General features: G+C 33.5%; 6 protein-coding genes across 9 annotated transcripts; 3 read left to right on the top strand and 3 right to left on the bottom strand.

Annotated features, from left to right (window-relative positions):
• Positions 1-606: 606 nt before the first annotated feature.
• Positions 607-2787, top strand: LOC136202922 (chlorophyll a-b binding protein CP24 10A, chloroplastic). Its single transcript, XM_065993916.1, has 2 exons — positions 607-910; positions 2096-2787. Exons 1-2 carry the CDS (start codon positions 678-680, stop codon positions 2643-2645), a joined length of 783 nt encoding a protein of 260 aa, XP_065849988.1. The 5' UTR covers positions 607-677; the 3' UTR covers positions 2646-2787.
• Positions 2788-6301: 3514 nt separating this feature from the next.
• LOC136203096 (uncharacterized) lies at positions 6302-11893 on the bottom strand. The gene is made up of 4 exons (XM_065994148.1): positions 11465-11893; positions 11308-11368; positions 10292-10436; positions 6302-6911 (listed from the first exon to the last, which is right to left on the bottom strand). The coding sequence occupies exons 1-4, from the start codon at positions 11703-11705 to the stop codon at positions 6666-6668; spliced, it is 693 nt and encodes a 230-aa protein (XP_065850220.1). The 5' UTR covers positions 11706-11893; the 3' UTR covers positions 6302-6665.
• Positions 11894-26811: 14918 nt separating this feature from the next.
• Positions 26812-32371, top strand: LOC136202656 (uncharacterized). The gene is made up of 2 exons (XM_065993416.1): positions 26812-28202; positions 31893-32371. Exon 1 carries the CDS (start codon positions 26859-26861, stop codon positions 28170-28172), a length of 1314 nt encoding a protein of 437 aa, XP_065849488.1. The 5' UTR covers positions 26812-26858; the 3' UTR covers positions 28173-28202; positions 31893-32371.
• A 4301-nt stretch (positions 32372-36672) lies between these two features.
• LOC136203584 (large ribosomal subunit protein eL42-like) lies at positions 36673-40215 on the top strand. The gene is made up of 4 exons (XM_065994778.1): positions 36673-36801; positions 38122-38301; positions 38478-38552; positions 39963-40215. Exons 1-4 carry the CDS (start codon positions 36799-36801, stop codon positions 40020-40022), a joined length of 318 nt encoding a protein of 105 aa, XP_065850850.1. The 5' UTR covers positions 36673-36798; the 3' UTR covers positions 40023-40215.
• Positions 40216-41584: 1369 nt separating this feature from the next.
• LOC136202854 (putative disease resistance protein At1g63350) lies at positions 41585-49826 on the bottom strand. Of its 3 annotated transcripts, XM_065993783.1 has the most exons (5): positions 47140-47280; positions 45635-46356; positions 44629-45540; positions 44087-44127; positions 41585-41719 (listed from the first exon to the last, which is right to left on the bottom strand). In XM_065993783.1, exons 2-4 carry the CDS (start codon positions 46295-46297, stop codon positions 44104-44106), a joined length of 1599 nt encoding a protein of 532 aa, XP_065849855.1. In that variant the 5' UTR covers positions 46298-46356; positions 47140-47280; the 3' UTR covers positions 41585-41719; positions 44087-44103. The 3 variants fall into 3 exon arrangements, with proteins under 3 accessions (XP_065849855.1, XP_065849856.1, XP_065849854.1); XM_065993782.1 differs by lacking the exons at positions 41585-41719; positions 44087-44127; positions 44629-45540 and adding exons at positions 48723-49385; positions 49488-49826 and having other exon boundaries at positions 46109-46356; positions 47140-47925; XM_065993784.1 differs by lacking the exons at positions 41585-41719; positions 44087-44127 and having other exon boundaries at positions 44156-45540.
• A 20-nt stretch (positions 49827-49846) lies between these two features.
• Positions 49847-55811, bottom strand: LOC136202853 (probable disease resistance protein At4g27220). Of its 2 annotated transcripts, none has more exons than XM_065993780.1 (4): positions 52916-55811; positions 52471-52839; positions 51773-52237; positions 49847-50305 (listed from the first exon to the last, which is right to left on the bottom strand). In XM_065993780.1, the coding sequence occupies exons 1-4, from the start codon at positions 55655-55657 to the stop codon at positions 49847-49849; spliced, it is 4035 nt and encodes a 1344-aa protein (XP_065849852.1). In that variant the 5' UTR covers positions 55658-55811. The 2 variants fall into 2 exon arrangements, with proteins under 2 accessions (XP_065849852.1, XP_065849853.1); XM_065993781.1 differs by having other exon boundaries at positions 49921-50082.
• Positions 55812-72089: the final 16278 nt, after the last annotated feature.

Here is a 72089-nt window from a genome sequence, read left to right as displayed (position 1 = left end):
AATAATCATATTGTTAAGAATTGAAGTTCAGTGACCATAATGTTAAATGGGTAAAGTTTAATGGCCAAGAGTGTAATTTATCCAGAATTAAAGTTGTTCAGAACAACCTTTACCTTAAAACCCTATTTTTTATTTTCTAAAATCACCTTTATTGGAACTTTCACTCTCTAACAATCAACTCGCTCTCTCCTAAACAAACAATACATAAATTACCTTAAAAAAAAAAAAATCAAGAATTAAACTTTTTTAGAATATCATTAACTCTTCAGACTGTGAACGGTGGTTTTGAGATGTTAAGTGACCAATGATACCGTTAAAAACTGAATTTCGTGGTCACAATATTAAAATAAATAAATTTCAGTGATCATGAGTGTAATTACCCTATATTTAAATAAAATTTTATTTCTTTGAACCACAAAAATCTCCCCCAAAACAAAAAAGAAAAAAAACAGACAAAGTGAAGACACGTGGTTGGTGAGATCAATAGCAAACAAGCAACAAGGATGGAAACGAAGTTCCGATTGGTCCGAAATCTATCCACGACAGTTGCAGAGATTTTCATTATCCTACTTGGCTCCATAGATAATCCACTTTCAGATTCTTCAAAAACCCAAACTCCATCTCTATCCATTTTTCCAAAGAAGAAGAAAAAAGAAGCTAAAAAAAACTAAGCTTCCATGGCTACAACTACTTCTGCTGCAGTGATTAATGGGTTGGGATCTTCTTCCTTCTTATGTGGAAGAAAGAGCAACAAAGCTTTATTGGGTGTTAATGGAGGAGGAGGAAGCAGCAGATCAGTTGGAAATGGGACGAGGAAGTTTGTGGTTATGGCTGCTCAACCTAAGAAATCATGGATTCCTGCTGTTAAAACTGGTGGTAACTTCATTGACCCTGAATGGCTCGATGGCTCGTAAGTTTTCTCTCTGATGACTCCCGTTTTTTTGGATCTTTTGTTTTGTGCAAAGATCTGATTCCTTAATTGTTGGAAAGCTGATATTGTTCAATCTATCCATGATTATCAATTTGTCTAATTAAATGAAAAGAAGAGCCATAAAATTAAAATGTGTCACTTATTGTGCTTTGATTTTCAGAACTGTGAAGTTGGTCAAAAGCAACTTGAGTAAGATTTTTAAGTTTTTGGGTGATTAAGTTATTGATTTTTTTATTAATAAATATTAAGCATCCGATAGTCGTTAGCTGTGAATATCTAATTAAGTTAAAAATATGTTATTTATTTCATATATCTTTTAACATTATTTACAATTTAAATTAAGGTTTTAATAAATTTATTAAAAAATATAAATTTCGAATGTACGTAAAATGAACCTAATTTGATATTTAAAACTATTTCTTTTTATCACCACGAGTTTAGTATCACACAAAAAATCAGCAGCTTAGCGGCTTAACGTATTTAAATAAAAGATCAAAGACTTTATGAAATAACAAAAATGAAAAGTGAAGGGTTTCTTGATGCATTTTTCCCTCTCGAGTTTAATGTATAAAATTAAAAGTTGATCAGAGTGGTTAAAAGCTTGAAGTAAATTAAGTAATTTGAGTTTTAATATACAAGGAAAAAAAATGAGATATTCATCAAAAGGTGACAAGAAACGAGTAATGAGATAAACTATAAAAAAGTTAGAAATTTAGTGGACATATCTATACAAAGTTGTCTAATTATTTAAAATAAAAAAAGTTTAATACGCAAGTGACACCTTTAACTTAATTAGTTCAAAAAGTCTAATGGTAGATAGAATAATTGAATTTTGTTTAAAATGATTTATTAATTATTTTAGTCTAATTAAAGTGAATTGTTGGCTTTCTGAACTTGTTAGAATTTATTAACTGATTTAATTTGTTTATAATGATATATATTTTAAATTGTTTAAAATTAATCGTGAACTAATAAATATTTTATAAATTTAGCGAATTAATTAACTTTTTGAATGAAGGTGAAAGTGACCCCTATTATATTAAAATTTAGGGGATACAATGCTAAAAATATATTACGTTGTTTTCATAATACATATCATTTTAATACGATCCACAATCAGTCAATATGAACTCCATATCTAAATATTATTTAAAAAAACTGCAGGCTCCCAGGGGACTACGGATTCGACCCACTAGGGCTAGGAAAAGACCCAGCATTCCTAAAATGGTACAGAGAAGCCGAGCTAATCCACGGAAGATGGGCAATGGCAGCAGTTCTCGGAATCTTCGTCGGCCAAGCCTGGACCGGCATCCCATGGTTCGAAGCGGGCGCCGATCCAGGCGCAATCGCGCCTTTCTCCTTCGGAACTCTATTAGGCACACAACTTCTTCTGATGGGATGGGTTGAGAGCAAAAGATGGGTCGATTTCTTCAATCCAGATTCTCAATCAATTGAATGGGCAACGCCATGGTCAAGAACATCGGAGAATTTCGCAAACGCAACAGGTGAACAAGGTTATCCTGGTGGGAAATTTTTCGATCCGTTGGGATTTGCAGGTGAAATTAAAAATGGTGTTTATATTGCTGATGAAGAAAAGCTTGATAGATTGAAACTTGCTGAGATAAAACATGCTAGAATTGCTATGATTGCTATGTTGGTTTTTTACTTTGAAGCTGGGCAGGGGAAAACTCCTCTTGGTGCTCTTGGATTGTAAACTTGATTTCATTGTGGAGAATTATTGATATATATAATATATATCAACTGTGAATGTAGATATAGTTGTGATTTAGAGGAGATGAGATTGTGGATTTTATGAGTTCCCTCAATTTTAATTCAAACTTTTTCTTTTTTGGTTTGGGATTTTGTTTTGTGATATTTTTTTTAGGTAAAATTATAAAAATAAATTGTGTGTTTTGACGGATTTCCAAAATAGTTGATATGATTTAAAAATGGGAAAATTACAAAACTAGGTCAAATGGAAGGCCCATTTACATATTAAAACCATTTACTCAACCTATTACATATCTAGACTGATTTTGTGTGACTTTCTCATAATACCCCTAACCTTCCCACTTCCTCCCTTACGCGAACGTTCTCTCCCCTTTTCTCATTGGCTGCGAAACGGTGGCAGCTCCTCCATTAATGATTCCAAGACTTTTGATCTTCCTATCTTTCTTTAAATTCCACGAAATCTGGTTCATTTCTCCAAATCACAATGAATTTCTTTTCTTCCTCTCTTCATCTCTTGATTCTGCAACTTCCTAATCCTAGAAAACGAAGTCATGGTTCTTCATCTTCCATTTTCTGCTCGTTCAAAAAAATGGTGAATCTACGTTATTTTCATCGTTTTTCCTAGTTTATCATATTGGGTTCATCAAAAAATGTAAGTATATGCTGTTTTTTCTGCGTTTTCCCCCGTAAATCCACTTAGCATATGCGGTTATTGCGAGGTCTTCGGGGAGAAATTTATCGATTTCACTTCGCGAAACGCTGATTACGCGAAGTTTGCGAGGTAATTCGATAAATTTCTCTCGCAGACTCCGCCAATTCTGCGTTTTGCGAAGCCAGAGCGTCACATTCCTTGCACATTTATGTTCGCATACTTAGCGAATCGTCGTTTCGCGAAGCCAAATCTTCCTTTTTTCTGACTAACATGATTAAATTTTTCTGAAGGTGGTTGAATACGTAATATTCATTCCTGGAAGCCGGTGTGTTAGGGTGCCATGAGAGACATCCATTCGAGAACGCCTGGACTTCCATCCCTCTGTGGTGAATAAAAGGCTATGTATAATGAAGTGATTTGTTAGGAGTTTATTGTGGCAATCTTAGTGAATAGTAGCCTATGTATTATGAGATGATTTGTTATGAGTTTATTGTGGCAATCTTATTGTAAATTTTGATAATGTTATGATTTTAATGTTGGAATCCTTTGTTGTTTGCCATTTTTTGTTATATACCACTTCGCGAATTAGCTACAAAACATATCCAGGCTTCGCATATGCGAATTAAATTCATCAAATAAATCAAACTCTAGCTTCGCAGGCTTCGCATATGCGAACTAAATTCATCTATTATTATGAACATTAGCTTCGCAGGCTTCGCATAATATGGAATTTGCGAAGTCAGACGGAAGAGGGCGAGACACGCGTAAATATTGAGGGTATTATGGAAAAGTCACACAAAATCAGTCTAGATATGTAATAGGTTGAGTAAATGGGTTTAATATGTAAATGGACCTCCCATTTGACCTAGTTTTGTAATTTTCCCTTTAAAAATTTGCAAACGTTAATTTGTAGTTAAATGACATGGTGAATCAATTTTGCAATAATCTGCAAAAGAACATAAACAAATCAGTTAAATCATAAGGGTTATTTTTGTATTTTTTACGAGGTTCAAATTTAGTTTCCATATTTTTGGATTGGTGGAGAAAAGTAACTAGATAATGGAGTACCGTAGTGAATGAGACATTGCAACGTCTACTAGTCACTCGGAATGTGTCACTATGATAGATCATATCTAATGTTCTTTTCATCTGTAGTAATTGCCCCTGCTACTACTATGGAGGTATATCTTTAATATATAAAATGATTCTTTCTACGTTCCATAATAGATGCCTTGGCGGATTTGTAATGATAAATTTTAGAGAAAAATATAAAAATAAATAATGTGTTTTAATCGATTTGTAATGATATTAAATGGTTTAAAAGTCGGTAAACAGGATTTGTGTTTTATCCGGTTTACAAACTTAAGTGAAGTCTTCTATGTAGGCTTTGGTTTAGGTTGGACATGCGCTAGATTTTGTAAATTGCACAAAATATAACGTACAATTTTGAAATTTAATTATATAATAAATATTGTTGATAAAAAACATTAAATTAAACATCTTTTAACTGTAAATTTTATAAAGTACAATATTGCAAACTTTTAAATCAAAGAGATTGTTTTTATAAATCAGTCATACTATACGGTCTATTTTTGTTTGTACTTGCTCAAAATTTTATACACAGCAATTTTCGACTCAAACAATGAAAGACTACACAATTAATTTTAATTGTTTGGAATATAAAAAATAAAATCAAACTTAGATTTGGATCTAAAATTGTTGAAGTTGAAAACACTAAGAACAAAGTTAGTACCATTTTTTTTAGGGTTAAAGTGCAAAAATACCTTTAACGTTTTGGGTCATGAGCAATTTTACCCCTAACGTCTAAAATGGTTCAATTTTACCCCTAACGTTTGTAGCCAAGAGCAATTTTGCCCCTAACGTTGATAAATTGGGTCACTTTCAGAAATAATTCATCAAATTGTCTTCTCGGTCATGAATCTTATCATCTACACTTCACATATACGTCATTTTATCAGTAATAAATCATAAACATATGTTGGGATGTGAAAAAAATAAAAAAAAAAATATAGTGTCTTTTGTACGAATTAGACAAAAAAAATTCAAAAATTCACCGAATTTATAAATATGAATCTCCAATTCTATTATTAATTACAGAAAACATGAAATCCTTTTTTTAGAATGAATTGATATGCAATTGGTGCAAAATAGTGAACAAAAATATTTGTGTTTTATAATTGTGTCTTAAATTGACCCAAATTATATACGTTAGGGGTAAAATTGCTCTTGGCTACAAACATTAGGGGTAAAATTGCATCATTTTAGATGTTAGGGGTAAAATTGCTTCTGTCCCAAAACGTTAGGGGTATTTTTGCACCTTAACCCTTTTTTTTTATATCGTAGGTATTGCATTTTTCAAAAAAAAAAAAAAAACTTAAGGGGGGCATATTTGTATAGTTACTAGAATTTGAATTTGTTTCATAAAATGACTGAACTTCATTGTCTTTTAAAATTATCAAACTTCTCTTTTCATTTCAATAAAGTCATTTTAGCCAAAAAAAAAAAAAAAAAAAAAAAAAAAATTGTATAAAAAGGTAACACAACGTTGAAATGCATAGAAGACCGTTGATTGTATGATAAACAAAGCGTAATATAGGTAACATTTACCCAACAACTAAGACATGTTTGTGTTTGGAACAAATCATTCCAAAGAAATGAAATCAAAACTATATGATTCACAATTCTCTCAAATTAACTTGTTTCTCTGAGAAAATAATTGAATAAAAAATCCTTTAAAATTTATCAGAATAAACGTTTCCAATCAAGGAATAAGACAAGCATCACTTATGTAGCAAGGAAACTAAAACGGACACCAAGAAACATTACTTTTAAAACATCGAGACCGTTTGGATTAATTACTGGTTGATGTTGCTGTTTGTTGTTACAGTTTGCTGTTGTAAAAAGTAAAAGCTGCATTTCTAAAATTCACTATTTTAAAGTGAAAAGATAAACAAAAGCATGAAAAGGAACAACCAAACACCCCTTGTAGCCTTCAAATAGAAACAAAAACGGACACGAAACACAAAGACGCTAATAAAGAGACAACAGTTTTCAGGACACAAACAATGGAAGGAGAAAACACAGAGAACAGAGGATTGCATACATTTAGTCTGTTTTTCCTAAGATGAACAGTGTAACCTTCTACTGTCAAATCAGTGGTAACGTTCGCATCAGAATCATAACATTATCAGATTTAACGACAACGAGCTCTCTTTGAATTCCAACTCCGATTCGTCTTCCGAAAATTATACTAACAAATTAACTCAATAAAAGAAAGGAGGAAGTTGGAGAAATGTGAGTAAGAAATGCTCAAATCTAGCAGAAAATTCACTACCCCATAGCCATCAAAAACTCGCCTTCACAAACTACCTCACCACCTACGTAAGCCTTTCCGTCCATCTTTGCTATTCCGAACCGTTTTTGTAGCTTTGTAAGTGTCATTCTCATAACCAAGGTGTCGCCTGCGATCACTGGTTTTCTAAATCTTACTTTGTCGATTCCAGCAAAGAAGAAATTCTCACGAGAACCTCCAACTTCTGGTTGCAGCATAACTATGCCACCAACTTGAGCCAGTGCCTGAGAAAACGAAACACCAACAAACATCGAAATCTAGCTCCTTTAGTAATATACCACATACGAGAGAAAGAATGAATGAAGACCGTCATTCCACAGAACTTCAAATTAGGGATGTCAAAACGGGTTTTGTCATAATCGTGGTGTCATCTATATATTCCACATGATTATATATGATATAAATGCAGCAAAAATGAAAATCATGTCATACGGGTTATCTCGGTAAATCATGTTATCGTGTCACAAACTGACAGCTCGACTCCAAATTATTCATGAATGAGCAATATTTGACTTCAGCATGTGATGCAAACTGCACATTTATGGACTGACCAAGAACCGTTTAAAGCTTGAGCTAATAGGTAAAGTTCCGAGAATAACACATCACCGCGCATAAATGCTCCCTGAACTTGAGGTCTGTACACATGAATCTACTCTAGCTTGTGCTGAGAATTAATCAATAAATGAAGTTGCCTACATTCGGAGCATAACTTAGGTTGATACAATGTCAAAGAATCATTTTAACCCAAAACTTAAGTCGATAGAATTTTTATCATCCCGCACTAACCAAAAAAGAGGGTTAAATTTCAACCATGAACTGTTAGAAACGGAACAAATCTTAAATTCTTACGAGAAAGCCATCATTATTTAACTTTGATTTCACCCATTGTCCAGAAACCAACAAAAGCATTCGCTAGTGATGTCACGTGGATGACATATCATTGAAATCTCGCCTAGAAAATAAATAAAAAAAAATTCCACATGGAAAATAAGAAGATATATTTTGTTTTACTTTTCTTTTTTCCACGTGGAATTTTTTTGATGATATATCATTCACGTGGCACCTGTGGCAAATGTGTTTGTTGGTTACCACAAAAGGACCATGGGTGAAAGTGAAATCAAAGTTAAACGAACATGACTTTCTCGTTAAGAATTTAAGGTTTATGTCATTTTTTAAGATAGAGAACCATGGATGTAATTAACTCAACTAAAGAAATTGAAACAGAGCCCACGAGTGTAGGAAAAATATAAATTAGTACTCATTTTCAGGATTATGTTCGTCTTATCAATAATATTCGAAACAGAACATCAAAACAGAATTATATGAAATGGCAGTAGTGTTCACGTAGACCATGAATAACCAAATAAATTTGGTCATTTACCGTTAGATTTAGGCTTATTAGAATCCTAGAGTGGAAATTCAAAGCATCCTAAGACTTATAGAATTAATACCCTCAGATCTAATCGTGAATGGCCAAAATTATTTGATCATTTAGGGTCCATTCAGGTCCATTTGAACAATACTGTATGATATAGTATTCGAGCCTAAATTATCTATTGTGAGTATAGAATTAATCAGTATTAGAAATTAAAGATGAAATTTTTATAAGGATTAGCGAAGATCGGGTGAGTAATGAAATAATTAGGACAAAAGTAAGAGTTACATCTATTGAGAATAAAATGATGGAAAACCGACTAAGGTGGTTTTAAATTAACAAGCAAAACAAATTGAGTTATATTTGACAATTAGCATCTCAACAACTAATTTTCGCCGACAATTTACCTAAAGTAATACTCGTTTGCATTAAGAAATAACTACCATTATCTTCCAACATCTCACATGATCAAGCACAGTTATAGTTGATTCAGAAAAGAAGTATTAAATTCAAACTCAGAAAAATCTACAAAAGCAAACAATTCTACATTATTAATTATCAAATCCCCCTACCATAACCTGAGGCGTGCATAAGCATTACGAAAAATAGTCATGTTAAACCAATTAACCAACCAAACACCTCTACTAGATATCATTCTCATTGTAGAACATAGCTGCAGAAACGAAACGAAACAAAACATAACAATACAAGCAGAGCAAGATTAAAATTTAAAACCAATGCACTTTCATGAAGACATTCCAAAGGAATTGTAAATTGGGTGGCCTGACCGAAACGGAGATAAGGGGTTCATTGCAGCTTAACTGATAATGAATTTTACTCCATCTCGACAAACATCATTTTGAAACAAGAACCAAAAATTCAATCTTGTATGTCAATTTATAGTTTAGCAACCAGTATCCATATCTTTAATAGTCATCCTTAAACGCTCAAGTCATAAAAAGTGAACATCTTACTGAAAACTAAGGACAAACTTATTTTGAACTGGAAATTTTTTGTGCAGAAAAAGAAGAATGAAAGGAAGACGTTGGCTCATGTTATTAGACAGATTATTAGAATTCACCAAATTTCCCCTGCTTTATTCAAATGATACATGTACCCCCTACGGATAAATTAACCACGGCCCAGTTATAAATATAGTGCTCTATTAGGGAATTTAACCCCAAGAAGAGAACTCTAGGAATACCCTATCTTTTAATTAATGACATATTCAGGCAAACATCTCATTGTAGCTTCTTAAAGTACTAAAACGAAAAATTAACAACACGTACAAATGGTTTACACCAGTCGAACTAATTAATCATTTCCAGGTAGAGAGAAAACCAAATCAGGCATTCCAGGAAAATAGTATCAGCAAGAACTAATTGCCCCGGGTAGTATAAACAAGCAAAGGGTTCCTTTTTCAAATCATTGTAGATAATTATCGAACAATGAGTAGTTAAGTTTCAAACTTGAATGCTCTTACACTTGAAATATGAACTACTGTGAGTTTTAACCATGAAGCTCAGCACATATAAGCCTAGAATATGCATACCAATTAGCACCGATTCGATTCAGCTCTATTTCGAGCCAGATCTATAGGGCGAATCTAAGTTATAACAGAATCTTACTATTCGCGATTCGAATCATACGATTTGATTAGATTCAGCTCAATTTCGAACCGGATCTTCATCACCATTCATCAAAAACTTCAACAACACTAACTACTAAACTCACCCTCCTCTAGTCCGGTGGTTATTTATCAAGTTATCAACTCAAACTTGCTTCATTCCATCATTATCGAGTTGACACCAAGGTAAAAGAACAGAGTGAGAAACTCAAACTCTCCATCCTCACTAAGGTTTTAAACAAAGTCGAATTTGTGAATTAGTGTTATTAGAATTGTATTTGTATTAGATTTGAATTTTAAGTATGATTTTTTTTTGACATTAAAATTGCATTTCTAAACTAATATTTAATGATATTTTGAGTTCAACATGGTAAATATTTTTTTTATAATATTATGAATTTGAACGAGTCACGATTCACAAAATGAGGATTTCGATTCACGAGTCAAATCTCCATTTGACAACTATGCCAATTAGCAAATGTGGGGCAAATGTAACAAGCATTAACATGCATTCCTAAAATGATCTGCAGATGAAAGAAGTAAATGGCAACAAGATGATAAAAAAAAAAAAAAACAGCAGCAGGAGCAAAAAGGAAATATACCTCAACCATGAGAACACCAGGCATAATTGGTCTCTCAGGAAAATGTCCAGGGAAAAAATTGTCATTTATAGTGACATTCTTGATAGCAACAGCCGAAACTCCTGGATTGTATTCAATCACTCTATCCACAAGAAGAAAGGGAAACCTGAAGGACATCAAACAAGACAATCCATTGGAAATTATATCTTAAATAAGCCGGGTAAATTGTACCATGCTCGCTGAAATTTAGGGTCTATTTTACAAAAGTCGTTGATCTTCATTTTCTTCCAATAAAACTAAGCGGGACAATAATCCAATCACATTGGTTAGTCAACTTCATTTTCTTTCAATAAAGTCATTTGATTTTACTTTTTATTTTAATAAAGTCACTCGCAAATAAAAGTAAACGGAACAATAGCGTGCCAATCACATTGAAAATGACTAACTTTAATGTATGACATGGTAGCTATGTTGCAGCAAATTATATTTTTTATTTACTTAATAAAACTAATTGAAACGGACATGTGGCACTCAAAAAATGCATGTCATATCTAAAAGTAAGGTATTTCCAATGTGTTGTCACATCAATATAGGTGACTTTTTCTGTCTAAATTGGCCGGAATGAATAAACTTGGCTTAATACATTGGTTGTCCCTGTTCTTGGCCCAAAAGTTTAACTTCCCAAAATCCTAAATGATTCCTATACTTGTCAAAATTGCATTCAATAACTTCATATTCTTATACAATTACATAATAACCCCTTATTTTTGTACAATTGTATTCAATAACCTCAAAACTTCAACTAGCCATTAACTTTCAGAAGTTCATAATTATTTTTCGAGCATTTTGACATGTACTTCATTTTCTACGGCCAACAAATTCTATTGAGAAGTTATTGCAATTAGATAAGAAAATGATGCTACTGAACTTCAATGATAAGACAGGAAAAGCAACGGAAAGAAAAAATTAAAATTAAAACCCCATCTGAAAAAAATCAGAATTCCATTTCCTTCAAATCCAAAAAACAAAGAACTCACCGATGGGGTAAAATCTCACGAATCTGGTTAATATCCATAACAGTAGGATAAGCTGCATATCCTGCAAACAAAAGCCAAGCAAAAACCAAAAACCCCAAAGGTCAACTTTGTGCAAATCAGAAGAATGACACACACAGACACAGCAAACAATACATACTGAGCTCAATTGGAGTCTCTTCTTTTGGGTCTTTAGCAGCAGCAGCAGCAGCATCAAGAGAATTATAGACAGTAAAACAGGATAAACTCTTCTGATTTTTCAACTGAGTAGAAAATAAATGAGATCCAGAGCCGGAAAATGAAATTCGAGAGGGAATCAAGGCATTATTTGAAGTGGGTCGGGAGGTAACAGCAGTAGAAGCAGAAGGAAGAAGTGAATTAGCAAAAGTTGTGCTTGCCATTGTTGAAGAAGATGAAGAATGATGGAGGTAAAAGAGTAAAGGGTGATTGCAATTGAGTTAAAGAAGATCAATTTAATGCGGAGATTGAGAAAAGAGAGGGCGAGAGTAACGAGGTTTGGAATTGAGACAATTGGGATTGCTTGATTGGTTTAGATTGGAAGAGAAATTGCAATTGGGCGGAGATTTCAAAGGGAAGTGGGAATAGGGCATTGTATTTGAATTTTCTTATTTGTTTATTTTTTTTTTTGGGAAAATTACAAAATTGGGTCAAATGGGAGGCTCATTTACATATTAAACTCATTTACTAATTCTACTACATATCTAGACTAATTTTGTGTGACTTTCCAAAAATACCCTCAATATTTACGCGCGGCTCGTCCCATCCCGTCTGACTTCGCATATTCACCCATATACGAAGCCTGCGAAGTTAATGTTTGAATTGACTTAATGAATTTAGTTCGCATATGCAAAGCCTGCGAAGCTGATGTTTGTTTTGCTTGATGAATTTAGTTCGTATATGCGAATGCTGGATATGATTTGAAGCTAATACGCGAAGTCGTATATAACAAAAATTGGCAAACAACAATGGATTCAAACATTAAAATCATAACATTATCAAAATTTACAATAAGATTGCCACAATAACAACATTCAAATCATAACATTATCAAAATTTATAACAAGATTGCCACAATAAACTCTACTAACCAATCATTTTAAAGTGAAACTAACTAATACGGTACCAATTTTGAAACGAATCAGTAATCTTGGTGTGCACCATGTGACACATCCATCCCAAAAGGTCTGGACGTGTCGCACGGTGCACACCAAGATTACTCATCCGCTTCAAAATTGGCACCGGATTAAGTTAGGTCCACTTTGAAGATTGGCACCATGGGATGGACGTGTCCCATAGTGCACCCCAAGATTGACACAACCTCTCATAACCAACCACTTTAGGAGTGAATGTGTCAATCTTGGGGAAGTTCATCCCTATACAGGAAGGAAAATCATCTCCATTGCAGCCCAGTACGCCGCCTTCCAGAAATGGATGTTACGTATTCAACCATTTACAGAAAGAATTAATCGTGTTAGGCAGGGAAAAAGACGATATTGGCTCGCGAAATAAAGATTAGTGAAGCATGCGAATGTAAATGTGCAGGGGAAGAGGTGATTTTACTTCGCATATCAATGCTTTCGCGAAGTCTGTGAGGTCAGAAACGTGACTATCTACGTCGCATATCGATGCTTTCGTGAAGTCTACGAGGTCTGAAACGTGAGGATCTATTCGCAGACTTCGCGAACTAATCGATTTGCGAGGTAGATCCATACGTTTAGAACTCTTTCTCTTCGCATATCTTCGCGAAATCATCGATTCACGAAGTAGATCGGCACTTTCCAGGCTCGTTCTCTTCGCAAAGCTTAGCAAAACCATCGATTGCGAAGTGAATTCATGAAAAAACGCAGAAAAAACAGATACTTACATTTTTCGCCCCTTTCACCCCCAAAAGCGACAATAAAAATATGATAACATGGGAAGAACGAAGGAGATAACGAAAAACCATTTCTTTGATGGTAACAAGGAGAAAGAAACCAAGCAACGAACAGGAAGATGAAAAACCATTTACTCTTTTTATAGGGTTGGAAAGTTGCAGAATCAAGAGATGAAGAGATGAAAAAGAAAAATTCATTGTGATTTTGACTAAATGGTGCAGATTTCGTGCAATTTAAAGGAAGAAAGGAAGATCAAAAGTCTTGAAATCATTAATGGTGGAGCAACTTTTCGCATAACCAATGAGATAGAGGGAGCGGCGATTCATAAGTGGTGGAAGTGGGAAGTTTAGAGGTATTTTTGGAAAGTCGCACAAAATCAATCTAGATATGAATTAGTAAATGAGTTTAATATATAAATGGGTCTCCCATTTGACCCAGTTTTGTAATTTTCCCTTGTTTTTTTTATAAAGTTGAAAATATGGTGTTCCCTGTTCCACACCAATTGTATATGTGAGTTGATTCTAACAAAAAAGTTTATATTTTTTAAGGCAAATTATATATACAGCCCTTAAGGTTGTATATAAGCATTAATTATTCACATATAACAATAAAAAATAGAATTTTAATTTTAAAATAAGTATGTATTTGTATTGGAAATATAACAATCTATTATGAATATATGCATTTAAATATTTAAGTATTTAAATATCAATAAATTTTATGTATTAAAAAACTAAATGAACATTAGTAATAGGAAATTTTGGGTATTATTTACAGCCCTAAGGGCCGTAAATATCGGAATGAACACTAATAATAGAAATTTTTGGGTTTTATTTATCGAAACCCATTTTTTTATGATTTAATAGTAAAATTGAAGGTTTATATTTTTAAACTCGGAGAAATATTTGAATTTTTTATCCAATTCGTATAAAATATACTATAGTTTTTAAATTTTTGTAATTTTTTCATGTATAATCATATATTTGTGATCAGTTACTAATAAATGTAAAATAATGCGCATGTGAAGTATCTAACACAAGATTCATGATCAGAAAGATAATTTGATGAATAATTTCTCCAATTGATCCAACTTGTCAACGTTAAGAGTAAAATTGTGACTGCTAATGTTAAGAGTAAAATTGCACTATTTTGGACGTTACAGATAAATTGCTCCTAGAAGTAAGTCTTAGGGTGTTTTTTTTTTCATTGCATCTCTTTTATAATTTGGGCAAGATGTATTTCTAAATCCTTAAATTTTGTGAAATTATTTTATTAAGTTTTCATATTGTTTATATTTTTCAAAGAGTCCCTCAACTTTTATTTTTATTTAATTGACTATTCATTTATGGGGTAAGGTGCAAAAATAACCATGACGTTTACCTTCAATAGCAATTTTATCTCTAGCATCTAAAATGAGGCAGTTTTACCACCTCTAATGTTGACAAATTAAATCAATTTGAGAAATAATTCACCAAATTATCTTCTCGATCATGAATCTTGTCATCTATTCTTCACATGGTCGAATGTACAGAGTTGGATTGATTGTTCGAGACAGTGAGATAATGTGCTAGATTTTACGGATATTTCTATTCCTCCTTGCTTTTTAGCTGAAGATTCAAAATTGATAGTTCGTCCATTGAGGAACTAGAATCGAACATATCTTTCCATTCAAGTGGGAGAAGTTCAGAGGAAGAACAAGAGAATGTTCAAAATCCTCAAAACGTTACAAATGATCTATATCTGATCTTAAGTGTGAGTATTCCAGAATCTTATGAAGGTTTGGAACTTAGTTCAAGTGAGAGCATTCTGAACTACGATAAATATCAGAAATTGGTCTACCAAAATTTAGAACCACCACGTCAGATTAAAAGACAAAAAGTCGAACATCGAAGATTCGGTATCGAAGGCACAATTCTTTTAGTATTCCCTGTGGATGACACTGAACCCGAGAAAATCAAAGAAGCACTATCATGTCCTGACAATGATACAGCAACAATAAAGCCTTAGTCCCGTAATGATCTGGGATCGACTAGCATGAACAGTCATACGAAACCGTGAAATCAAGTCATGTCAGCGATATAAATTCTCTCCCTCCATTTTGTCCTATCTACTACCATATTTTTCTCAATCCCTAATAAACTCATATCACTCTCAATCACCATCTTTCAAATTTTCTTAGGCTTTCCCCTACCCCTCACCATTGCATACCTTTTCCACTCTTCAATCCTTATAACCGATGCATCAAGCTCTTTTCGTCTTACATGGCCAAACCACCTTAGTCGGTTGTCTCTCATTTTATTCTCAATATATGTAACCCTTATTTTTGTCCTAATTATTTCATTACTCACCTGATCTTTTCTCATATGGCCACACATCCATCGAAAACATATGCATCTCCGCCACCGACATCTTATGAATGTGATAGTGTTTCATTGCCCCACACTTCGTACCGTATAACAATACAAGTCTAATTATCATGTGGTAGAATTTTTCCAATCTATTAGGCATGTCAGGATCGCAAAGGCAGCCCTTAGCACTTTTCCACTTCGACCAACCAGATCTAATCCTATGAGCAACATCTCAATCCACTTCTCCATCCGTTTGAATAATAGACCCTAAATAACGGAAGCAATTCGAGCCCTGGACAACCTTCTCATCTAGGGTGATTGTCCATGTCTACCTACTTCTATCGCTATTAAACTTACACTCCAAATATTATGTCTTACTTTGGCTCAACTTAAAGCATCTAGATTCCAAAGTTTGTCCCCATAGTTTCAACTTCCATGTCCTGACAATGATAATTTGATAAAAGAAAATGGAAGAAGAGATGCCTTCTATGAGATCAAATTTGGTCTAAAAACTAGTTAATCTCCCTAAAGCATGCAAGGGAATAAATGGATCCTTGAGATAAAGCAAAAGGTTGACGAAAGTATCAAAAGGTACAAAGCTCGCCTTATCGTTAAGGGGACGTAAACCCGATTTAAGTGAACTTAAATTATGAGGGTATACCATTTCCACTCACGATAAAAAGTAGTATCTTTATAAGATATCCTAACTTATCTAAGGGATATGTCTTTGTGGGTGAACATGGGGACGGACGAGATGTTTTCTTCTTAGAACAAAGAATTTCCCAAGTTATGACACATAAACAAAACTCTCACTTTATTTGAGGGACTCGAATTGAAAACTCTCCATTGAAATGGGAGAATTTTAGAGGAAAAATAAGAAAATGTTCAAAATGATCTAGATTCGATCTTAAGTGGGAGTATTCCTGAATCTTATGAAGATAATGAAACTTGGTCCAAATGGGAGTAATCCAAACTACGACGAATATTAGAAATTTATCTACCAAGACTCAGAACCATCACATCGTATTAAGAGACAGAAAGTTGAATTCTAGAGATTCAATATCAAAGAAACAACTCTTTTAGTATTCCCCGTGGATAACGTGGAATCCAAGAAAATCTAAGAAGCACTAGTATGTCCTGACAGGGATAAACCGATAATTTTGTTTTTGAAGAAGAGATGTTTTCTATGAGATCAAATTGGGTCTGGAACTAGTTAATCTCCTTAGAGGACACAAACCAATTGAGAATAAATGAGTCCTTAAGATAAAGCAAAAGGCTAATGAAAGTATCAAAAGGCACAAAGCTCGCCTTGCCATAGGAGCGACTCTAGTATTTTAGAGGCCCTAGGCTAAATTTTCATATATTGTTTCTTTGATAAATTAAAATTAATGAAAATAAAATTTAATTAATTCTTGACTAGATAAGAACAAAAAAATAAAGGTTAATCCTTTGGATAATTTACAGAGAATGAAACAGTTAGAATTTATATTATTGTCATGGTAAAGATAAAAAATAAACCTTGTAATTTGAGTTTGGCAAATACAGTTTCACAATTTTGAAACTTCCAAATAGAGGCTTGTGGATTGTGCAATTTGCAATCATACATTTTGTGATTTTTTTTCCATCGGAATTTACCCCAGATGGGAGCGATTTGGAGCAGCTAAAAAGGATGACTTTGCAATCAATTAAACCACGAGTATTTTTTGACTGAAAAATTGACTTGCAAATCCTTTAACTACAAACTGAACAAACCATAAACTTTTATGATAATAGTGAAATTAACTTCTCGTCGGAGCTTTTCCCTGTGAGGTGTCGTTGGGTTCGGTAGGAGACACTCCGATGCCAAACTCAATAATAATTCCAATAATAATCTTAAAAGCACTATATTAAAGAATACGAATGCATACCTTATACTCATTGGGATTGGTGTATTTATTCGGTAACCATCTTTGTAGTGTACGAACAATCTAGGATTTAGTGCTTTTTAATGCATTTATTGCACATTCTTCATGTTTGTCCATTAGTGTCATCAATGAACCATTTAATGGCAATGATTGTGGAGGTTCATGGAAAACGGCTCGGTGGTGATGACGACATATTAGCCTTAAATATCATATTTATCCCTTATTGGCGGTCTTGCCTTCACTTGGCGTATCTGGTTCATGTGGCATATATCCAGACTCATCTGGCGTATGCCTTGTCTTCGTATTTGTGGGTCTTACTATTTGCCCCAGAGATAACATGCGAATGTTATCACTTTATTTCCAACTTTTAAAATCGCGAGACTATGTTTTCAAATCAGACATACCACAAAATTTTTTTTGTACTTTATCCTTATTTTTAAAAAAGAAATTGTGAAAAAAAATTGGAAGTCTCATATTATGTTATTGTTGTTGATAGGCAATGAGTGAAAAAAAAAAACGTGTATATTATTATCGATTTTTTTATTTCATTAACATACTACATTCTTATTTTCTATATAGGATTTATATTAAATTCAGTTATATGGTACTAATTATTTATAGAGATATTTTTTTTTTGTTTATTAAAATTTAATAACCTAATTGAAATATTTTTTTTTTTTTGACAAAGATGAAATTCATTCCTTAATCCAAATCAGCAACAATAGACTCCTGCAACCAATCCGGGACAGAAAAAGACACAAACTCACTAGCATTGGACAGGGCATGTCGTGCAACGACATGAGCTCCCTTGTTTGCTAGGCGTGGAGAGAAGGACACTTTATAATCGTGTCGGCAACTTAACAAAGACTTACAATCCTGAATAATTGACCCATAAACTGACAAGTCTGGATCAGACGAATTGACACTATTAACCACAGTCAATGAATCACTCTCAAACAAAACATTAATACAATTAAGGTAAATACACCAATGCATTGCATCCCGAAGGGCTAAAGCTTCAGCTTCCCTGATATCTTCAATAATAGGGATTAGGCGACTACGGCACGCCATAAAAGAACCATCGGAGGATCTAAGCAAGGCTCCCACCCCACTCCGGGCCTCAGCTTTAAATGTAGCTGCGTCACAATTGCATTTGACAAAACCAAGAGGGGGGCAAGACCACCTAGTATCTCGTACCTGAGCCGCAATAGGCCGCGGTGTGTGCACGTGGTGATGGGCAACCGTGCCGGCGTTTTCGGTTGCAATATTGGTAGTGGTAGAAGGTGGCCGGTTCTGCGTAGGAGGATAGGCAGGGGCCGGGCCAACCACCTGAGGACATAGGATCGGGCGATGCTGTGCAGTAGGGTCATCTGCGTTTGCCGTTGAGTCCATAGACGGATGACTGGCCGTAATCGGCTGATTCTTCAGCTGGGACTGACGCCAAGCAGCAAGATAGTTCTTCGCGAGAGAGATCGCCGTTTCTGGTAATTGGACTTTACTCTCCCAGACTATCTGGTTCCTTTGATTCCAAATAACCCACAACGTCATGGCCATCTTGGTTATGGTGTCGGCATCATTGGATAAGAGTACCTGCAAAATAGAACCCGTTAGAAAATCAGGTTGGAATACATCCGTATTGATCCCGAATAGGTTCGAACATTCCTGGGCGTATACACAATCCACAAAGAGGTGGTGATCATGCTCAGTATCAGAATGACAGAAGGGGCATTGCGTTGGGATTTGCAATCCTCTTCCTGCCAATCTATGCCTAGTAGCCATACAACCCGAGGCCAACTTCCAAACAAACATTCTAACTTTTGGGGGGACATGCATCTTCCAAATTCTACTCCACCCTTCCTCCTGGATCACACCACCATAATCCTCACAAAGAGTTTTGTAACCTGACTTACTAGTATACATGCCATTTTTGGTAAAGTTCCACATTGGTCCATCCTCAACTTCTCTGGTTGGCAATACCATCCTACACACAATTCTGGCATCTGCCTCATTCAACAACTTCCTACCAGGAATAAACAAGTCGGCCACTTTTGTATCATCCTGCTGCATAACATCATCACCCTGTACCCTAAATGGGGCCATAGTATTTACCCAAGGGTCTTTCCATACAAATATTGACTTGCCATTCCCAATTCTCCAACAAACTCCCAATCTCAGTACCTCAATGGCTCTCCAAACACTCCCCTAAACAAAATTTATAGAGATATTTTTAATAATTGCAATTTGAATAATTATTGTATTGTAAATGAAATAATTTTTGAATTGGAGCCCCTCATAAATAGGAGGCCTTAGGTAGCTGCCTATGCTGGCTCCCTCTAGAGCCAACCCTGCCTTGTCACTAAGGGTTACACAACAAGAACGAACCAATTTCGAGAAAACCTTTTCCATGTTGTGAGATTTACATCGATACAACTTATTCTCGCACTAGTGACAATTTTAGACCTAGAATTACACTAAATGGATATAGAGACTACTTCTCTCAATAGAGAATTAAACGAAGAGATCTACATAGATCAACCTATAGGTTTCATCATATAAAGAGGAGGAAGACTAAATTTTTTAATCTACAAATATGAATCCAAAATTGTTTCAAACTGCTAATGGGAATGAGTCTGAAGAAAATTCAAATGCTCTCCATAAACCTTCTCAATCTGGTCTAGTTACTGATAAAATTGAATCAAAGTTTTTTGATAAAATTTTATGGCCTAGCAAAGAGATGATTAACATGAGAGAGAGGGGGAGTTAGAGAGAGAAATAAATAAATTTGGACCATTAAGAGGGATGAAGATGATGAGAGGGAGGGATAGAGGCAAAAGAGAGAAATGAATCAAATTAATTTTTTTATAATTTATGGATCCTAATTTTTTAAATAGGTGTAGAATAAAAAAAATGATGATGTGTCCCGTTGACTTCGTGTTGACCGATCACAATTACTGACTGTACAATTTCATGGGAGGTCACCAAAAGGTTGTACAGTTTTGTGTGTAAAATTGAAGGTTGTACACTAAAATGTGAAATAAGGTAATATTGCACACTGTGTCTGTAATTACCCATGAAGCTGCATGTATTGTAGGAGTTAAAATTTTAAGAGATTGTTCTAAGAAAATATTGTCCTTATCTCAGAAGACATATATTAACAAGATTCTCAAATGATTCAATATGTTAGGTTGTAAACTCATAAATAGCCCTATGTTTAAAGGAAATTCCTTGAGTTTAAACATGTGTCCTAAAACACAAACAGAAATTGAACATATGAAGAATGTTCCATACTCAAGTGTTGTTGCACGTTTGATGTGTGCAATAATGTGTACGATATTTGTCATGTTGCTGCCATGATGAGAATATATCAGTCCAACCTTGGACCAACATATTGGATCGCCGTCAAGAGAATTATATGAATATTCCAAAGGTATAACCAATTATTCTTTGTGTTATCGAGGTAAAGATCCACAATTACGAGAATACAAAGATGTAGAATGGACATGAGACTTGGATGAAAGAAAATCCACTCCTAGATACATTTTCTTACTAGGAAACAATGTCATATCTTGGAGAAGCAAGAAACAAGCATGTATAACGCTATCTACTATGGAAGCTGAATATCATACTCATATGCAGTACAAGAGGCAGTTTGGTTGAATATGTATATGGAACACCTAAACATTACTACCTTCCACTGTCCAATAGTAATAAATAGTGATAGTCAAAGCTTTTACAAAATACTAGAGTTTCATAGCAACTCAAAGCTAGCAACTCAAAGCATATAGTGATTAAATACCATTTTGTAAGAAATTTAATTGCACGTAAAGAAGTTAGCATGAAGTATGTATCAATTGTGACACAGTTGCTGATCCTCTCATGAAACCTGTCAATAGCGATGTTCACGACAAAATGTAAGATCTCAAGGTTTATGTAGGGTGTAGACATACTTCTTATCATTTGAGAGCATGGGTATTCAGTAAAAGCCTTTTAAATATTATCAATACACAAATATAAATTTTTATTCGTTGAAATGTTTACTATTATATAGTGATGCATGTGGGATAAAGAAGTAACTTACTTACATGTGTGTTTGATTTTATTTTGTCTTACGATGAGAATGAGGTTGTTTTTTTTATCAAATAAGAGTTTGCTTAGTAACTGAATTCGTCTTGTAAAGAACTATGAAGAGAATTCATTAAAGTACATTATTCATATATACACGTTAATATATAAAGAGGTCATGGGTTGATCTATTGGGTAAAGTTCTGGAAGAACTTAAACTTGTTTGTCCTATTGCCGAAGTAATTCTGAAAATAAAGGAACTTAAGGTTAGATGTTGGGAACATCTGAACCAATGGTTTCATATAAACATGCACTTTTTTTAGAGATAAAAAACAATACCATGACATATGAGTTCATATAATGTGTGACGAAGCGACCCTGAGTGGAAAAGATCGATCTTAATTTTTCATAGTGTAAGACTCATTTCGTAATTAAGTTATTATGGTTTATGAAAAAAATATGTTTTGAACCTTATTAACTCATTCTAGAAGTATAATTTGGATGTGACTGCCTTATTAATTTATTCTCTCATGGGTTAGGTGATAATATAGCTTGTAAATTGACCGATTAGATAAAAGAATTCAAATTATGATGAAATGAATGAAGTTGAAGGGAACTATTATCATTTACCTATTTTAAGTTTTTATGTTTCACAGTCAGGACAATTATACTGAGATGTATAATTATGAAAATAGAATACTATAGAGATCTAATTAAAGTTACAGAAAATATGAATAATGACAGATATTTTTTTTGATACTTTTACATTATTCTGTATATACTTAACAATTGTATAGTACTATGTTATCGAGACACTATATATCTCTAACAAGCGTATAACAATGGTGCTCTTGATAATATGTTGGTCACACGATCTATTTGTGAATATGAAAAGAGAATGAAATCGAGAATTTATAACGAGCGAGAGATGTAGAAATTATGTGCCTGTAGTAATCCAAATTCGGATGGATTACAGATTCATGTTTTTTTTTATCTAATTGTGTTATTAGATAACTAGGAATACTAGTTGCATTAATCCTATCTAATTAAGCTTTAATGGGAATACTAGTCTAATAGGGAAGTTAGAATACTAGTTGACTTATAATTAATATTGTTCAATCCTTATGGAACAAATAAGCTATATAAAGAGGTTTAGGTTGAACATAATACATATAAGAATTAAGAGCATAAATCTTATCTCACTAGAAATCACCCCCCATCTATCTCTTTCTATAAGAAGACTTCGTTCTTAGATCGTGGATGAATCATTCTTCCTCCCAAATAACTTTGGTGGGGAACAACATAACCAGTAATATAAGTTCTTGGTTCGAATTCTTCCAATGCCTACTCAACGTTAATCTGTAGTTCAAGATGTAACCCAATAACCGTATTTGGACCTGTGTGATTAGTTGAATAAAAGTCTTTGAAATTGAAATTTGTTATTTTTTATATGTTTGAAGTATACACGAATTGTAAAAAAAATTCATTTGATTGAATTTGATGTTAAAATTAATTAACTTAGTTTGAAGATGATTAATATCTTACAATTATAATTAATAAAAAAATTCTCTACTTTATAATTAATCTACTAACCACTTAATAACTATTTAATTATTCATTGACAATTGTCGCATTTGTGCTTGAAGATCATGATGGCTCTTTGATAAGTGTCCAATTCAACATTCAAATGTCCACTTTAATGCTAGGTTATTTAATTAATTTGGTGTTATTTTGAGTATTATTGCTTGTTTTGGTTTAATTTGCCTCCACAGGACTCAAATAATTAAAAGGAGCAGAATTGGGCTTAATTGGAGAAATTTTAGACCAGAAAGGAATTTGGTGCTGAATTAAAGGAGTTGAAGCGAAAATGGAGTTAGTCTTGCCCAAGACTAAGGACCTTCGAATCTTCTGATGTTCAAATTGACCAGGACCTTTTCCAACTCGAAATAAAAGGCATAAAATCAGGGATTTGAAATTTGTAAAAGAGGTTGATGATTTAGATAGATATTATTTTGTTACCCAACTTTTAGGAGGGGGTTTTCTCCGAATCCCACATAGAGAAAACCCCCTCCTAAAAGTTGGGTAACAAAATAATATCTATCTAAATCATCAACCTCTTTTACAAATTTCAAATCCCTGATTTTCTGCCTTTTATTTCGAGTTGGAAAAGGTCCTAGTCAATTTGAACATCAGAAGATTCGGAGGTCCTTAGTCTTGGGCAAGACTAACTCCATTTTCGCTTCAGCTCCTTTAATTTAGCATCAAATTCCTTTCTGGTCTAAAGTTTCTCCAATTAAGCCCAATTCTGCTCCTTTTAATCATTTGAGTCATGTGGAGGCAAATTAAACTAAAACAAGCAATAATATCCAAAATAACACCAAATTAATTAAATAACCTAACATTAAAGTGGACATTTGAATGTTGAATTGGACACTTATCACTTTTGCTCTACTAATTTGTTAATAGTGGTGTGCAATCCATCTAGATATACTAGTTCGTTGGATTTCGAGTCGCCATCAATTAGTTTGATTAGATTCGGAACTGACCCTTTCAGGTGATTCAGATAAAGTAGTGGTCTATAATGATTCTAAGTTAGGTTTCTGGTTACATGTAAAAAGACCAAATCTCACCCTACACTACCCAATAAAGTGATATTGTTATATTCCTACATGTTTACTTTCTACGTGTTCATACTTGACATTACTTTAGAGAAATGCAAAAATAGATACTTGCTTTTTACATCTTCAATGACTCTCGCTCTACTGGGTTGTTAATGTGTTGTACAATCCCTCTAGAGAGACTAGTCCATTGGATTTCAATTCCCACCAACCGGGTTGTCATTTGATTGGATGATTAGATTCGAAACTAATATTTTGGACGATTAAGATAAAGTAGTAATCTACGATGATTCTAAGTTAAGTTTCTAGTTACGTACACAGAAGAGATAAAATCTCACCATACCTTGTTCGACAAATTAATATTGATGTATTCCTGAATTTCCTTCATACTTACTTTTTACTAGTTCCTATTTAACATTACTTTGAAGAAATGCCAATCGCACTTTTCAGGCTCATGCCTAAAATAAATAGATATATTTATTTATAAATCCAATATTAATTTCATAAAAATTATACCATTTTTATCTTTAATTATTAATCTTTTATAAAGTAAATTTTGAGATTTGTATAGTTTGAACTCATAATATCCAATTAGAAAACAAGCCTCCTAACCAACTCAACCATCTTTCAATATTGAAATTATATTGCACACACATTAATATAAACTAAATTTAACGGATTATCAGATGTCGAACATATATTACTTAAGGACGGAACACGCAGCAAGGGGCCCGAGCCTCCAAGTCATGGGCTGGCTCCGCCCATGCATAAAAGCGTATAGGATTATAACACAATCATATTCTATGAATTGAGGAGGTTTATGTACATATATGAGAAAAATAAAAAAAAAAATCTAAAATAATTTAATTTTTCTAATAAAAAATAATGTAATGTATTTATAAAATTTATTTAGTTATATAAATTTAATTTAGGGAAAAGTACAAAAATAAACCTTGTGGTTACACCCATTTTCGAACAACACCCACGTGGTTTAAAAGTTTGCAAAGTGGTACTATTTACTTCATTCCGTTAGCAAACACATACCAAATTGACTAATGGTGTTAAAAGTCAAAGGAAAAAGAATTAATTTGGTTCTTATATTTATTTTTATAAATTGATACCCTTATTATCTAATTATTACAAATAAACCCCAAAATAAAAAATAAAAAATAAATATACCATCTTCTTCATCTCTCTTTAATTTCTTTTTTTTTTCTTTCTCTCTCATCTCTCTTAATTTCTCTCTTGATTTTGAATTTCAGATTATGCTTTGTGTTGAGCAAACTTTTTATCTGACTTTGATCATATGTTTTCTCAAAAATCCGAAATATCATTTCATTCAATTCTAAGCTCAAGTATGATGTAGAATCTGAATTGAAAGAGATTAAGCAGCTAATTGAAGAATTATACGAGTCTAAGTTACAGAATGACTTATAGAAGAAAAAAATTAACGGATAAGATAAAACAGGTTAGTGTTTCTCCCAACTGTTTGATAACAACATAACAGGTTTCGAAGCTAACATTCCATGTTTTAGTCAATTGTCTATTTCCTTGAGGATTTTGACCCGAACTTCGCTGAAATTTCGACAAACTTGTCATGATTGCAGAGTTGAAAGAAAAGTTGGAAACTCAAAGTCCACCAGAAACTATTGATGATTTGAGAAAATAGTTGAATAAAAAAGAAGCTGACTTGAGCAACTTTGAAAGTCTTTGCAATACTTTGATAGCCAAAGAAAAAATGGCTAACCATGAATTGCAGGATGCTCGAAAAGAATCGATATGTGTATGTTCTTGCAGTTTTCTTATTGATTCTATTAGTTTTCATGTTCAAAATCGAAAAAGTAACAAATCCATTTACAATATGGGGTTTGCAAGAGACATTGAGCAACAGAACAACATTGGAAATCAAACAAATGGGGGAACAAAGGCAAATAATAGATGAAGAGGACGAGAAATTAAAAGGATTGAGAAATGAATACGGTGAGATGGTGTATGAAGCTATAACAAAAGCAGTGATGGAAGTAAATGAGTATAATCCAAGTGGGAGATATCCAATCCATGAAGTATGGAATATGAAGGAAAAAAGAAGAGCTAACATTAAAGAGACAATTCAATATGTAACCAAGCAGTTAAAGAGATATAAGTTCGTTCATTTACAAAATAAGATTAAAATGACATTTCCATGTTTAGCATTTCTGATTGAAGTGATTTTAGAGAGAGAAATTAAGAGAGAGGTAGGAGAAAGAAGAAAAAAAGAAGAAATTAAAAAGAGATAAAGTATATTTGATTTTTATTTTTTTATTTCAGGATTTGTTTGTAATAATTAGATAATAAAGAGATTAATTTATAAAAATAAATAAATATAAAGATCAAATTAACTCTTTTTTCTTTGACTTTTAACACAGTTAGTCAATTTGGTATGTATTTACTAACGGAATGAAGTACATGGTACCACTTTACAAACTTTTAAACAACATAAATGTTGTTCGAAAATAAATGTAACTACAAAGTTTATTTTTGTAGTTTTCATTTAATTTATCCAAAATACTTTTGTTTTTTTGGTCATGATTTTTCTTCCACTTTCGCCGGCGACAAGTTACACAGCATGCTTTTACTTTGGTACCAAACTCCGACTCTTCCGAACTTAAAATAGTATAAAATCCCAATTTTTTTTTTGTTTCTCTGTGTCCAAACACTTCTTTGAAGTCAACCCTCACATCTCTTCTCATGGACTTCAACAACACTAACTCCAACCACTACTCTCCTTCTTCTTCCTCCACTTCCACCTCCTCCACTCCCCATCCTTCCGCCGCCATCACCGCCACCACCACCACCACCGCCACCTCGACTGATCCTATGCAGTCTTGGTGGGAATCCATCTCTAAAGCTCGCGCTCGAATTCTTTCCCTTTCTTCCCTTCTCCCTTCCGATCTCTCAATTTCTTCTCTTGCTGATTCCGATCGCCCTGCTCTTTCCTTCCTCTCTTCAATTGACGCTTATACTCTGTTCTCTTCTGCTATTTCTGTTTCTTCCTCTGGTTCTGGCGCTGATCCTTTATGTCAATGGCTTTATGAGACCTATCTTTCTTCCGACCCTCATCTTCGTCTAATTGTACTGTCTTTTGTTCCTCTTATTTTGGGGTTGTATCTTTCCCGGATCCACTCGTCAGATTCTGCTTCCGCTCCTTCGCTTGCTGGATTTGAGGCTGTTCTCCTTGCTATTTACTCGTCGGAAGCGAAATCTCGCGCTGGTAAGCCGGTTCTTGTTCAGATTCCTGATCTTTCGCAGCCGTCGCTTTATCATACTCCTCGGAACAAGCAGAATTCACCTGGATTGGATAATTCTCGGTCGCCTGTTGGGGTTTTGTCGCCGCCATTGGAACCGCAGATCGCGGTGAAGTCTACAAAGCGGCCGGTTATTGTTGGTGTTGTCCTTGATTGTTATTTCAAGCAGATCTCGCAAATGCCGAGCTGGTCTAAGGTTGAATTGTGTAAATATGCAAGCTCTTGGGCTGGGCAGGATTGTGCTTGTAAAGACAAATTCGATGGTGATAAAGAAGTTGAAATTGAGAATGGAAATGGAACTGAATATAATAATGGGTACTTTTTGGAGGGGAGGAGATTAAGTAATGGATATGACAGCAATGGGCATGAACACGAGATTGAAAACGTTGCAGAGGAAATGCAGAAATTGGGGATTGAAAGAAATGGCACTGAGGATCTAAAGTCTAAAGGAGTGAAGATTCCACTGCCTTGGGAGATTTTGCAGCCATTGTTGAGAATTCTGGGACATTGTTTATTGGGGCCTGTGAATTCTCAAGATGTTAAGGATGCTGCATCTCTTGCAGTTAGGCGGTTGTATGCTAGAGGGTCTCACGATTTATCTCCACAGGCCATATTGGCCACTCGTAGTCTCATTCAGCTGGATAAGAGAGCTCGGGATGCTGCAAAGATGGTCGCAGCAGCAGCTGCTAATGTTTCCTCCAATGCTAATACACCTAGTAAAGCTAAGAAGCCAGAAATTCTTTTGGTTTCGAAGTGATTGATTTACACTGTGGGATTTGCTTGGCAGGTAATGCACATTCTTCTCCAAAATTTATTCATGATAATTGATAAATGTACGACTTATTGTACTAATGTTGCTCCTGTTACAATTACACGAATTCACTCTTTCTCTTTTGATTCATTGGACGTATTATTAGCATTTTTGTGTTTTTCTCTTCAGTTAGTTATGGAAACTGGATAAGAACTTCATTTTTTTTATTTGAATGAAGATAATCTTTGTTCTTTATGTTGATATTATTGGTAAATATGAAGACAGACCACCATGTTTCTGATCATGGTGTTCTACTGAAATGTCTTTTCTTAAATTTCTTTTGTTTGCTTGTGCATGTGCTTGGTATGGAAGCCGCTGCCTTACAATTGCACCTAAACTGTCTTTCTTCCACCTTATTTATTTGGAATCATCTTATTAACCAATTAGGGAAATGCTGCTTTTAGTCTGATTTTGTCCTGAACCTGTTAGGATAGGAAATGCGCCATTTTACGAGTTCCTTACTTCCTGTAATATAGTTGGTAAATAAACTAATTCTGTGAAGGGATACAAAATTTACCTGCTTAATTGATAGATGTTAGTATCGGGATTTGTCAGTCATACTGTTGCGACCTTTAGAACATTTTTTTATCCAAAAGTAACCTGTGTAGTAAAGGTGTCTTTATGTATACTAGTATGTGGTCCATCTGTTATAAGTTTCAGCAGACCTACAGTCTGTCTTGCTTAGCTGTATCCAGATGACATCACTTCAGATTGCTACACATCTTTATTCCTAAGAAAATGAAGTTTAGATATAATAATTAAATAGACTAGAGAATCAAATAGATATTGGAAATCAATAAATAGCTATTTGCATGGAAGCGGAAATGGGAACTGAAATGGAGATGGAAACGGACACTGGGAAACACGTTATTTCTAAAGAAATATAGCTAGGAAGTGGTAACGAAAACGGAAAATAAACGGACACGAAAAGCAGAAACGCTAATGAAAAATAGTTTTCATGCGACATAGATAAATAGCTTTGCATCCAATTTAGATCGCTGGTTTAGGATCCTTAGGCGCTACAGCTAGGAAAATATTTAATTAGCAATTCAAATTCTGATTTGAATCTTAATAATTGTTTCATCCTTATGTAATGTTCTTGAAAGACTACCTAGGCTACTTGAGATTGTTTGGCCCATGTGCCTGCAAATTTTCAAGAGAGTTGTTTTTATTGGTCCACTGCTTGACTGATAACAGTACACTGACTAAAATATAGGGTAGTTGATGAGTTTCTTTGAGCTTGTATTTGCTAACATTATGGCAAATGTGACATCCTTTTGACATTGACCTCTTACATTTTCTACAATTTTGAAGATTGGAATGATGTTTCTAATACAAAAATTCTATGTTACTTATCGTCACTCAAGTCTGCTTATATAAGTTGCCATCTGATTGGAGAGAGATTCATCTTTTCTTATTAATATTGCTAATTTCTGAAATTGAAGATTAATGCTAAATGATTGAGAAAAGAAAAGAAAAGACGTCTTCCCTAAGCCTTGCCATGGTTCTCTCTCAAACTTCAGACCTTGCTGGTCCAAACTTGGTGATCAGTTGCTTCTTGCTTATTTCTCCAGTTGAATTTTGGTTCTTTGACATGAGAAGTGCTTAAATGAAATCTGTGCTTTTTCTGTTTGTTTGTTTTTATTGTTTTTGGGTGCCCTACTCTATCTGAGATATAACATGCAAATATTGTTTATCATGAATTTTCCTTATTATTTCAACCCATCTACTATCGTGTCAATTTTTCATATTTATCTTAAATAATATTTTTGCATTGTAACATCTTTTGCTTGCATTGTATACATGTACAAGTCGTGTTTATGTCTGCATTATGCGGCAAATGCATCATGTGGATATTGGGCCCGCCAATCAAAATCATATGGTCTTGGAGCATATGGCAAGTCATATAAATTGTTGCTAAGAGAACCAATGAAATCTATTTTCCTCCAAACGTTGTTGTCGTGTGACCGAAGGTCACGGGTTCGAGCCTTAGGAGCGGCCTCTTGCCAAAAAAATTGGCAAGGGAAGGCTTGCCCCCAGTACACCCTTGTGGTGGGACCCCTCCCCGGACCCTCGCTTAGCGGGGACGCGTAGAGCACCGGGCCGCCCCCTTTTTTTTTAGGTGTAACATGAGCCTTTCACTGAAGTCCTTGGAAGGGAGAGCCTCTTAACAATTATTATTTTCCCTTTAGTAATAGGAAACTTGACAACTTATTTCCTATTTCTTAGGTTTTTTTTAGGATATTTTATATTTTGGTAGTACTATTTAGAATATATATATATTTTTTTTGTTCTATTTCTGTATTCATGGTTTGGCCTATAGAGATATTTGATTTTAGTGGAACTAAGTTATTTTGGGTGCGAGAACATAGGTCCTAAATGATGTATTTCACGGTTCTCTATGATGGTTCATGTTAGCCGACCCCGAATCATTTCATGACTAAGGCTTTGTTGTTGTTGTTGTTGTAGTTGTCACATGCTTTTGTGTGCTAATATTTGTATCAAGACATAAGAGGTAGTAATCATGCCACAAGGCAGTTGTGAATGTTGAGATGAATTGGTGAAGTAATCTTGTAATAAAAAGCTGTAGTTTTGCAGATTGAATGTTTGAGAGAACAGAAATTTCATAGGGTGAGAGACCTCTTGGGAGTCCCATTCAGTAGTAGATGTTAGCGTACAAGCTTTGCCCTCATTTAGCAGAGGAATGTGCTTACTCATGGACCTAGTTGTTACAGATTAAAGTGTATGATTAGAGTTACAAAATCGAATATATCTATAAATTCATGCTTGCAAGTTTTCGGATTTTGGGGTTGGGTCCAACATTGTAGTCTCTTTCTGATGTTAAGTGCCTTAATTCCTGAATACCTATCTGTATAAAGCAGTAGTTTTTGGTGTCAAAATTCAAAACATATGTATAGTTAGAGTATCATTTGTCTTGGGGATTGACGAGGAAACAAATGAAGCAATTTTCCATTTGCTGAATTAGTAATGGAAAGGTCCCTGCAAGTCTAGAACCTTGAGAATAGATTGAGTGTTGGACCGTCTTAATATCTCGAAAGCAAGTTCCTCACTTCTGAACCAGGTAAACTAGTAAGTCATAGTATCTTAATCAACTGTTAGATGTAGGTACCCACAGTAATTGAAGTCAATTTTGTGGTGCAGTGACTAAGATTGTCTAGTCTTATTATTATGCAGACTTAATTGAGGTTGTCCAACGATAAGTCTAAATTTTAAAAAGTTAACCTGAAAATGTAAGAGAGATTAGCGGTCTAGTGGATTTTCTTTCCTCTTTTTCTTTTTCGTTTCATTCTCATGAATCTTTAATTGAAATTCATCAGTGTATGCTTACACATGGATGTACTGAGGGTGTGTTTTCATATTAATGCACACATGAAACAACAGAATGAAAAAAAAGAGAAGCCTTATCTAAAAGATTAGCTTTATAGAAATGCCTTGGAACTTTTAGTCCTTCACGAATCTCTTAGATAACGCTTCTCCTTCTCATTGTATTTCCCCATGCATATCCTAGTGATTTGAGTACCAATATCATGCATCTATGGAAGTATTGTAAAGTAGTTAGATATTTGCTAGCATCGTTATTTTTATTTATATTCTGAGCTGCTTTTTATTATGTTTTAAGCTCAAAAAAGTTGCTGCCTTATGCAGGTTTGTTGGATTCATTTGGAATATGAACTTAGTTGGATCATGACTGACTTTTTGCGACAAGTTGTACCTTATTCGATATGGAGATGGAGATGCTAACATATAAAAAGCAGTTCAATTGGGAATTCCTTCGGATCGCACTGGAAACTCTTCCTTGTAGTAGGAGAAACATTTGTGTTAAGCACACTAGGACGAGGGCATCACTTTTCGAGACTGGAATTCCGGGAATAAGGTAAGGTATTTGGTATATATGGTCTTCTTTGCTTATTGGTGTATGTAATTACTTATTGAGAGTGTGCACTAAGTGCATTTTTAGACTTTTAAGCAGAAATTTCTGTTATTCTATATACGAAGTTTGTGAATCTGTAGGGCTCGTGAATCTGTAGGGCTCTCGAGCTACAATATTTTTTCGTTTACGTGGACAAATATTTGTAGAAAATGTACTATTTCATTTGCTGCTGGATTTTAATTTTCTTGTATTATGTCTTTTGTTTTGTTTAAACATTAGATTCAGTCATTGGGTTACCATTACACATTTTCACTACCCTGTAATTTTCTTTTTTTGGCTGTGGAATTGTTTCTTTGTTTCTATGAACTTTATTCACTTGAAACTATTGATAACCCAAAATCAGCAGTGATTGGGATTGTAATAAGATTTCTCCTTCCAAATCCTATATATATATATAAGATTGTCTTCCCTGCAAATTATATGCATACAAGTGTCCCATTTGTCGTGTTATAATCGTTGTGTTAAATGAATCATAAATCATGTTTTCGTATCAAAAATTGGTAGCCTTATATTTCTCACTAAGAACTTGTATTCGTGAATAGAGTCAATCAATTTTTTTCATTTACACAGTTTGATCATAGGGATCTTAATGTCTAAGCTTTATTTGATCATTGATGATTAAATTTGGTCTCTCTTTTAAATTCGCAATTTATGAATTCACTAGTGAAATAATTTAATATAGTTTTCTTCACTTTGCATATTACCAATTGCAAACCTCAATAAATTGTGAACTACCTTTTTAACATTATTATTATTTTGTATTTTGAATAAATTGGGATCCAATTGATAAAAAAATGTTCCGCATTTAGGAATTGGGAACGTCTGATCACAATTGCGAACTACCTATTGTGGTTTAGTTGTTCGCAATTGCCAAAATGCGTATTGAGTTTGTCAAAATGCGAAGTTAATGCAGTCTAATTTAATTTCACATATAGCCAATTGCGAACCTACTAGCCTAATTGGAAAGTAATTTTTAACATTATTATTTCGCAACTTGAATAAATTGCGATCCAGTTGATAAAATTGCATTTCGCGTTTTCAGGAATGGCGAACTACCCATTGTGGTTTAGTGTTCTGTAATTACCAAAATGTGCATGAGTTTGCCAAAATACGACGCTAATTAAAAAGTACTCTATATCATTGTTTAATATGATATATTGACAATGAATTTTGCTCATTTCAGGAGAAGTATGTGCATACAGTTCATTATTTGTTTGATCTCGTGGAATGGTCAATGGAAAAAAAAGTTGCAAATACAATGAGATATGTGAGTGGTAAATTATAGTTGTTTCGGGTTGCAACAAAAATCAAGTTGGAGAGGTAAAAGACAGAGAATTTACACTTCTGTAGGTGTTGATTCAACTTCGTTTGACCTATGTATGTCAATGCAAGCAAAAGACGGTCCAAACAAAGCTTTTAGCAAAGTAGTATGTATTGTTGATCGCAATGATGTACGATGTTTCCTAGAGCATTGTTAGAAAAATTTGATCTATATGATCTCACCATATGTTGAGTTGATACTGCAAACAATATATGCACAAATACCGCGAGATTGTAAGGAGGGGAATGTTGAGACAAGTAATCTCTACAAGACAATACACATCTAAACCCCGTGTTAGATCTATCAAGTTGTTAGATCAATTAAGTTGAGATCCATTTATTGATAGAATGACACATAGTTCATGTGATATAGAGATATTTGGCAGCAATATCACTTTAAACTGTTATGCTGCATTTTGAACCCAAACTCTATGGATATTTGAATTTTACACCACTGTCTACTTTTAGCTTTACTGCTTGATTTTATAAAAATGAAAACAATTTGCATTTTTGTCAATATATTTGCATTTCAGATATACATTATGCATTTTATACTTTTAATTTGCATTTAAATAGACCAACTTCGCAATACATCTGAAGGCTTCACATTTATTTATTTAAGTCTCTTTGCTTGTTTTTCATCAAATTTTACATCGGAAAAACTACAGGGATGGTGAGCCTATTGATTAACTATCAAATTATCATCACGTGTTAAAAAGATAGTATGATGAAGTTTTCTCCTATTATAAATAGAAAAATAAAATATGTAACTAATAAAATTAATTTAGATTAATCCACGCTTCCTATTCACATTCAAATTTGATAATTTTGATGTATATCGGCCGCAAAAATAAAGTTTAGTGACTAGAAATCTTGTCTAAACTCCAGTGAGCATCAATACTTTTAACTGGTTAAGGCTCTGTTCTTTTTTATTAAAATTAGCTGAATTGAACGGAATAGAACTAGATACTACTGAACTGAACTAAAAGTTACTAAAACTGAAAAATAAATAATCCTTTAAAAATAGCAATAATTAAAATAAAAAGTTTATAAAAATAATAATGGTTCTAATAATAATAATAATAATAAATAAATAATTATAATTATAATAAGTAATGATAATTACCGAACTAAGCTGATTACTGAATTGAATTGAACTGAACTGAAATTACTGATACTGAAATTAAGTAATAAAGAACATGATTTTACTATAATTTTAGATATTTTAATGATAGTGAATTAGAATTATTATTTAGTAATTTTTTTTTATCTGATCCCTAAGTTAAGTTAAATTTTAATTTTTTTAATTAATTTATTAATTATTTTAGAAGAAATATAATTGTTTCATTAATAGAAAAAAACTATCTCTCGACGTAAGTAATTAAAAAAGTATAATCCAGAAGTACATCAAATAAGTTTGAATATGTATCTTCAATATTATAGATCGTAATAGAGTAATAATATACAATACTTGAAACTGTTTTTGGTACAACGACGACAAACACACACCACACAAAATCCACTTTATAGTTCTTTTTTTTAAAAATAAATGACTATGTTATATAAAAAAATAGTGATTAATATAAAAAGTTAACTTCAAAAGTTTATCGGGTAAATTATACCCATGGCCATTAAACTTTACTCATTTTAATATTGCGGTCACTGAACTTCAATTCTTAACAGCATAACCCCTGAATTTTACACTTTTTAATACCGGTAGCCACTAAACTTTAACTAATTCCTCAAAATGATTGTTAACGACCTCAAAATGAAAATATTCAAGAACTACTGTTGTTCAGAACGACATCTACCATGAAAACACATTTTTTATTTTTCAAAATTATATTTTTTGGAGATTTCTCTCTCTAAATATTCACTCTCTCTCCTAATCATACAACACATAAATGATCTCAAAAACGAAAATTTTCAAGAATTAAATTTCTTTCAAATATCACTAGCTCTTCAATTTTTTTATTTTGAGACTGTCAACGGTCATTTTGAGATATTGAATGGTCATTGGTGTTAAAAAATTGTGAAGTTAAGTGATCATAATGTTAAGAATTAAAGTTCAATACACACAATGTTAAAATACGTAAAGTTTAGTGGCCATGAGTTTAATTTGCCCAAATTTTATTACCATTACATAAAGTTGGATGAAATAATTAAATAGTATTTATTGGGGAGAATATATATTTTTAAATAAAATAATCATAAAACACTACAAATTTTTGCTTTTAAATTTAAACTAAAATAATGACATAAATAATGAAGGGTCAAATACATGAATATCATAAAGTCAGGTGTTCGTTATGGTTACTTTGTTTTTTACAAAGTACCATTACTTGGTGTGGTTTTCACCATTGGACATCCAATGGTGAAAACCACACCAAGTAATGGTACTTTGTAAAAAACAAAGTAACCATAGCGGGCACTAGATAAGTCATATTTCCAAGTTTAATTCTTGATATATTATTATTCTTTATATAATATGATTTTACATTATAGTTTAAAAATTCTAGATTCTATTTCATAAATTATAAATTTTAAAAAATATATTCTAGACTTCTAATTTATAAATTATAATCCTTAAATATATTAAAAGTACTAATTTTACTAGTTTGACATAATCCAAAATTATGACTTGATATAGTTGTAAATAATTGTTAAAACATGGGCCCTGCTTGGTAAATAGCGTTTTGGGATAAAAAGAGCGGTTTTGACCAACTTTAGATTAACAATTGAAACCGCTGATTGGAGTGTTCGGTGGAGAGAGGTTTGGAAGAGAGTTTTGTGATGAAAACGCTAATTTAGAAAAAGTTCTTAAAAGAAGTTTTTTCAATTAGCGTTTTGGAATATTAAAATTAATGGATTTCTTTAACCCTAATAGATAGACTCCCTCTTTTCCTGCGCTAAAATTAATGTCCTTATTCGTTTTTTTGTACAAACCGCTATTATTAATCAGCTAATTTTTACCAAACAGGTTATACAAATAGTTAGTCAAATCAGCTAATGTAATCATCTAACAACTAACAGCTATAATCAGCTAACAACTAATTCCAAGTAGGGGCATAAATTTCTGTGTAATTTTCCCAATAATAATAATGAATGCAGGATTGGGCCCAAAGGCAAAGAAGAGTGGAAAACGCAAGCCCAAGCCCAAACCCAAAACGCGACATAAAACTCAACAATGGAGCCCTAATCCACTCTACTGTAAATTCGTATCCTTCAGCCGATTCCAATTCTGACACTGGGACGGCTCTTTGTTCTTCTTCTCTCTAGGGTTTTCTGAGGTCAAGCACAATGGTAAGCCGTTTTCCACTTTCCTCTTATTCTGAATCTTGTTTTAGCTGATTTCATGGTTGAATTGTGTTGAGTTTCTTAATTCTTCTCCTTCATTTGCTTTTCCGATTTGGCCGTACTTAAAAGAGTTTTAGCTGCAAATATGATTTGGAGGATTCAGTTTCCTATACTCAATCTCTTGTGATTTCTCTTTGTTTTTGCTCCAAAATAAGTATATTAGGTTAGCAACATTTCTTATCATTTTCGATCTGATAATACTAGTGCTTTTGCTCGATTGTTAATTGCTACAATCATCATGAAAGGTTTAGATGCGTTACTCATTTGAGTTAGCCTTTTGCCATTAGTTAAGAATTTCTTATGCTCCAAAGTTGAATATTTGTTATTTTTCTAAGATGAAGACTAGAGTTATTGGAACTGATATAGCATGAGTAGAAAGAATATAATTCCTAGTAATGGGATGTGTTGCACGGAAACTTTTATTTTTAGTGTTCTGGAAATATTTTAAAGCATTTCACATTTCCTGAAATTTTCAGAATTAAATTAATGTTTATGGCATGTTCGCCAAATCTCTAATCTTTTCCTAGATCATCTTCTACAAGCTTTTAAAATAAAAAATCTCTTTCCCCCTCTATTTTGTGGCTTGTATGTAATTTTTTTTGATGAGGGCGAGCCTTGGCGCAACGGTAAACGTTGTTGTCGTGTGACCAAGAGGTCACGGGTTCGAGTCTTAGGAGCGGCCTCTTGCCAAATAAATTGGCAAGGGATGACTTGCCCCAGTATACCCTTGTGGTGGGACCGCTCCCCGGACCCTCACTCAGCGGGGACGCGTAGTGCGACCGGACCGCCCTTTATGTAATTTTGATTGATGTATATAACCAAGAAATTGAATGTACGTCCTTATTTAAATGATTGTTAATAAAAATTTAAATATGTAATTATATTTTATTATTACACATTTCCCCTATGTACCACTTATCTATATGTTTTTATAAATATGTTTCGGGATTTTCTTTTCGGTTTTCCACAACCATTCTTGTTTCCAGGTAATAGACTGTTGTGCGTAGTAATCTCCAATACTCTTTAATTTATTGTTTGAGGTAATATTCTGAAGCAATTTCAAATGATTGTTTACATTCAGTCAAATGCAACAAAGGGCTATTAGTCGTTCTGGTTCCATATCGAATTGGAAGAATTTTTCTCCCCCATCCATATTTTTGTTGGGAGGAAATGTGTTAATAAAGTAGACACTAGCTTGCTGATGTCTTTTGAAGTGAATAGACTCTTGTCTGTAGTGTTTCCCTTATGATAAGTTGTATTGCATAGGTGAATGTTCCCAAGACTAAGAAAACTTACTGCAAGAGCAAGGAATGCAAAAAGCACACCTTGCACAAGGTTACTCAGTACAAGAAAGGAAAAGATAGCCTTTCAGCTCAGGGGAAAAGGCGTTATGATCGCAAACAGTCAGGATATGGTGGGCAGACAAAGCCTGTCTTCCACAAGAAGGTGAACCCTATGACGCATTTGGTGTCTTCCTTTTCTTTTTTCCTTTTTGGTCTGAGCATTATTGAATTTTACGACACAGAATAGTTGAAGTTAACTGCTTAGGCTTCCATCTAATCCATTATTATCTATTGGGGGAAGCATGCCTAACATTAAATCTGTTTGTAATTTTTGTGCAGGCCAAAACCACAAAGAAGATTGTTCTGAGGCTTCAATGCCAAGGATGCAAGCATGTCTCACAGCATCCAATTAAGGTTTGCCTTGGCTAAAAAGTGTTCTTTATATATTTGCTGTTTGTAGTGGTTTCAAAATGGGTTTGTAGGGGTGTCAAACTCATTATATATATACTACACATGATTAGAGGTGTAAAAGTACATTTGACCCAATTACACGACTCACAATTTTAGTGTTCGGGTTTAGATCAGTAGGTAATGTGTAATTTTTTGATTGACACTGAAATTTTTTGGTTGGGTTAGGGTTGACATACTAAACCAAAAATGACACAAATATTTAAATTAATTGTTACATTTTTCCATGTTTCTATAGTTCACATTTGTTACTTACAAAATGTTATTGGAACATCCTGCATTGTCATAAACATAGTTGTTAGAATTGTACGAGTCGCGAGTCGATTCGTACGATTCGATTCATGAAGAATTCGAGTCGTATCTATGGTACACTCGGAAGCTTCATGAATCGGCCGAGTCACCACTGATTCGGCCGATTCACCGAGTCACCCGAGTCGGCTGATTCAGGCTACCATTTAGAAAAAAAATTCAATTTTTAACAACTTAAAAACATACAGCAGAAGAAGATGACTATTCACTTTACAAAAACAAAAAAAAAAGTACAGAAGTTATGAAACACAAATGGTTTCAATCGGATGGCTCTTCACTTTACAAATTCTGTCTCTACTTTCTTTTATAACTTGATATAATTTCTATTTAGATATTAAAATCGCATTTTTGGACTAATATTTAAAGTTAAATATGGTTAATATTAATTTTTTTATAGCATTTTGAATTTGATCCGACTCTTACGATTCCATTCGATTCACGAGTCCCGATTCGCAAAATGAGATTTCGAGTCACGAGTCGAATCTCGATTTAAACAACTATGGTCATAAACACATTATATGATCCCCAACATATTAATCTAAAAATGGCATAAAAATATTTGAAAATTGTACCATATCCTCTTACATTTTCAAAATTCATCATTAATGTTACATACATGTTAAACTTACTTGTTACGAAATCTACACTCCGGCTTCGACAGATGTAAGAGTGAATTCAATTGTTTGATTCAATAGTTTTTAAACTCAAAGCAACTGACTTCTGCTAGCAATTGATATTGGCGAACACTAACTTAACCTATCTTTACAGTCTTAGATGTTCGATAAGATAAGGGGCTTGCTAATAGGTAAATATGATAAAGTTTTTGGTTTGGGTTACGGTTGACTCATTTTTACACTAACCCGAAATTGACACGACACAGATACGATAATTGCCACCACTACACATGATTATATATGAAATAAATGAAACAGAAATTGTAATAGTGTCAAATACTGTTGTTGTGTTTGATGTGTTGTTTCTGTAAATCGTATTATTGTGTACTCGATGATATTGTAGTGCCTGATGATTGGCTACGTTTTTCTGCAGAGGTGCAAGCATTTTGAGATTGGTGGAGACAAGAAGGGCAAGGGAACTTCACTCTTCTAAATGCTGTTTTTTTTTCTTTCCCAAAATTGTTGATGTACTTGTTGAACTATTTTTCAGGAGCTGGATTTAATCTACAATTTTGTCATTCTCTTTTTCTTTTCTTGTTTTTGGCGATTACTAGACATGTTAATGATATAATTTCTTATTAGTAGCAATTTTAGCGCACTTCATATTAGAATTTGCTATTCTTTCACCTCACAAGCTTTACACTTTGTTGAAACATCAAATAATTCAAAATAATTATTTAGCTATATAAATAGAGTTCAGGGTATAGGGCTACCAAGCTGAACTGAGTGAGTTTTTCCATGTCCAGGTTTGGCTTGTAAAAAATTGACGAGTTTGAACTTGAGTTCAACATTTTGTTAGTGAGCTGCTCATGAGCTGTTTGCGAGTAGCTCATGAATAATTACTTTAATTTAGTTTATGAATTTCGTTCGTGAATAACTAATAGTTATGTTCATTAATTTTATTGATTTGAAATTTCTTTAATCCAAAACTATGCAGTTCTTGAATCTATAAATCCAAAGTTTACATAAAATTACATTATGTTTATCTCTCTCTTTATAAGAATTTATTATTACAATAGTAATTGAACCAAGTTTATTCACTATCGTGTTCATGAAAATTATGATCGAGTTTAATCATGAGCTGGTTCATGAATTTATAATTGAGTTTGCTTGTGAGCTTATGTCGAGTTTCTTCGTATTCGACTTGTTTATAAATTGAACTGAATATGATTGAGCTTTTATCAAACCGAAAACGGACTTAGTTCAGGGAGCAAATGATGTATTAAGCCTTTATTTTACTTTTATCAACATGAGATTACAAAATACAAATGGCTTTCTTGACAATCCATACAAGCAATCTCCACTTCACCAGAAAACTAGTAAGCTTGAGGTCATCCTTTCACCAGATTCTATTGTATAATTGCTTTCAATAACCCCTGTTCAATTGCATTTAATAGCTCATATTTTTATCCAATCACGTTCAATAATCTTAAAACTTATGTAGCGAACGTTTTGACAAGTGACGCGCCTCTATGTTTTTAGATTAAAACAATTTCGCTACTTCAAGAAAACATCTCATTATTCCCTTCATTATACCCTAATTTAACAGGCAAACAATGTGACACAAAGACGCTACGCCTCACCTTACACATTACCTCCATCTCAAGTTAAAAAGAATGACATGTCCTTGATGATCTCTAGCCACCATGCATAAAATTCTGTGTCAATCTCTCAAACTCTGTCGGCAAAAGAGGACCATATCGATAGAATTACTACAAAATCTGTCCCCTATTGTAATTCTGAGCTTACCACTTTCAGCTGTACGTCTCTGTTAGTCTCTATTAGTGATTTATTTATTTTATAGATAAATCTTGTACCTAATAATAATTATCATCTAATAACTCAAATTTAAATCTTCCAAACTGTAAATCATTTTTTTATAAAAAAACATATAATATAAAAAAAATTCAAATTTTAGTACATTTGTACATTCAATAAATATTCTAACGAATCAAAATGATTTTACAAAAAACTTCGTGATGTTCACAGCATCATAATATCATTCGTTTTTCTATCTTTTATTCGTGAAGTAGCGTCTGAGTGCCTCTAAGTTTCTCAAAAGCTGCAGATGCCTTCTCCTTTCTGTGAGTCACAAGTTCTATTCCAACCATTAAACCCCTTTCTCTTACACTGATAGGAAAATACAAAAATACGAGAAAATGAGACATTATTTGCATTACTGCAGCAGTAAGAATTAAACGGAAACATCAATAAGGATCACACTCACACTAGTCTTTACAGGGAGCTCTTATAAAATTGGGGGTTTTTTTTTTATGTAGGGACGAAATTGGTTCACAAGAATAGGAGGATTATTTGAAATGCAATTGGACAATAATAGGAAAATTATTTGAAATTTTTGAAAGTTAAGGGAGACAGTTGAAATTTTGAGCCAAATACAGGGGCAACACATGTATGAGGCCAAAGAAAATACATGAGAAAGATGATGAAAACATGAGTAGGAATCCATATCTGTCTACAATAATGGTGGGAATTTGTATCAACAAGATTATAGGATAAAAATAGAATTATATGTCTAAACTAAAATGGGAAGTTCTAACTTGTTACTTAATGGATCCATGTATACTATTCTTCTTAAATAAGGATTTTTATTACAGAATAAAAAATGGGAAGTTCTAACTTGTTACTAATGACATATATAGAATTGCTCGGATGAGAGATAGGAAGACGCGAGATCTCGGAAAAGTTAAATGTGTGAAGGATGTGGACCAGAAAGTCCTAGTTGGAGATAAGGATATCAAGGAACGATGAAGGTCCTATTTTGATGACTTATTTAATGGAGATCGCCAACAAGATGTTGGAGATATAAGTATCCATCACGATATGATAAATCATGAATGCCTGCGGAGAATTCAAAAGGGTGAAGTCAAAATGGCATTAAGTAAGATGAAGTTGAAGAAAGCAGTAGGACCCGATCCCTATTGAGATTTGGAGATGTTTGGGAGAAAGAGGAATCGAATGGTTGACGACGTTTTTCAACAAAATTTGGAGAAACAATAATATGCCATCAGAATGGAGGAAAAGTATCTTAATCCCTTTGTATAAAAACAAAGGCAATGTCCAAGATTGTGCCAACTATCGGGGAATCAAATTAATGAGTCACACTATGAAACTTTGGGAGTGATCGAACAAAGGCTAAAGAGGACGGTGAAGATCTCAGAAAACCAGTTTGGCTTTATGCCGGGAAGATCAACTATGGAAGCCATCCATCTAATGAGACAATTAATGGAGCACTATCGAAATAAGAAGAAAGACTTGCATATGGTTTTCATTGACTTGGAGAAAGCATATGATAAGGTACCAAGGGAAGTACTTTGGTGGGCCTTGATAAGGAAAGACATTTCGCGAAAATATATTGACATCATAAAGGACATGTATGAGGGATTATGCACGAGTGTACGTACTAGTGTTGGGAAGACTGAAGAGTTTCCTATTACGATTGGAGTGCATCAAGGTTCCGCACTAAGCCCATTTCTTTTTTCCATCGTTATGGATGAACTAACAAGTTAACTTCAAGATGGTATACCATGGTGCATGCTGTTTGCAGATGATATTGTGTTGGTTGATGAGACGAAAGAAGGAGTGGAGAGGAAGTTGGAACTATGGAGACAAACTCTAGAATCTAGAGGCTTTAAGTTGAGTCGAAGTAAGACAGAATATTTGGAGTGTAAGTTTAGCGGCCATAGGAGTAGGGAGGCAGGGACAATCACTTTAGATGGGAGAGTTGTTCAGGCCTCGGATTGCTTCCGGTATTTAGGATCTATTATCCAAACGGATGGAGAAGTAGATGGAGATGTTGCTCATAGGATTAAGCTGGTTGGTCGAAGTGGAAGAGTGCTACGAGTTTCCTTTGTGATCCCGACATGCCTAATAGATTGAAGGGAAAATTCTACCGGACGGCAATTAGACCAGCATTGCTATATGGTACGAAGTGTTGGGCAGTGAAACACTGCCACATCCATAAGATGTCGGTGGCGGAGATGCGTATGTTGAGATGGATGTGTGGTCATACGAGAAAGGACCAGGTGCGTAATGAAATAATTAGGACAAAAGTAGGGGTCACATCTATTGAGAATAAAATGAGAGAAAACCGACTAAGGTGGTTTGGCCATGTGAGACGTAGAGCGCTTGATGCGTCGGTTAGGAGAACCGAAGAGTGACAAAGGGATGTAGTGGTGAGGGGTAGGGAAAGACCTAAGCAAACTTGGAGGAGGGTGATCGAGAGTGATATGAGTTTACTGGGAATTGAAGAAAATATGGTAGTGGATAGGACGGAGTGAAGGGAGCGAATTTGTGTCGCTGACACGACTTGATTTCACGGTTTTATATGATGTTTCATGTTAGCCGACCCCGAATCATTTCGGGACTAAGGCTTTGTTGTTGTTGTAATAAAAAATGAAATATTTGAATAAATCATGAGTAGTATTGTAAATAAAATAGAGATGAAGTATGTGTAGCAAAATTACTAGCATACATCACCTTTTGTTGAGTTGAGTTCATTCAATCTTTTCATCAGCATGCTGCACAGAACAGATTTCACAATCAAACAACGTTTTGGCAATTAACTAATTAAGCCACATAATTTTCATTTACTAAATTAACACAATATACAATTTCTCACCAGTGAAAAAAACACTTAAACATCAACTTCGTCTAAATTGCAATAGGGTTAAATACAACTATCATTGAACTTTAATGATTGTCTCAAAATGGTTACTCAACTTCAATTTGTCTCAATAAAATAGCTACTTCAGCGATTCAATTTGAGTGAGGCCAAGATGAAAGCCACGTCATATTTTCGGTTTTTTTTTTTTTGCTTTTGAAGTTGTCCGAATAACTTTATTGACGTAAAATTCAAAGTTGAATGATTTATTGAGATAAATTGAAATTAAGTGGCGATTTTGAGACTACTATGAATGAAAATTCAGTGGCCAATGGTGTATTTAACCCAGTTGCAATACTATTTAGTTTTGATAGTTCTCGTTTTTTCTTATAGGCTAACGATTTTAATGTGTACATACTTTTTCCATAAATAATGCTTGAATGGTGTTATTAAGGCTGCCCTCCCATTCCCATTCATGTTCCAGTTTCCATTTCGATGATTCCCATATCCCTCTCCATTCCCATTCCCATTCCCATCCCCATCCCCGTTCCGGTTCCCAATACTCGTGTATTCCTGTTTTAACTTTCAATAGCTTTGGTGCAGTTGGAACTTGCTCAGCAAAAATCGTCATGTTGGGGCATCCTGTAACCACCACTTCTTCCAAAGATGGGAAATGGAAATCAAAATTCCCACAGCAGAAGCTTGTGAGGCATGGCAAATCATCGAGTCCTAGGTACTCTAGTTGACTGAACCGAATCTCACATTCCACTCCATCCGATGCAATGGCTACAATTTCTTGCATCATTTTACAATCCTTCACATTCATTCTTTTGAGCTGCACAAGACTCCTAGCTGTTGAAGTAGTAATCAGATTTATCAGCCCATCACACTTTGACACTTCTAAATTTGTTAAATTTTGAAATGACACTGTGGAAGGCACTAGAATCTCCAATCTGTTGCATTCAACTACTTCCAAATCTTCCAAATTCTGAAACAAGGGCACTGGATGGGAATCATCATTGACTAGATACTTAAGCTTTGGCAGATTTGATAGCTTTAATTTTGTTAACAATGCAAGTGACACTGCATCTTTGCTCATTGAGTCTTGAAGGTTTATTTCTTCAATTAAAGCATCACTTAAAGCAAGCTTCTCCAATTTGGGAAAATGTTGAAGGAAATTAGATGGCAAAATTGCATATTCTTCACATTGGAAGCCTGTTAAATCAATGCACTTCAGTCTGTGTAGGAATTCGAGTTGATTGTCGTCATACAGTATACTCTTCAATCTGTTCCATTCCACTTTCAATTCTTCCAGTCCTGGAATTTCAATCTGGAAAACAAAAGACAAAAATATATTTAAAATTGGGCTTATGTTTCAGATAGATGACAAGTGAAAGAAAAGACAAATCTTCAAGAAAACTAACCTTGTTGCCCAGAAACATGCACTCATTGCTTATTGATTCTTGTCCGTTTGGAATTGTTGAAGCAAATAATTCCATATTTGGACATTCAACTACTTCGATCATTTTCAAGGATGGACATTCTAGAAACCCACTTGCAGAATAAAAACTCGACAATTTATCAAAATATTGTAGATTCATGGACTCCAAAGATGGAAAAATTGTTTGATATTCCTGCATTTTTTCCTCCTCTGCTTTTGCAATTATATGTTCCACCAGACTGCAGTTTTTAACTTCAACACTTCGAAGGTTTGGAAGAGTTAAAGCCATTGAGAGATTAAATATAAATGTTAAGTTGCCACAATTGTGAACTTTGAGCAGTTGGAGATTTTCGAAACTCAGAATTTGTTGAGGATCCTTGCTCCACACATGGGTCAACTTTGGCAGATCAACTAAGTGCAGTTCATTTAAATTCTCCATTCTCTCGTCAATTCTAAACTCCGTAGCATATAGTCCTTCCAAATCAAACACTTGTTCGACTAAATCACATTTTTCTACTATTAGTACTTTCAACTCCTTCAAATGCTGAAGTTGATGTGATGATATGGCATTTGAGATCATTGGACACTCATCCACCACCAACCTTTCTAACGAGGAAAATTCTCGAATGCAAATTGGCCACCCCATTTATCTTTCAGCATAGGAAATATTGAAAGTTTGACATCATCTAAATCTTTAAACCCAGCCTAAGAGTGCAAAACAAAACAACATTAATAAGTATATGAAGTAAGACATGAAATACAAGCAAAATGTTCAGTTCAGTTTATGTTAATTTTATAGACCCGACAATTATCGTGTTCCAGTCGTGTTCGTGTTAAAAAGAGTAAACCCAAATCCAATCCAAAAACTTCTGTATCAAAGTCGTTCGGTTTAGTGTCAATTTCGTATCGAGTTTTCGGGTTACATGTAATTTTGTTATGCATGTATATTAATGATAACTTTTAAAAATACAAGAGGATATGATACTATTTTTAAATAGTTTATGTCATTTTTAGATTAATATGTTAATACTAACCATCTAAAAGTCTAAAAATATCATGTTAGATGTAATGTGTTTATAACAATTTAAGAGGTTTGAATCATATTTGCAAGTAATAATTATAATTTTATTATGTTTATTAATTAATTGACATATAAAAACACAAGAGAATATAACAATAATTTTAAATATTTGTGTCATTTCATGTCGTTTTCGGGTTAGTTTATCAACTCTAACCCAATAACCCAAAAATTTAAGTGTCAATTTCATATCAACCCAAAAATGACAAATTACCTACTAAGCTAAACCTAAAAACTGAAATTACGTGTTGATTTCGTGGCGCGTAATCGTGTCGTATGTACTTTTTTCACCTCTACTGTTGCACTTAGAAGAATCCACTATGGCGGTGGACAAGATCTTGATATATATTTACTGATATTTGTGATTATTATTATTCTATAGGAAAAAAAAGTAATGACTAGCTACTTACCATTTTCTTGTATATGTGTTCAATGGTATTGTTGAGGTCTCCTTCCCAATAAAAGTTGTCCTGCCATGCGTCTTCTTTTACACAGTTTAGCAACGGTGTGCTTATGTTTCCAGGACAAAAGACTCTCATGTTGGGGCACTTTTCCAGGACAATTTCCTCCAAACATGGGAATTCGAAAGTGGAATTGCCTAAGGAGAAGCTTCTGAGACTTTGCAGATTAATAAGCTTCAGTGTTTTCATTTTGGTGAAAACAATCTCCTCTGTTGTTTCATCATTTCTGTCTTCTACTATTACCATCAACATCTTGCAAGATTCTACTGTTAACGTCTCAAGTTGCACCAAAGTTTTGGCTACTGATGATGTTATCAAATTTCTCAATTGATTGCATCGATTTGCTTCAAGACTTGTCAGATTTTGGAAGGATGAAGAGGATGATGCCAAATTAATCAATTGAGAATTCTGCCACCATATTTGCTTCAAATGATTAAGATTTTCTAGTTTCAAAGCTCTTATTTGTGGCAGTTTAGTCACAGCTCCTTCCACGTTACCGCTGAGTCCTTCAAATTCAAAGAGCTCTTCAACAGAAGAAACACAGAACCCGAGTTCATTAACATTTGGTAATCTTGAAAGGAAATGAAGAAGACGAACATCTGATTTGGTTGTGGCAGAGTAATATAGCAACTCAAGATTTTTGACATTTGAAAAGAAGTTTACGGGCAATTCAATTTGCAGTATAGCTGTGATGGACCTGATGTCTAATAACAACCATTCCAATTTAGGAAATACCTGCAATATACAAAATCGACTTTATGTTAACCTCTTAATCAAACTTATACATAGAATATCACACGGCCGTCCCCACGCATGGGTAGAAGGGGCACCTGTCCAGGGTCCAACTGATAGAAGAGCTCAAAAATAATATTTAAAAAAATTTAATAATATAGAAATTAAAATTTAAAAATATAACGGTTACGGAAATAATCCTGGCTCTAAACAAATGGCAAAACACATCTAGGGCACAAGGGAGGAAGTGGGCCAAATTTTTTTTATAAAAAAAATATAGAAATTAAAATCTCAAAAGATGCAATGACAATAAATATAATTTAGGTCTAAACAATCTCAGTAAACAAATTTATCACTACATTTCTTAATAATTTTTTGCATATTCATGGAGAAGATGTTTTTTCAGAATGAAATTGTTGCATAATTGTGATGTTAGCATTTGAAATTCTTGAGTTTGTCAAAGTAGAAGATTCTTATCTAAATATTTCAATTGGATTTCAATCCTCCTTATCCGTTATATTTGCGAAAAAAAAAAAATTCAAATTAAAATTATTGAATAACTATTTGAGATCACCAACGTCACAAGAAAGGCTAAATTGTTTAACAATTTTATGTATTTAGAGAAATATGTTAGAGCATATTAATGTCGACACTATTTTTAGTAATTCCGCATCTCAAAATGCTAACAGATAATGTTTTGTATGAGTAAATTGGTTTTTAATATTGTTAATTTGGTAAAAGTAATGCTATTAAACATAATTTAGAACATATAATTAGAATAAATTGTGCTCTGTACTAACCTTATGGCTGAAATGAATAATATTGTGGTCTTGCTTGCCTTCTCCATCTTCCTTTGTCAATTTTGAAATGAATGATTTGATATTTAGACAGTTCCTTATGTCAATCATCTTCAATGATGGACATTCTAAATCACCACTTCCTGAATAAATACTTGAAAACTTTGGCAAACATTGCACATCGATATATTCCAGTGAACCAAGTATCACGTGGGCTACATCCTCTGCTTCCTCTTCCTTTATTATTGTTTCCATCATCTCACAATTTTTCACTACTATGCTTTGGAGTTGAAAGAGGCATGAAGCCATGGACCAAGTAAATGCATATTCCAACTTGCTACAGTTGTTTATTTTCAGCACTGTCAATTTGCTGAAGTCCAAAATGGCCGTAGGAGCCTTGTTGCATAATTGGCTCAACATGGGTAGATTAGCCAGTTGTATTTCATTTAATTGCCATAGTAGTCCAACAGATCTACCTTCAGCAGATAGCCCTTCCAAATCAAAAACTACTTGTACTGACTCACAGTCACTTACAGTAATCTTTCTCAGCCTGTTCAAGAAGTGCAGTTGATTGGCTAATAAAGCTTTTGAACAAATTGCATCTTTCACCACTTCTAGAGATTCTACATTTTGGAAGACACTCCCTTCTTCAAAATGTCCACCAACCTTAATTTCAATACCAAGATATAGCATTATTACATAAAAGGGTGAAAACATTATTACTAATTAATTAAGGGAAGCAAGAATACAAAAATCAGAGTTACATACCCATTCTTTTAAATGGCATGATATAGTTGCATTAAGATTTCCTTCCCACTGTTGTTCACCTTCATATCGTACTCCTCGTAATTTTGGTGTGCTCAACTCTCCGCCACAAAAAAACTTCATTATAGAGCAACCCTTGACATTTACTTCTTCTAACAATGGGAAACTATAGTCGTAATTGCCAGAGCAAAAGCTGTTTAGTCTATGTAAGCCCTCAAGTTTCAAACACTTCAGCTTCTTGAAAACGATCACATCATGCTCTTTGCAGTCTGCATCATCAGTTGCAACAATTTCTTCCATCATATAACAATGACTTACTCTTAATTCCATTAGTTGGACCATAGTTTTGGCTGTTGATGCTGTTACCAAGTTTGTGTCATCTTCCGACACCCTTTAACATTTAGAGTTATTAGATTTTGGAAAGAAACTGAGGATGGTGCTATATTTATCAGATCATCACAGGCAGAAACATTCAAAGTCTGAAGATACTGAAGGATGGGATTGAGTAATGAGCCTTTCTTCATCATGTGCATCAAATTCCTAATCTCATGCAAGTTCAAGTGTTTTAATCTTAGATGATCTCCCTCATCTCCAATTCCTGATAAGAATATCTCATGCCAAGAGCAATTATTTAAGCGAAGCCTTTCCAAAGAGGAGAGTCGTCTAAGGAAACCAAATAGAAAAGGAATAGATTCTTCTTGGCTATACTGTAGGGTAACATTTTTCAGTCTGGAAAACGACTCAACTGAAAAATCACCACTTTGATGTATAGCCCTCAAGCTTTGGTCATCTATTATCAATTCCTCCAAGTTGGGAATAAACTGACCAAAAATAGAAACCATTATATCAAGTCAGCATTAAAAAAAAAAAAAGGGCGGCCCGGTCGCATTACGCGTCCCCGCTGAGCGAGGGTTAATAACATGGGTACCATCTGCAAATCCGTAAAACGACAGTACACCTATTTGTAATTAACCCAAATTTTTTAATAAAAACTACATTTATGCAAACCAAAGTGTATAATTTAAGCTAATTAAAATGATTTTTTTTATATATGAAGTAGCATACTTCTAGGAGGTCAATGTACAAGTATCCGATACTTAGAGTACTAGGTTATGGCCAGGATACTGTATGGGATATAGCTATGAAGTATATTTTTTTTTCCTTTTCTCTTTTAATTAGCGGACACACGTCGGGGATATGCCAGGTATACTTCGGGGATAGTTTTCATAATTAGTTAAGTTGTAGGATTTTTTTAAAATAAACTTTAAAAATACAAGGATTATATGATAAATTAAATAAAGTAATATTAACCCATCACCCACTCACCGTTTGAAACATACAGATATATAAAAAAAATTGAAAAACCCACCCAAATTGTTTTTAGTTTTCTCTCGAACCCTAACTTCCATCTTGTGTAGGTTCTGCTCGATTGAAATCTCGTTCCACTTCTGTTCAACTTCGACATCAAGTAGTTTTAAGTATTAAATGTTTGCTTTTTATGAATTAATGACTTATTAGTTAATATTATAGATATTATTTGTGATTTTATAATGACTTGTGAGTGTTATTTGTGGTTTTATAATCACTTTATGAGTGTATTATTAATTATATATACAATTTGTCGTATCCCCGCTGTACCCGTATCTCGTATTTTTTAGAAACGCCATTTTTCGTACAGGTGAGTACATCAAAATCTCAATTAACTCGATCTTCATAAAATGATCTATGGAATTATAGGTTATTATTAGATTATAATTTTGATTTCAAGGTATTTTAAAAACTCTAGTTTGAATATGACATATGTAAAAAAAGAAAAAAGAAATTGTTTACCTTATCAACAGATGATTTTTTTTTGTTATCATTACAAATATTTTAATGAGAAGATTTTAAATCATTACAAATACTTTAATGGGAATATTTGCTAATCATTAAAAAATATTTTAATAGGAATAAAATTATTATAATTGTAAGTTTATAACGAGAATAACATTTTATGCTCGTCAGTACTTTTAGTAGGGACTCTAGTAATAAAGGAGTCATGAGAGTAATTATTCTCATTAAACACGTATTAGTGACAATATCTATTCTCATTATAAGCTGTTTTTTTGTTTTTGTTTTTTTTTTTTTTTGTAATGTGCGAGTCATGGGTTATTATTAGATTATAATTTTAATTTCAAGGTATTTTAAAGGCTCTAGTTTGAATCCTGATGTATTGAGCTAATTATAAGTAAATTGAAAATCATATATGTAAAACAAAAAACAAAAAAGAAAATTTAGAACTTGTATACCTTATCAACAGAAAACAATGTTTGCTGAAATGCAACATGGTCACTCCCCTCTTCCTGTTTGGACCAAAATTTCATAATTTGATGACAACCATATACTTGCAAACATTTTAAGTTTGGCCACTCAGAGGTATGAGGTTCTTCATACAAACTCCTCATTTCCTTTAAATCACCCAATCGAAGGAAGCTTAATTGAGGAAATACAAAACAAGGGGAGCCTTCTGATCCTTCATCGTTTTCCTTTGCAATTATTACTTCCACATTTTTGCAATCATCAATTTTCAGATCTTGAAGTTTGAGAAGGCCACAAGCTATAGATGCTGGAAATACATATTTCAGATTCCTACACAAGAGGACATGAACCGATAGTAGATTTTCAAAAGTGAAAGCTCCACATGGATCGCTACTCCATAAATATTTGAAGTCCATGCCAGAGACTTGCATTGTCTCCAGGTTGGAGAAAGTGACCTGCAATACATGTATTTAGATCAATTACTACAATACTAATAATTCCCTTTAGATTAACTTCTTTTCTCAACATAAATAATTTTACTAGATGAAAATAGAATTCAAATGAAATCAACAAAAAATTCAAAACATCAAGTAAATCAAATCAAATAAAAAAATTAATTTTACCATAGCGGGCGTTCAAGGAAAACAACCAAATAATTGTATAGAAAAGAAGAGAAGCAAAACATCACCATTTCATTGAAGAAGTATTCTTCCTCGCTCTCATTACTTGATAATCTCGACACAAAATTCTTCATTGCTGTGCATCCATGTATCCTCAATTTTTTGAGCAATGGAAAATCAATTGAATAGCCACCGCTGAATTTTTGTAAATTTGGAAGTACTCCAAGTATAAGAAATTCAAGCTTAGGAAACAAAATCATATTGATGCTCTCTATTTCTTCATCTTTCTTAATCTGTATTATCTCTTCCACAGACTCATTATACCCTAAGTCAAATGTTTTGAGTTGACCAAGACATTTCAGCATTGGAGCTGTAAATACATATTTCAAACACTTACATTCGTCTACCTCCAAGCTTGTTAAATTAGGGAAAGAAACCTGCACATCAAATGTTGTGTTAATATATGAAAAAAAGGAAAACAAAACATCAAATTCGACTAGAAAAAGGGCATACTAGTTCATTAAAAAGCAATTCCATTGGTGCAGTTCCCTCTTTTCTTCTGCAAAAGCCTGTGAGCTTTGGTAGCTTCTCGAGCTTCAAGGAACTCAATTGATTGAACTCTATCACTTTATTGCTGCAATGCTCATCTTCACTTCCTTCACAAACTATAGCTTCCAGGTTTTCACAAGATTTAACTTTAATTTCTCGAAGTTGAAGTAAACATTTGGCTGATGAAAATGAAAAGAGGCTCTTCAATTTATGACAACCATTGATTTTTATGATTAGTAATTCAGCAAAAGACCCCATCACAAGTTGACCACAACAGATCTTCTCCAAGCACATTAATTTTTTCAGATACAACGACTCTAAGATGGGAAAGGCATGACAATAAGGCTGCATTGTCGACTTGATCAGATGTTGAATACTAGAATCATCTTCAATGCGGAGATGCTTCAATTGCGGAAAGCCTTCTGGATCTAGATCATACAATACACTCTCAATTCCCATTGCTTCAGATAAAGATAGATATTCGGTCACTCTCAGCAACTTTTCAATCCCATCCTCCAAAGGAATACCTGCATCGAGCTTTAGCTTTAGCGTTCTTGATCTTTCATCGTTCCCTTTCCAGTTACCCCATTCATCACCTATGGATATTTTATAAGTTCTCAACCTATCAAAGAACCTGCAACCTTGTGGTATCGACTTAGAATTTTCAATTTGTATTTCTAAAGTTGAAAGGTTAGGCAAACTCTCTAGCTCCACAAGGCTCGCATTACCATTGGCGTTCCATCGAACAAAACTGTTAAGCATGTATAGTTCTTCTAACGAGCTCAGTTTTGATAACACATTTTCAGGAATTACTTGGAGATTGGAGCAATTTCTCAAATCTAATTGCTTCAGTTGAGTCAATGCCTCTATTTCTTTAGGCAATTCAATAATCTTCGAGTCTGCAAAACTAAGCAACTCTAGTTGGTTCAACTTTCCGATGGTAGCTACATTATCCAATCGGCATCCATGCAAACACAATGTCTGGAGCTTTGTAAGTGAACCAATTGATACAGGAAGAGGCATCAGACGCATACCGGAAAAATGAATAACCTTCAAATTTTGGATCCTTTCATAAAAGGAATCCGGCATTTTTAGAGAAAGATCTTCTGTGAAAAGTAAAAATAATTCTGCCTCTGGACAATTCAGGTCTACAGGAAGCTCCCGAGCATCAGAATACGGAAGAGATATTCTGGTGCAGTCTTGGTTTGGCCAGTCTCTCAATCTAACCTCACCTGTACCGATAAAAGCATGTTGCACTCTAGATGCAATTGAAAGAGCAGTATCACGAACAACATCATGCATTTTGACAAATCCAATCATGTCTCCATCCAGCAACAAACTCTTAGCCTTAAGTTTATTGATCAAGGTTAGCACTTTGTCCCTTCCGCCTTCAATTGTACGAATGTGCTTAAATAAACCCAACCCTATACTGTGAATCAACAAGTACTGGATCCGGATATTAGATTGCCCAAACAGAGCACAAAGCAAGAAAAATGACTTCATTTCCTCTCCGGGTAGACTCTCATAGCTGAACTCAAGGACTTTGTACACTCTTCCATATATTTCTTCATCGCTAAAGGTAGACAGCTGACTTAGCTTATCATTCCATTCATAAGAATCTTTATTCTGTAAATCCGTGGCAACTAGTTGAATCAAAAGAGGTAACCCTGCACATTTTTTTGCAATTTTAGTTGCTATGGCATGGAATTTTGCATCTTTAGCCTCGACTACAGACATTTCAAACAACTTTAACGTCTCCTCATCTTTTAGAGCTTCAAGTGGGAATAGTTTTTGTGCACGCATCTCACTAGATAATAGATCTCTATTCCTCGAGGTAAGCATTATTTTGCAACCCTTAGATGCATCCCCATAAGGAATTCCGACAGCATTCAAATCAAGCTTTTGCCAAAGATCATCAAGAATGATGAGTACTTTGGAGTTCTCCAACCTCTTATGAAGTACACCTGCTCTTCCCGGGAGTCCCTCAACATCAAATTTCAGGCCTAAGAAATCAGCAATCTCCACCTGAATCCGTCTGAATTCTGGAGTCTGAGAAACAGCAACCAGCACCACAGTCTCAAACATCTTTTCTGCTACTGCTTTTCCTTGGACCTCCTTTGCTAGTGTGGTCTTACCGATGCCTCCCATACCATAGACCCCTATTATATTCAGATTAGGATCTCTCAAAGCATCCATAATTTGGTTGAGCATCGACACCCTTGAAGGCAGGGCTTCGCGGCTGTACACAGAAGGCACGAGTATCGGTTGAGGAGGGAGTGGGAAGGAAACTTGATCTAGTCCTTGTTCATTTCGAAGCTTCTCGATCCCTGAAGCTTTCTTGTCTGCTTTCTTGCTCAGCTGATAGCGAGTCTTGAAGTTGGGACATAATCCCACCAAGCACCTTTTCTTTGCTTCTTCTTTTCCTTGCACAAGTTCCTCAGCATCTCCAATAGCTTTCTCCGCATTGCTTAACCACTCCGTAACATTCTCATAGATCTCTTCACCGTTACGAGTAGCATCATGAACGGAGTGCTGCAACCTGTCTTTCCTGTTCTTCAATTGCTGAACCTCATCCTGGAGAGTTTGGACTTTGGTGTTGCAGTTGAAAGCATAGGCAATGTGTCGTGCGGCAGGCTTAACAATGTATTGTTTGATGGGATCTGTAATTAAGTTGCCCAAAACTGAAAGAATGGAATCCAGAACCATTTTATCTATCAAAAGAGACAATGAATGGAGATCAAAGAAAAGTAACTGGAAAGTGAATACAGAAGAGAGAGAGAGAGAGAGAGAGAGATTTGGAAGATAGAAAGGGAAGAAAGTAGTAGAAATGATCTGATGAGAGACGAAAGTAAAGACTACTGGCTAATGAAGAAGAGTTTCAGTAGATAATCAGTATAAATACAAGTGTCAGGGTTTTCTAACCTATTCCAATAGATGCTTTACCCTTTTTTTAACTTTTTTCATTGTTATTTAATTAGTTATTAAGTTACCTATTTAGTATAAATACAGCAGAAACACAGTTACAGAAAAACTGTGTAATAACTACTTCCTACAAATCAGTGATTTAATAACCACTGTAACTGATTAAAATCATACAAATAAAAAATATAGGATAAGATAGCAGTTAGCAAAGCATAAATTTAACACTCCTCCTTGCTTTAGTTACTGCAAACTCTAAGTTTTTTCTTAAGGAACTCTAAAGAAACATTTGTGTTCTGTTTTTTTTTTTTATAATGAGATCTGCAACTGTGCGCTGTGGACATGAGTTTTTGGACAAAAATGACTCAAGTAATTTCTTCTCATGCTCATCAATCTCATCATAATCACCAAACTGAGTTTGAGTTCCAAAGAAACTATTAAAATTGTGAAAGTCCCCTTCTTCATCTTCTTTTTTATCGTTGGCATTTTCTTCTTCAGCTAAAACAAAGGCAGTAGTGCAAGTAGGATTTTTCTCCTCAGCCTCCTCTTGAATTTCCTTCTGCTGAATCAGCGCCTCTTTCAAATTTTTTGAACTCAAACCTGATGAGATCATCTTTTCACAGACTTCTGAATTAATTTGTGTGTCAGTAAACACTTTTTGCTCCTCCTTCAATGGATTCAATGCAAAGATCTTGCCTTTCATCTTCACTTTGAAGACATCTTTGTCCGCTGAATCCTTTATGATGCAGTGATTTGTTTCAAATAAATCTTTGAAATCCTTCTCAAGAAGTTGGCCAACACTTAACAAATTATGACTTATGTTAGGCACAAATAATACATCTTTGATTATTTTTGTACCTGAAGTACTCTTAATAGCCATTGCACCTTTTCCCTTCACTGGAATGTATTCTTCATTTCCAATTCTGACTTTGGAAACTGCTGATGTATCTAGCTCTTTGAACAAAGCACGATCATAAGTCATATGGTTCGTACATCCGCTATCTACAAGCCAATTATCACTTGAATTTCCAGGAGCAAAACATGAAGCCACAAAAAGATACTCATCTTCTTCGTGATCAGCAATTTGAGCAACATTTTTCTGTTGAGTGTTGCTTTTGCAAATCTTTTGATGATGTCCCATCTTCTGGCACTTCTCACATTGTTGATCTGGTCTTCTCCAACATTTAAAAGGTGGATGACCTTGCTTCCCACAATGATGACAACGAGGAAAGTCAGATTTATTCTTCTTGTACTTCATCCCTTTTTCTCCCTGACTAGATTGACCCTTTGCAAATAATGCACCTTCAACAAAATTCTCAAACCTTAAAAGTCTCCTCTACTCTTGTGCCTGCAAAGCGTTCAACAACTCTGCCACACTAATTTCTGACAGATCCTTAGTGTTTTCCAAAGAAGAAATGGTTGCTTCAAACCTTTCAGGAACAGTGACAATAAGCTTTTGAGCTAATCTAGAATCAGGAAATTCAGTACCGAGTAATCTTACTTTGTTAGCAATGCTAATCAATTTGTCCGAATACTCTTTGGCAGTTTCTGAATCCTTTATCTTTTGAAATTCAAATTCTCTGATCAAGTTAAGAGAGCCTTCATTCCCTTGATCTTCTCATCTCCTTCAAATTCCTTTTTCAAGAAATTCCAGACTTCAAAAGCTTATTTCATTGTCATGATTCTGATAAAGATATCAGATGAGACTGCAGCAAATAACGTAGCCATGGCCTTCGAGTTTCTTGATTTCTTCTCCTTGTGATTTTTTATCTGCGCCATAGTTGGATTCTTGGACAATGGAGGAACTTCATAGTCCTCTTCAATAGCTTCCCAGAGATCATTAGCCTCTACATGTGCTTCCATCCTTGCTGCCCAAATATGATAGCCTTCATCATTGAAAACATGTGGTGCTAATGCAGTAAATGGAGTTTGTGACAAATCCATAAAGAAGAAGAGAAAAAGAAACAATAACAAATTCACAAGTCCCTCAAGAAGAAAGCTCTGATACCATTTGTTTGAAAATGAATGAAATGATTTTATAACAACACAATTTGTTGTGTAAAGTATATTTATTATTGATCTGATACTCAATTTAAATACAGCAGAAACATAGTTACACAAAAACTGTGCAATAACTACTTCCTACAAATCAGTGATTTAATAACCACTGCAACTGACTAAAATCATATAGATAAAAAATACAGGATAAGATAGCAGTTACTAAAGCATAAATTTAACAGTAATTTACCTAATATTAAGCCAAGCATTGTTATGGTAAGCATAGGTATGTAATTTAGCTTAAAAAAGAGTGAGGTCGAATAAAAATCAATGTGTTTTTATGTTTTATTAAATCGGTATGTGTAACAACATTTTTGTCCAAACAGGTGAACAGAAGATGATTGAGGTTTTTCCTTTTACTAAAAATAAGGATCTCAAAATTAAATTGAGTGTTGAGAACCTCAAAATTGAAAAATTCAACGAATTGATGGTATTCTAATCCACTTTAATTCTTCAACTTTTAAAGTTTGTGGGAGGCAGTTGCTCATTTCTTCTACTTCCTTTTGGCGGATCATCAAACAATCGCCTATTCAACGGCAGATTGAGCCCAAACGCCGTGTGGCTAATCGTTGCATCAACTATATTTCCTGGTTGCGCCATGAATGATGATTGGAGCCTAAATTGTGGTCTTATTATGGCGTTTTCCCAATTGGTTTCGTTGTTTGGTTTGGTCCTCGGGGTCATCGAAGGGGTGGTATAATTCCTGTTGTTGGTCCGTCAACAACCGGGTTTTCCAACAATGGGCTTAAACGGTTCGTAGCTTCCACGCTATAATTCTTCTCCACAAGATCTAGAATTTGATTGTCAAAAGTCTTTAGTGACATTTCGAAAGCATATTGAATGAGACGAGGAGAATTATTCCTTTGGTTAATAGGGATAGCAGGATTGTTCTTACTGAAACTAGAATGGTGAGTGGAGGAGTGGTCCCCTGATAAATGCAAAATGTGTATACTATTCGTAGCAATTTTGGACATAAAAAGAACAATAATATAACATATCGTTCTCATAATATATGTTTTCCTCATATTGTTTGTGATACAGCAGCTGCATGTTCGATAGAAGAATCCACACCGTGAACAAGCAGGAAATGAGTGCAGAAAGCACAAAACAAGAGAGAGAACAAGAACTCGCGGGTGCAGCTTGTATCCAAAACTTTGTAGATCAATAATCCCTAAAATCATTAAGACCTTTCCTGAAGAAGAGTTAATGCTGGAGGCAGAACAACCATCCCTCACAGAAGAAATCATCAAGCATGGGCGGACTGTTGTGCTGCAGACTGTTCCTGACTGTCAGAACAATCTCCCAGACCATATCTTTCTTATTTTATTTTATTTTGAATAATTATTTCTGGACAATTTCAGGCTATTTAAGGAACCCTCATTTTGTATGTTGATCATTCAGATTCTTGGATCTGAACCTTAGCTTTGTAACTTTGTTTTATGTGTTCAATGAATTGTTGTTTTCTTCATTATAACTTTGTCTTGCCTCATTTAATCATGAGTGAGTAATTCATTAAACAGGTATGTGGCGGAGCAGAAACAGGTAAAAGGGCATGTTAACTTCCCTTTAAACTCATTAAGTATACTGGGCTTGGGTGTTTAATGAGTAATTAATGCTAAATAGGACTAGCTAACATGTTTCTTAGCAGAGCAACTACGAGGAGACTCTCTTTGCAAAGCTGAACTTTCATTGAGCACATTTAATTATAAAACGGAGATGTAATTAATTAAATGCATGGTTATCAAAACCGGACCGGTCAAAGAACCGGAAAAGACAAAGGGTCAAGGGTTAGAGGTTCAATCCGGGTTTAACCGAGGTTCAACCGGTATTAAAAAATTATGTAAAAAACAATATTTTATCCAAATTTTAACTTATAAAAATTATATAAATAAAATTAAAAACATTAAATTTATAATCCAATCATGAATTAAAAATATAATAGTCAGTGTGGTTCGGTTATCAAAACCATGATTAAATGTTAAAGGTTTTAGTTGTTCGAATTAAATGCTTTCCTCTTCTTAAATTTTAGAGGCATATCGATTCCAAGGAGACTTATTTTGATTGTCTTTAAAGAAAGTTGAGAACAAGGGACACCTGACTCAACCGATTTTTATGAAGATAACCTGTTTCTACTTAATGAACAAGGAGTGAAGTGCTTATTCTATATCATTTCTGTGCATATTGTATACATGTTCTTCCCAAATCTGAAATCAAACTTCTTTTCAACTTGCTTTATTATTTTCTTTTGTCAAATCAAACACCAACTCAACTTAAGTGATAAGTTACTCTCTTAAACTTGACTACACTTATCCTCATAAGTATTAATATTTGCTTGTTCTATCCTCGTGGAGACAATATCTTACTTATCACTTTATTACTTGTACCTAGTGCACTTGCTAGTGTTTGCATTGTAGGATAACAAGTTTTTGGCGTTGTTGTCAGGGATAGGAAAGCCAATCATAATACTTCTAAAGTGTAATAGTCGGTTTTGTTGAAACACCTTTCCACATGATTTTGATTTGACAAAATTATTTAAGTAAAAATCTCCATGATAAAAAATATTCCAACACGGTTAAATTTAATTGCTTTGATTTAATTGTACTAATGTGTTTGTTCAATGCTGAGTAAATTGATTCATAAGCATCAAGTCAGCAGCAAATGATTGATCAACTTGGAAGATAAAGTATGTACATTTCTGAAATATTCAAAAGCTACAGAAATCTATCTGGAAGACTTTTCGAGAAAGAGCATGGACTGTTTGACGTCAACAAAAAAACAAACCTGGCGTCTGATGAAGTCAGAAAATATGATTGGCCTGCAGCACTGAGCGTTGATCAAATGATGACGAAAGAAGACTATTTCCCCACAAAGGCTATGCCGGGATGCAAATAATTGATAGCTCAGAAATCACTATAAATAGGCCACTTCAAGACATGAATCATTGCAGATCTTCATCAAGTCAAACTATTGATACAATACAAATTAGAAGCTCTGTCTGAAAAGAAAAAAAACAAGCTCTTACACCAACTCCTATTATTGTGTAAAAGTCTAGAGTGATTTATTCATCTAAAGTGTTCTTTATTATGTTAAGAACAATTACTTTATCATTTGAAAAGGTTAGATAAGAGAGGCTGAGTACTCGGTTATAGTACTCACTGGTAGAGATAGGATTGAGTAGAGGAATAGAGGAAGGTACTCTTGCATACTCAGTTGCTATTATAAACGGTTAGTGCTCTACCTTTAAAGAGCTCAGTAGAGGATTCAAAAAGCTCGGAAGGATTTCCGGAGACTAGACGTAAGCGGAGAGACCGAACCAGGATAAGTCTGCTGAGTAACTTCTAACTCTTTATCTACTTATACTTATATTGCTTGCTAAATATTACTCAACAAAACAATAACTTGCATAAGCTGAGTTGAGTAATCTAGGAGTTGAGTTGGAAATAGACCAAAGTGTTGCTTCCTAACTCAAGGTAGAAATAGCTCTAGTCAGCAGTTGACTAAAGCTATCTCAAATCCTACTCAGCCGTGCTGACCTAAAGACTGAGTTAAAGTATTAAAAGATTACTAAGCCATCATTAACTTAAAAATTTATAATAGTTCTTAACCCCCTCTTGGAACTAATACTGTCACGTTACACGGGACCAACAAGTTATAGTGTGCAGGGTTCTAATTGTTCTATTTACTTGTTCCTAGCGTATGCGAAGAACATGTGTGCCACTTATTCCATTTGATCCTGAAATCGAAGCAACTCTCAGACGAAGAAACGTCGTCAGGAGAATAAGAACAATGCAAAGGCTGACGGAACCAAATCAGCCTAGAATAGAACAACACCCTGAAGCTGAAAGGCAACCGAAGGAACCTGAACCAAAACAACCGGAGAATAGGGAGGAACAGCAAAGCGATAACATGGACGAAGAAAAACAGCATGTTGATCCCCCACTCAGGATGAAGGAATACTCAAATCCATCAACAGAAGGCCACTCATCCTGCATAGTAATCACTGATGAAGGCAACAACCTCTTTGAAGCAAAAGTCTTCATGATTCAAATGCTCCAAACAGTTGTTCAGTTTGGATGGCTACCAAATGAAGACCCAAATTCTCAAATCCAAGACTTTGTCATAATGTGCAACACATTCAGAACAAATCGAGGAGTATCAAATGATGTCATTTGACTCAAATTGTTCCCCTTTTATCTGAGAGACAAAGCCAAATGCTTGATCAAAACCTTCAACCAGGCTCCATAAGCACATGGGATGCCATGGTAAATGCCTTTCTCACCAAATATTTCCCACCAAGGCAAGCCATCAAATTACAAAATGTCGTATCCCATTTTTCACAACAAGAAAATGAGTCTTTATCTGAAGCCTGGGAACGATACAAAGACCTACTGCGGAAAGTTCTGAACCACAAAATCCCTATGTGGATGCAAACCCAAACTTTCTATCACGGTCTTATCAACATGCACAAGATGCAACTAGAATCAGTAGCAAATGGGGATCCTGAAGAACTTGAGCCAGAAGCATTGTATGATCGAGAGATTAGTTAACACCAGGGAAGATGGAATAAGGGAAACTGATTCACATGTAGTAGAGGAAGTATACTCGCTGCCCAATTAGAACTCCTGAGCAGACAACTCACACGGCTAAACACAGCTCCAATCAATAATGTACAAGTGGTTCAATGTGATTTTTATGAAGGAAATCACCGATTAGCTGATTGTTTGTGCAACCAACCGAGTCCAAATTAAGAACAATGTGATGATGCAGGAACAAGTCAAAGGCCACTAAATCCTTATTCCAACACCTACAATCCAGCCTGGAGGAATCATCCAAATTTTGGCTGGAGCCAGCAACCCGATAAACAACCAAGTCAATCGTACCAGGCAATAAGAACAACCATAGTGGATACCAGACAAACAACCAGTCCAAAGAAGACAAGAAATTGGAAGACATGTTGATGCAGTTCAAGCAGTAAACACAAAACTCTTTCAAGAACATGGAAACACAAATCTATCAGCTCACCAACATAGTCATCCCAAAGAACAAAAAAGTCCTCTAGAGAAAAATAGAGGTAAACCCCAAGAGGAAGTTCGAGCTATCATGCTGAGAAGTGGCATGGAACTACCAGACCGAGTAGCAAAACCACCTCCTAGAACCTCTGAAAAGCAGCCAAACGCAGCAGAACAGAAAACAACCGAAGAAGCCAAGGAACAACCCATGACCCCAGAGAACAACCTTGGAAATCAGGATGAACCTACGTACCTACCACGAAGCCCGTATCCAGAAAGACTTAAACAACAACAAATGGATAAACAATTTATGAAATTCCTAGAAGTGTTCTTGAAGCTGCACATCAACATCCCGTTTGCTGAAGCATTAGTCCAAATGCCCATGTATGTGAAATTTTTGAAGGAACTGCTTCACAATAAGAAGAAACTGGATAACGCAGCAATGGTACAACTGAATAGAGATTGTTTGTCCATCTTGCAGAACAAGCAACCTCTTCCACAAAAGTTAAAAGATCCAGGGAGTTTTTTTATTCCCTGTTCCATTGGAAATCTTAACATTGATAATGCATTATGTGATTTAGGTGCAAGCATAAACCTTATGCCTTATTCGATCTACAAACAACTAGGATTAGGGGAACCCCAACCTACTAGAATGTCTATTCAATTAGCTGATAGAACAATCAGGTACCTAATGAGGATCATGGAAGACGTCCTTGTCAAGGTTGATAAATTCATTCTACCCGTGGATTTTATCATCATGGACATTGACGAAGATGTACATGTTCCAATCATTCTAGGGAGACCTTTCTTAGCTACTAGCAAAGCCCTAATCGACGTCCAAAATGGATAGTTAATCCTAAAAATCCATGACCAAAAAGTAGTATTCAAGATGAATGAAGCTATGAAACATCCCCCATCTAGTGATGATGCCTGCTACTTCATGGATTCTATTGATTAACAAATCTTTTTGCAGGAAAAACCGAACTTTGAACAAGAAGATGCAGAACTATTTGAAAAGAAACGGTGGCTAATCCAGTAATGTTTGCAAACCGGTGGCCACTCTTTGAGCCTTTGAACAATCCGCCAACAACTGCCATGAAACCTTCCATAGAAGAACCACCTTGCTCAAATTCAAACCCCTTCCATCTCACCTAGAATACGCATTTCTGAATCCCCCAGACAAACTACATGTTTTCATCTCATCTAAACTAAAGCCAGAGCAAAAAGACCAATTATTAACCATACTTCGCCAGTGTAGTTTATATTTATCGTTTTCTTTTATTTACTTAATTTCAATAGTGTAGGTTAATTATCAGAGCTTTTATTTTTAGAATTAGAGTTGTATTTACCATTTTAACTTATTTATTAATTCCAATAAGTTAAAATAGTTTCTAAAATACCTTTACCGTAATATTTAATTAGTAGCGGGATAAATGATAGTTTAGGAGTAAAATCAACCCACTAGACTAAGTAGATTTAAATCACGATTCTAATGCTATATTGATATGCTAGTGCCTTAGGATATGTTTAAGTCCTATTTTATCGAGTCTAACATCATGCGGGTGTACCCCTAACTCGGTAGTGATTCAACTGCACTCTCAGTACGTTAGATAGTCTTTTCCCTAGTAATTGGTTAAAGACTTATAAAGATCAATTGTTTATGAACTGTTCTTTCCTATGTCGAATGCTTAATTTTCTTTTATCTTCTCCCAAACCATTTCAAGTTATAAACTTTGAGAATCAATTTCTCATCCATCACTTGTTCGTTTGGAGTTTATAATACACCGTTAAAAAGATGTCATGGCATAAAATATGTTGACATCAAAATATTCCAAACTCTAGTTATCCTTTATATATATTTAACTTCAAGTTGATAAAAAAAAAATAACAAATAAAAAGTTGCTTATAATTTATTTTGGATATATGTATTTTATAAAAATAATTTTAAAATAATTATATATATTTAATATATATATTATTTATTTATTTTTGACGTCATTCGGTCTGATCAATCCTTGACATTCGGTGCAATCAAGTGACCCGTGACGAGTTATAAATCCGGTTGATGTCCTATCTAATTCTGATAATCATCAATTGAGTCCCATTTTAAGCAAAAAATCATCAATTGAGTCACATTTTAAGCAAAAAATTACCAATTCAGGCATCGTCGAAAATAACTAGGTTAAACAGTTTGTAACTCTTTTTTCTAAATCCATTTTAAACCAATATGTAGATCATTATAGTTCATATTAAATAGTCATAATTTATCATTTTAGGAAAAATGGATATTCAATTGATAATTTTTGCTTATTTCAAAAAATCGATCGATGATTTTGATAGTTTAACTTCCTAATTGAATTTAAAGGTTTAGCTTGGAGAGGCAAATAGGTGTTATGCCTAGATAAAAATAACAGAACACAAATGTAATGGTATAAAATTATTTGTTTATTTAATTATGAGAAATTCACTGGTATTTTGATTAGAAATAGGATTGGAAATAATTATCTGTTGTGAATTGACAAATGAATCCACTACTGATGCAGAAATATGAAAACGTAATTTGAATTTCATTATTGATCGATGTTAAAATTCCACGTTCATGGCTAAATACGTGTAGAGAAAATGAGGTCTAGCTTGGTCCCATCATTGTAGCTATACCTACTATAGTTCAGTTCAAGTATTGTTTTCGATAAATTAAAACTAGAGATGCTTAATTAATTTATATTTAATTATAAAATTTAATTTGATTAATATATAATAACGTAATTAATTTTTCTAATTTTATTCGAAACTATTTAATTTTTTATTTTTATAGTCCAAATAAATATTAGTTTTAGTCAAATTTAAAAAATAAAAAAAAACTGTAAGTTGTTAGAAATCTTAGATTTCATCATAATATTAGATAAACATTAGTTGTCTAGATGTTCGAATAAGATGATTTTCACAAACACTTAATAACAACTAGAAGAGCGTACCTTGATCCATGACGATTATAATCGAGTTCTTCTAGAATCACAAGAATTGTGCTTCTCTCACTTAACCCTTTAGACTTTGCAGATTTTTTAGATGGAGAGAAAATAACTTTTAGACAAGTTAGAGATAGAACCAATTCTGATTTATGTTCTATAAATATACCTTCCATCAAGGTATCTCTTTATCCATAAAGTAACTTTTCATTAATGAACCAATAGGATTCAACGTACCATTTCGTTGATCAAACATGATGATTGATTATACCCTTACATGAACTGATTAATAGGATTTATTGTTTTATTTTATCAAGCATTAAGAATATAATATATTTTAACTTGATGTAAATTATGATAAATAACATAGGTAATAACATATAAAATCGATCCAATATCAGTGGCATTATTAGATTTTTTGGGGATTTATTTATTAGAAATTAATGTGATGAATAGACATGTAAAATGTGAGATGTAAGGAATAAATAATTGATGAGTGCAGTGTGGAAATTTCAAAATCTCATTTGGATTCTAACTCGTAAATGATGGTAATGAAACCATACACCAAAATCATCTTTATCTTTTAGGAAAAAAAGCATTCTGAGGCCTCTGATCTTTCATTGTTTGGTGCATTAAACCCTCGATCTTTTATTTAGACACATTAAGCCTCTGATCTTTCATCATTTGGTGCATTTAGTCCTCGATTTTTCATTTAGACACATTGAGCCATTGTTCTTTCATATATGGGTGTTTTAGACCCTTCCGTAAATCAATTAAAATATAGGTTTATTAAGGGCATGTTTGGTTAGGTTTATATAACTGCAGCGTTTCACATTTTCTCTGGATACTGCAACATTTTGGAGCTTTTCACGAAAAGCTCTTTTCATGAACAATTGTTTGTAGTTACTTATTATTGATAAAATTACCCTTCATATTTCCACAAAATGTGCTTCAATTTTAACATTATTTTTATTTTTAGAACATAATTATCGAAAAACAAGGTTTTATTATGTTCAATAAATTTTTTATTTTTTATTAATTTGTATAATATATTTTTTATTTTAGAATTTGTTATTTTTAGAACATCATTTGTCACACCAAACACGCCCTTAATAAACCTATATATTAATTGGTTTATGGAAGGACCTAATACACCCATATATGAAAGATCAAGGGTTCAATTTGTCTAAATGAAAGATTGAAGGCTTAATGCACCAAATGGTGAAAGATCAGGGGCTCAATGTGTCTAAATAAAAGATCGATGGCTTAATGCACTAAACAATGAAAGATCAGGGGCCTCAAGATGCTTTTTGCCTATCTTTTATATACTTACCAAAAAAGAAGAGACTCATATAATAGGTCCACATTATATATTACGCTAATTTTAAAAAAAAAACAAGTATTTCAAAATTTGTAAAATTTAAAGATTCGATGAGACAACCAAATAACTTTGATTCTTCAACATTTTGTTTATTCACATGTCTGTTTTTTCAGTTTTCAGTTTTTTATTTTATAATTTTTGCATTTTTTACCGTTTTTACATTTTTCACGTTTTTCCATTTTTACTGCTTTTTGCCTTTTTTCTGTATTCCCATTTTTTTCTACTTTACACGTTTTTATTAGTTTTTAAGTGAAATGTGAAATAAATTATCATTAAATATGAAAATGTGTAATTTTAGAATAAAAAAATATTAATTGTGGAATAGGATTATCTAAAATAACTATTCTATTTGTAATTTATCTAACAATATTAGTTATGGTAAGAATATGACTTTTAGCTAAGGAATGTATTGACGTAATTTGACTTAAAGAAAAAATATGTTTTGAGGGCTGAATGAAAACTATACTTATTATGTTCTATAATATGTCTTTTAAAGTTAAGATATAAGAACTGAGAAATGCAATTAATTTTAATTAAAAGATTTGATGACTTCTACGGTTAGTTTTTGTATATTTATAAAGTAAAAGTGTAATTTAAATAAAGATATATTACCGTAAAAGTCATATGGATTAAATAAAAATAATTCTCTAAAAAGTGATCTATTAGGGGAGGTAGGACTAATTTGATGGTATATGATAAATAATGTTTTGAATTTATATATATAATTGATGTTAACATACACCAAACTTTTTCAATGAATATATATGGACCCTTTACATTTCATACATTTTGATTTCTATTTTGTTTTATTTTGAGTATGAGAGCCTTTTGAATGTGAGTGGCATTAGATTGTTGGGGGCATTATGACTATATATATAAAATTAGAAATGTGAAATGAATCCATGTAATTATATTCTAATCAATTTTATTCTTAAATATTTTTTTTATTTTATTTTGAGACCATTCAGGTATTGTTGGGTTAGGGGAGTGTGCTTTTTTTAGAAAGAGAAAGCTCCAAAAAAATGGTGAAATTTTAAATGTCATTTTGAAAAAAAAATTGATTTTTAAATATTTTCATTTTGAGACCGATAATGGTCATTGCGAGGAGTTAATTAAAATTTAGTCACCACATGTGATAAACAAACTTAAAATTGAGTGATTTTTATATTAGATCTTGAAATTTAGTGGCAACACCATTAAAAAAAATCAAAATTCATTAGTCATGGGTGTAATTTACCCTTATATATAAGGGGAATGTAACAAAGTAAAAAAATTTCCAAACGATGCGACTAGGATATGTTTAAGGTTATTCGTTGTACTAAAATCAATTATCTCAAAATTAAAATCATTTGATTGAACCGTTTTACACTTTCTTCTCCAAATCCATTTTGAAGCTACATAAAAATCATTATAGTTCATGTCAAGTAGTTATAATTTCTGATTTTAAGATAAAATAATGATTCAATTAATGATTTTTTTTTTAATTTAGAACTTAATTGATAAGTTCAGTAGTTTAAGACCTTAATACATAAAAAAAACTGAATCAAAAACTATAATTTGCATCAACAATGTGATTTTGCGTTATAATTATGAATAATATTTTTCTTTAACAATGAATATGGGACCCATAACATTATATACAAAAAAAAAAAAAAAAAAAAAAGAGAAGACTCATATAATACGCTTAATGGCCCCTGAACTTATCCAAACAAAACTTGACTCACTCTAAATTGGCAATAGACAACTTGTGAAAAAAGTCGACAAAACATTACAAAATGCATTGATTGATGTAATTTAATTCCACATACACTAAACTTTTTCAATAATATGAATATGGGACCATTACATTTATCTTTTATATATAAACAAAAAAGGAGACTCACATAATATAATAATAGGTCCACATGACATGAAATGAACATATGGGCTTGAATTTTATTTTTATTCCTTTTTTTTGGGTTGACGGGCATTATGACTATTAGATATATATAAGATTTTTTTTTGAATCAATATATAAGGGGTAAATTACACCCATATCCACTACTGACCTTTATTCATTTTCACATTATAGCCACTGAACTTCATTTTTTTCTGGTATGGCCACTGAACTTTATACTTTTTAACACCGATGGCCACTTAACATCTCAAAATGACCGTTGACGGCTAAAAATAAAAAATCCAAAGCGTTAATGATATTCTAAAGAACTTTAATTCTTGAAACTTTTTGTTTTGAGGTCATTTGGGTGCTGTTTGGTTATGAGAGAGAAAGTGAATTTTTAGAGAGAACACCAAAAAATGTGATTTTCGAAAATAAAAAATGTGTTTTCATGGTAAATGTCGTTCTGAACAACTTTAATTCTTGAATATTTTTACTTTAAGGTCGTTAACGATTGTTAACGGTCATTTTGAGAAGTTAGTTAAAATTGAGTGGCTACCGGTGTTAAAAAGTGTAAAGCTCAGTGGTCATACCATGAAGAAAAAAAAGTTTAGTGACCATAATGTGAAAATGGGTAAAGTTGGCCATTGGTGTAATTTGCCCAATATATAAGATTAGAAATGTGAAATGAAATAATTTCATTTTGGTTGATTGATGGATGTTAACTCCACATCCAAATTTCTTCAATTATTAATTTATTAGACTCATCACATGCATCTTTATCTTTCATATATAGCAAAAGGAAGGGGTAAATTACACCTATACCCATTTAACTTATGCTTTTTTTTTTTTTTTTTTTTACTTTAAAAATTAACATAAAAGCCACTCAAGTTTACGATTTTTAACACGAGTGGCCACTGAACTTACCTGAATAGCTTTAAAATATTTTTTTAAGAATTAAAGTTGATTAGAATATCATTAATTCTTATAATTTTCTTTTATTTTGAGGTCTCAAACAGTCGTTTTGAGACATTGAATGAATATGAGTGTTAAAAATCCTAGAGTTGAGTGACTTTTGTGTTTAGTTTAGTGACCACACTGTTACAAAAGCAAAAATTCAATGGGCATGGGTGTAATTTACCCTTATATTATTAGGGTAACGTAAAAAAGTTAAAAGATTGTACCGACAGAAACCAAGGTTTTCATTTGGAACTAAACAATGACCTCAAAATAAAATCAGCGTTGAGAGCTTCAAAATTGAAAATTTCAAATGCTTAATGATGGTCTAAATAATTTTAATTCTCTAACTTTTTAATTTTGAACTCATTCATTTATGTATTTTCAAGTGGGAAGAAGGAATTTTATCATTAAAAAAAGTTGGGAGAAGGAAAGTTAATGTTTTATACAAATAACTTATATGAGTTAGTTTAAAAAAAGTTCCACATCTTTTTTTGTGATTTAGTAATAGAATTAGACATTAATATTTTTAAATTCGAAAAAATATTTAATTTTTTTTTTGCCTAACTCGTGCAAAATGCAATATAATTTTTTATTTTTTCACGTCTATTCATGTGTTTAATATCTGTTACTAATTAGTAATAAAATGTCACACATATAAGTGTAGATGATAAAATTTGTGACTGACAAGACAGTTTGATGATTTATTTCTTAAATTGACCAAATTTGTCAATCTTAAAGGTAAAATTGCTATTACTTTAGAGGTAAAATTACATCATTTTGGACGTTAGATATAAAATTGCTCATAACTGTCAATGTTGTAGGTATATCCCTGAAAAAAATCAATTATCCTCGTACTTTTAAAATATCATAGTTATCGTCTAAATTTAGTTAAACCAACCTACTAATCTCATAAAAGTGACGAAATAAAGAGAGATTTTAGTTGAAATGGGTACACATTAGCAAGTTTAAAAAAAACAATAGATCACGCTAGTAGTACCTTTAGAGTTAATAAACCACTTTAAATAAATTAATAGAACTTTTTTATAAATGAGTACTACTAAGCCGATAATAAAATACAGGCTTAATACACATTTCTCCCCAATTTGCTCGGTTGACCTCTCAACTTTTAAATTATCTCGATATGCCCTTTAACTTACTTAAAATATCTGATAGCCCCTTTAAATTGTTTAAAATGCAATCAACTAATCATTTGGTTGCAAAGAACATACAGAAGATATGCGGTTCTAATATCAGAGGATAAATTTTAAGATTCCACCAGTAAAAACTTTTTTTTTTTTGATATGTTTTAATCTATTATCTAAATTATAAATCATAGCTAATTTAATTTGTGGTTTGATAGGCTTAACAACGTCCAAAATGGGAAGAATCAATTCCAAAAACATTTCAACTATCTCCTCCACAAAAAAAAAAAAAATAGAATGGATAGCAAAGGTAAAGATAATACAGAAAAGCTAATTTGGACTGTTAAGAAATAATTGAGAGTGTGGTCCCTTCCCTATGTGTGAACATATTTCTGCTTTATTTACTTAATTTTCTTTTTTGAAGAATTGCTTTATTGACTTACTTTCACTCATACAAACACATATTTATTTCAATTTATATAGCCATTTTCTATTAGTACTATATACTTTCAACTATCTCCACAAAAACAGAGGATTTTTCCTAAAAATAGTGTCTATTTTGGCATTATTGATGAAGGTAATCTCAGATTAAATTTATTGCACACTATAATATTAAAAAGTTTAAATCGGGTTAGTTAAAACCCGTGAATGGATCACCGGTTTCAGAAATTATGAAGATCCCGGTATTTGATTTACCGGGGTCACTGCCATGTCTGCCAAAAGCAGACATGGCAATGTAGAGACCGGTTAATGATTAACTGATCTCTTAACACCGGTGAATGGATCACCGGTGTCACTGGGCGTGCGAATCTCACTTTAGTGAGATT

Source organism: Euphorbia lathyris, chromosome 8 (assembly GCF_963576675.1).
Source record: "Euphorbia lathyris chromosome 8, ddEupLath1.1, whole genome shotgun sequence".
NCBI lineage: Eukaryota > Viridiplantae > Streptophyta > Magnoliopsida > Malpighiales > Euphorbiaceae > Euphorbia > Euphorbia lathyris.
This window is presented reverse-complemented; position numbering and strand designations above follow the sequence as displayed.

What these genes read in the sequence shown, in the direction of transcription:
- LOC136202922 (XM_065993916.1), top strand. Translation starts at nt 678, where the DNA reads ATGGCTACAACTACTTCTGCTGCAGTGATTAATGGGTTGGGATCTTCT. An exon ending in CCTGAATGGCTCGATGGCTC is followed by an intron (nt 911 to 2,095) that starts GTAAGTTTTCTC and finishes AAAAAACTGCAG; the next exon opens with GCTCCCAGGGGACTACGGAT.
- LOC136203096 (XM_065994148.1), bottom strand. Translation starts at nt 11,705, where the DNA reads ATGGCAAGCACAACTTTTGCTAATTCACTTCTTCCTTCTGCTTCTACT. An exon ending in AGAGACTCCAATTGAGCTCA is followed by an intron (nt 11,369 to 11,464) that starts GTATGTATTGTT and finishes TTTTGTTTGCAG; the next exon opens with GATATGCAGCTTATCCTACT. An exon ending in CTGGTGTTCTCATGGTTGAG is followed by an intron (nt 6,912 to 10,291) that starts GTATATTTCCTT and finishes TCGTTTTCTCAG; the next exon opens with GCACTGGCTCAAGTTGGTGG.
- LOC136202656 (XM_065993416.1), top strand. Translation starts at nt 26,859, where the DNA reads ATGGACTTCAACAACACTAACTCCAACCACTACTCTCCTTCTTCTTCC.
- LOC136203584 (XM_065994778.1), top strand. An exon ending in AGCCTGTCTTCCACAAGAAG is followed by an intron (nt 38,302 to 38,477) that starts GTGAACCCTATG and finishes ATTTTTGTGCAG; the next exon opens with GCCAAAACCACAAAGAAGAT. An exon ending in TCTCACAGCATCCAATTAAG is followed by an intron (nt 38,553 to 39,962) that starts GTTTGCCTTGGC and finishes GTTTTTCTGCAG; the next exon opens with AGGTGCAAGCATTTTGAGAT.
- LOC136202854 (XM_065993782.1), bottom strand. Translation starts at nt 49,826, where the DNA reads ATGGTCCAACTAATGGAATTAAGAGTAAGTCATTGTTATATGATGGAA. An exon ending in CATGCCATTTAAAAGAATGG is followed by an intron (nt 49,386 to 49,487) that starts GTATGTAACTCT and finishes ATTGAAATTAAG; the next exon opens with GTTGGTGGACATTTTGAAGA. An exon ending in AACACATATACAAGAAAATG is followed by an intron (nt 46,357 to 47,139) that starts GTAAGTAGCTAG and finishes TTGCACTCTTAG; the next exon opens with GCTGGGTTTAAAGATTTAGA.
- LOC136202853 (XM_065993780.1), bottom strand. Translation starts at nt 55,657, where the DNA reads ATGGTTCTGGATTCCATTCTTTCAGTTTTGGGCAACTTAATTACAGAT. An exon ending in AATTGCTTTTTAATGAACTA is followed by an intron (nt 52,840 to 52,915) that starts GTATGCCCTTTT and finishes TTTGATGTGCAG; the next exon opens with GTTTCTTTCCCTAATTTAAC. An exon ending in CATTGTTTTCTGTTGATAAG is followed by an intron (nt 50,306 to 51,772) that starts GTATACAAGTTC and finishes ATTTTTGGTCAG; the next exon opens with TTTATTCCCAACTTGGAGGA.